We start from the raw sequence: 72089 nt of genomic DNA, 5'->3' as shown, positions 1-72089 counted from the left end.
GGGGGGAAACTGTTTTCCAGGTCCAGGTTTCAGTTCAAGACCCAGAGGAGCTGATTCTGGTTCCTTAGCCCCCAGAAAACCAGGAGTGACTCCAATGAAGTGTCAGAACTGCATGCCTTAGATCAGATGCAAGTCATCAGTCTCTCTCCTTTCAGCACCCTAATGAGCCTTGATTCAGACTGAAATCTCTCTACCACCCCGATCACATCTGGAATGGTTGTTTTGCAGCCAACTGATGTGTTAATTATTAGTCGCCAACACTAACTATTACATGCAAATATATATTTTCTATAAATGAAATGAGGGAGAACTTTACCTTCTTTGGGAGCATTCTTGTCCCACACAGACCACATCTGCACAAAGAAAAAAGGAGTCCAGCACACTATGAAAGCTAAGACTATGATGAAGGTCATTTTCACTGTCCGGATCTTGGCTTTAGAAATTAGTTTGATGCTGCTGACCCTGGAGAGAGCCGCACTGCTGGAGGACAGGTTCATGTTCTCGTGGGCCGTTTTTAGCTTCACGTTCTGCCAGATTTTGAAACTGATCAAGCCATAGCAGACGCTCAGCATCAGCACAGGGATAATGTAAACAGTCAGGGTTATCCAGGTGATATATGCTTTGGCTCCCCAGGGCTGGATGAAATCTGCCCAGCAGTCATACACCCCATTGCCCACATCCCGAAGGGAAAATATGTGGATCTGGGGGATGCTGACGAGCAGGCATAGCAGCCAGGTGAGGAGGACAGATACCCGGTCAGACCTCCTGTGCAATGACCTCAGGGGCTGACAGATGGCCAGGCACCGGTCAAGGGACATCAGCAGGAGCATGTAGGTGGAAGCAAACATCCCCACCACCTGCAGGTACTTGACCAGCCGGCAGAGGAAATCCGGCCCATAGAACCTGAAGGTGATGTCCCAGATGAGTTGGGGCAGAACCTGGAAAATGGCCACCACTAGGTCAGCGATGCTCAGGTGCTTCATGAAATAATACATGCGGGAGTGCTTCTGCCGGGTGGTGTGGATGGCCAGCAGCACACACAGGTTGCCTGTCAGAGCGAGGAAGAGGATGAGGCAGAGCACCGTCACCTCCACCTTGGCCATGTCCTCATTCCTCTTCAGGGGATCAGTGGTCCTGTTGACCCCATAAGTCCGGTTCTCAAGGCTCAGGCTGGAGTTGATCAGTGAGCCGTTGATAGTCCACAGGTCGTTCCCTTCCAGGGACAACTTCTCCATGGCCAGCCCCGTCCCATGCAGCACTTTGCACCAACAAGGGTTTCGGTGGGGGTCTCCTGTGCAGTGTCTCCCCTTTACAGCCTCCCCTTGCAGGAGACCTAATGGTTTTCAGCTCTTCTCTCCTGCCTCTGGAACTCCCCTTCCCTCTGTCTCTTTTCTCTTCTCTTCCCAAGTTTTGATTCCTTTCCCTCTCTGTTGGTTTCAGTAATGGTGACCTCTGGCCTGAGAACTTGTCCTCTCTTCCTTCTGGATGAGCCAAGGGGAGCCAATCTCAGTCCTCCTGAGGCAGAGACAGTCCTAGCATCCAAATCCACCTCATCCCCTCCGAAGGCACTTGGCGTGTCCTCCTCAAACAGAAACAAAGCAAGGGAGGGAGCATTACAGCAAACCAAGGTTACTGTCCCATCTCAGTAACAATGTCTCTCCCTCCCCATCCCCTTCAGAGTCACCGCAGGGCCTTTCCTGGGCATTGTTTTTTTCCTACTGAAATCTACATTTCAAGAACCTCTCAATCATTTTCCCCCTCATTCGCTTCACAGAAACAACCAGCCAGGAGGGTAGGACACAGAATCCTTGGATTTCCCTCTCCCACTTGCAGTGAGTTTTTCCATCTTCATCTGAAAAAACCCCAAGGCAGAGCTGGGGACGTAGACCAATCAAAAATACTGATAACGTAACAGATTAAAATTAAAAGGTGCTTTCTTACCTTCCTCTGCTCCCTCCTTTGGCAGCTCCCAGCTTTCCTTCTTGAAGTTGCTGGTTTTTGCTTAAAACACAAGACCAAGGAGTTGCATGCTCAGAAGAGTTCAGGTGAGAATCCCCCACTGTGAGACTGCCTGGCTGCTCTACAACTTTGCTTTCAAATGACTCCAGGAGGTGAGAAAGCAGGGAAGCGGGGGAGGAAGAAAGGAGACTGGAGTCAGCCCTTCAGGAGTCACTCACTCATCGTGGATAAAATATGCTGCTGCTGGGGTATCTACATATTGTACAATTGCTGCATTTATAGTTCTATCCCCTAGGTGGCGAAAGAGGCCACTGCTTCACCTGCTCGTCTAAAGAACAGTTCAAAGCCTTAGGAACTGAGTGCTGACGTCATTACACTGGCATAAATCTGGAGTAACTGCTCAGGGAGTTAGTCTGGATTTACAATGGGGGTAACAAAGGCATTAAAGGAAATGTTAACATTTCCCTCTTTAGTTATAGTTGTTCTGTCTTGTGCTACATTTTAATCTGTTACAAAATAAGGTTATTTCCTCTGGGAAATATTTTATTATTTTCCACTCCCCGGTGCCCCCAGGTATATTTAATTGTTTAGCACACGGGAACACATCAGACTGTATAATACCTGGGCACACCATCTTCCAAATAAGTGGGTAAAAACAGTTTTAAGTAAATGATCAACTAAAATAATGAATAACATTTCCCCTGTTATGCAGAGCCCTGGATTGATTGATCCCGACAGCAGCACCCCTGTGACTTAGGTAAATCATGTTCTCCTTCTTTTACAGATATGTAAATAGCATCCATGCCACAGAAAATAACTCTACAGGTTAAACACAAGTCAGCTGCAGTGTGTAACTTTATTTATTTATCTGCTTTCAACTGTTCGTTTCAAATGATGCCTTGAATGTTTTTGTTGCTTTACTGTTGTTTCTGCCTCTGGCTGTCTTTGGTAACTGGGCATCAAAATTGCTCCTAAGACTCCGGATGGCTGGCAAGAGTGAAAAGCATATGGAGAAAGTGGAAGTGAAGCGACGTTGTTTTCTTGAAGTAAAAAATTAGGGTTGTGGTGAAACGTTTGAGAGGCACCCCATCTGTTACCACAGGCTGGTGCTGCAGATTAATTATTCTCTTTTGTGTTGATAATCAGACAACATAAACGAATGTCAAACACTAATGAAACATGCATTTCATAACTACACTGTTTACTGAATATGGAGCTAAAGGGTACTCTCCAGCTCTGGGGGATTTAGGGTTGGTTTAGAAGCAGATTGCAGTTCAGCTCCCAGACTGGCTGTTTGTGAGTCTCTTTTGTTTACTCTGATCTGCAACCACAAGAGGTAGAGACCAAGTTTAAACATGGAACTCAGGCATGGACTATTTGACAATATATTAACAAAATCAAAAACTGGAACCCTTTCAAGCAAGACTTTTAGATTAATAACTTGCTGCTACAAAATAAGAAAGAACACTTTCTTTTTTAATGTCTGCTGGCATCACCGCTGCTAGCTTCTGTCTCAATATGAATATTTAGGGAACTGGGGTAAAAATCTGTCTGGGGATTGGTCCTGCTCTGAGCAGGAGGTTGGACTAGATGACCTCTTGAGATCCCTTCCAAACCCTGATATTCTGTGATTCTATGATTTCGCAGAATGGAGGGTTTTTTTCCTCCAGCAAATTAGGGACAGATTTTTAAAGATATTTAACTACACAGGTGCTTTTGAAACTCCCAGTAGATTCCTATCTGCATCTTTAGGAACCGAAATATCTTTAAAAATCTGTCCTTTAGGCCCAAATCCTCCAAGATATGTAGGAACCTCAGTCCCTTTGCTGATCTGGAGTTTGTAAAAGTTACCTAAGATGTTCTTATGCTCAAAGTGAATGTTAATGACACTTGGTCAAAGTTTCTTGCTAAACTCATCTAGATATTCATTTCTTCTAACTTCTACAGCCTCTTCCCTCCAAGCACTGCTCATTACACTGAATATTCATTCCACGGGATTGCTTTTTCCTGATAAAAACATGATGATTTCTATTTAGAATGCACCTGGAATAAACATTTTGTAGTTATCTTATAAAGAAAATCTTTTGGGGGCCTTTAAGTCCATGAGAGATTTAGAAATTCTAAGTGGGCTAGTACTTTGGCATGTTTTTCCCTTATGTTCTTCCTCCTTATGCAATGATCTCTCTGGCATCATAGACAAGAGTGTTATGAGAACCATGCACAAGGCTTTTTTCACTGTTCTTCCTTTTTCAGGAGAGTTTTGCAAAGAAGAAGTGACATTGGATGAAATCTTGAAGTCAATGGGACCTTTGCCATTGACTTCAGCGGGTCCAGGGTTTCATCATGTGTTTTGCTGCTTTAGCATTATTGCAAGATATAGAATGCAATCATTGGCTGGTGATGGGATGTGGGTCATGGATGGGATGAGCTCCATGGAGCTGCTACTCCTCCTCTCATGAATGTGGGTGGATCCAGGTTTCTTCCTCCCCAGTGTGCTAACCAGCATATCTGAGCCAACCACAAAAATTACTTTTACGTGGAACCAGATTGTGACTGAGTCTGCTCCTGGAGTAATGTAACGACATGGTGCCCCTCACACAGGGCTGGTGGCAAAGCCACACGCTAGCTCTATACACTAGGAGCCCAGATTCTATGGTGATGAGGATCATATAAGTGAGATAAATTGATGTATCGATACACAGGACCAGCGTCTGATGCTGCGTACCCCCCATGATAATGGAGGCAATAGAGATACTCAAGATTTACATCCATGTACCTGAGATTAGGGTATGGCCCCCACAAACATGCTTTGGGATTCTCCAGGATATAGACATGTAAGGAGCTGAGATTAATGGAGGGACCAGCTCGAAGAGAAAACTGTGTTTAAAAGTCATTAAGTGACCAAATGACGGATGTTATCTACAAGCCAATAAAAGTTAATGCGCTGATCACAGAGGTAATGAGCTCAGGCCTCCCTAGTACAAAATCTGAGAACACTTGTATAAATCCAAATTGCAATCAGCTGATGGGCTGGAATTAGACAACAACTGGGAAGATTCATAACGAGAACCAGATGGGGAGCACACACAAGGAATCAGAGGTGCCAACTTTCTCATTTCCCTGGGAATGTTCGACCCCTGCTCCATCCCAGGCTCCACCCCCACTCCACCCCCTTCCCCCAAGGCCCCACCTTGCCTCTTCCCACCCTGTTTTGCTCCACCTCTTCCTACCCCCGCTCCTCCCTCTCTCCCCACCCAGCACCTCCTGCATGCTGCTGAACAGCTGATCACCAGCAGGCAGGAGGTGCTGGGGGGAGGGGGAGGAGGTGATCGTTGGGGTCGCTGGCAGGGGAGGCTCTAGACAATTCGCCACCCCAAGCACAGCGTCATGCAGCGGGGGGTGCTCTGCCACTCACTGGTCCTGCGGCTTCAGTGGACCTCCCGCAGGCGTGCTTGCGGAGGGACCGATGGACCCTTCACAGGCATGCTGCCAAAGGCACCCTGCCTGCCACCCTCCCAGTGACTGGCAGAGCGCCTCCCGTGGCATGCCGCCGCAAGCGCGCGCTTGGCATGCTGGGGCCTGGAGCCACCCCTGGCCACTGGTGGGTACTGAGCACCCATTATATTTTGTCCATGGGTGCTCCAGCCCCGGAGTACCCCCGGAGTCAGCGCCTATGCAAGAAATATGTTAAAGAAGATTCCACAAATAGTAGAGGCACATAAAACAAAAACAAACCAACATCACCTCTAGCTAACAGGGGAAAGGAAGAAACTGCTTCAGTGGGCAGATTAGTCCATCATTATCCACTCAGAGATTTATGACTCTGAAGCAGCTGGTACTGGCCACAGCCTTGGACACAGGATACTGTACCAGATGGACCCCCCAGACTGGGTAATTCCTCTGTTCCTAACAGCCAGTGGCTCTTTGTGTTAGGCACTGTACAAAGCTATAGCAAGAGAGACTCCTTGTCCTGAGTAGCTTATTCTCTAAGTATATAACACATAAAGGTAGGAGGGGAAACCAAGGCACAGAGAAGGGCTGTGATTTCCCTAAGGTCACATAGCAAGATAGTGGCAGCACCAGGAACAAAACCCAGATCTGCTGAGACCCTATCCATTGGAAGACACTACATCTCAGAGGCTGTGATGGACACACATTATTTATAAATGTCAAAACAAATAAAGTATCCCCTTGATGGAAAGTCTGACATTAATCTAATCTCAGAGCAGTAATACAGGAAAGTTTCAGGATGGAATGAAGCACCACTGCTTATTAGCCTGCACCCAAGCTAGCACCTGGATTGTGTGTTTCTCCCTACATGTGTGTCTTTTTGGTATGTTCAGGGCTGGGGATTTTGGCAATGCCTCCGGTTAGCCCTGTTCATACAATAATTATCTTTTTCACAGTAAAAAGAATGAGGAATACTTGTGCCACTTTAGAGACTAACACATTTATTTGAGCATAAGCTTTCATGGGCTAAAATCCACTTCATCAGATTCATGTAGTGGAAAATACAATAGATAGATATATATACACAGAGGACATGAAAAAATGGTTGTTGCCATACTAACTCTAATCAGAATAATCAGTTAAGGTGGGCTATCATCAGCAGGCTACCACTCTGAAACTTTTTCACAGTGGAATTTCTGCTACCTGAGCCTGTCTCATGGCTACTCTGTACTCACTAGGTTTTTTGAGTCTGTTAAACCCCTAATTATGTGAGGTTCACCTCTTCTGTACATCATCCAATAACCCCATTTGAGCCACAGCAGTCTGGGGATAACTGCATTCGATTTAACAAGCAGTGACAGTTCAGGCATGAAAATAAAAGAGAAATCTCTGTAGCACTATCACGATCTGTAAACCAGGTTCCTGTCAACAGCGTGTGCCACCAGTGCAAAATTACTTCCTTCCTGTGTGTGGTCAACCCGTGTGCCTCCACTGCTTTCAAACCTCCAACGCTGAGCAAAGCTTCAACCCTGGGCTGAGAACACAGCACGTTTATTCCTCATATGATGTGGGGGGAGGAAGGGGCGTACCCATATTTCATAGTCAGACTCCTTGCCCTTAACATCGTCACTGTGCGAGAATGACATTGTCTAACCTTTTCCCCAGCCCCAGCCAGCTCAGCAGTTTGGACTGACATGAGGGAAGCTCTACGTGAGAGCAGGCGACCGCACGCACATGGAGTCAAATTCAGGGCTGGGATTTGGGTTGTTGCCCTTTCCCAGCACCCTTAATAGGTCACTTGCCCTCTTAGCCAATCAGCTGTGCAGCCTGGGGAGACTGATCAAGATTGTCTCCTGGCTCAGAAATGAGGGTGAGGAGGTCTGATAAGGGTTGATTGCAGATCCCTGGTTCCCAGGGCCAGCCTCAACCAAAACACAACTTACAGCTGTACATTGCACTTAATGGATGCTATGCCAATAGAGGACTGGCAACATGGAGCCCTTCCCTGTGTTCCCGTGATTCTAGCATGTCCCCTACACCTGGGTGTTGAGGAGCCGTCCTGCACTAAGCAGAGTCCCCCTTTGCCAAAGGAATTCTCTGTTGCTGGGCATTAGTAGCCAGACTAGCCCAGCAGGAAGTATCAAAATACATCCAAGAATTCTGATCTCATTCCAACCCAGCTAGAAGTAGGTCCCCGCAGTCTCATCTCACAAGAGTTACAGCAAATCCCAGGCTTTTTGCAGACCCTAAAAGTTTCAGGTGGTTTGAATCAGCATCTAAGCTTTTGTGTGCTTATTACTCAACTGTGCTTCCAGACATGGGAAGTTCACTCATCATCAAGTCTTGGCATTAATAGGAGAAAGTTTATTTTTCCCTTTTCCGCTTCTCGGTAGTAGCAAGAACACAGTGCACCCCTTCCAACAGGAAAAGGATGCAAAGCTCCCAATTCTCAGAGTCATCCAAGATCTACTTGGCACAGGATCCATTGCTAAGTGGTGTGAAGGTAGTTTTATCCCAACCTTTGCAGCAGCTCAGCCCTGGGATCAGACTCTGTTTAGTAGCCACGGATTGCCAGAGCACAAAGATGCTTTTTGATGCTCAAAGTTTAAAGATAACAGAGATTGTGCATGGCCTGTAATTTATGGAGGAACAAGTCACATTCAGTACTAGGACTTCTGTTGTTAAACTCTGAGATGGGCATTGTGGCTGATGGCTATAGTCTGCACAACTATGATTTTCCCCTTTCACCTGGTCCCACTCCCTGGCCAGGATCTGTAATGGGTGAGTAGTGCCACCAAGGGATTCCCACCACTCCCATTGACTCCTCAGCTGACTCTTTAAGGTAGCTTCATGATCACTTGGCAGTGCCAAGGAGTCACTAAATGGGGAGGGCTCTGAGTTACTACAGACAATTCTAACCCATGTGTCTGGCTGGTGGGTCTTTCCCACCTGCTCAGGGTCTAACTGATCACCATAGTTGGGGTCAGGAAGGAATTTCCCCCAGGTCAGATTGACAGAGACCGGGGGGGGGAGGGGTTCACGTTCCTCTGCAGCGTGGGACATGGGTCACTTGCAGTTTTAAACTCATGTAAACAGTAGATTCTCTGTAACTTGAAGTCTTTAAATCATGATTTGAGGACTTCAGTAAGTCAGCCAGGGGATAGGCGTCTATTACAGGAGTGGGTGGGTGAGGTTCTGTAGCCTGCAATATACAAGAGATCAGACTAGATGATCACAATGGTCCCTTCTGACCAGGATTTGAGGGACATTTTTTTCCCTTTCCACCTCTAGTAAAGGTGTCAATTAATTAGTCTTACGTCAATAACACAGACTGCTGTATAATGAGGGAAAGCATTTATTTAAGCAAAAAGAGTTCTGTACCTTTTGTTTTAATAACAAATACTGTGCTTCAGATTAGAAGATGGAAAAGCCCCATCAAGTCATCCAATCAAGGCAGGATGGTTTCCTCTAGCATATTTTTTAGCATTTTGTCCAATCCAGTTTTAAAAGTCCCAAGTAATGGAGCTTCCATCATTCTTCTTGGGGATGCTACTCCAGCAGATTCTGCATTTCTGACATTTCCCCAGATATTCACTCTTATCATGTGAAAAATCAAGGCAGGTCTGTAGAGATCCCAAAGCTGTGACCCAGCTGTGAATTTTTTGTTTGCCTCAGACCAGTTCACGAGAAAACACCACTGCTATTGCTCTTGATCCAGCAGCTTTAAGAAGCAGTTGAATAATGACCAGAAAATGGGGGCTGGTATGTATAGGAAGAGGGTAGTATCTGCTAGTGGCACTCATCCTGTTGGATGTTTTATAAATAACCAGAAAACCTATCAGAGCTGCAGTTTGTAAGGAATTAGGTCTATCATGTGTATGTACTGTATATTTAACAAGCTGTTTCCGTGTGCGATTTCTTCATGTTGCATAAAGAAGCAGGAAATCACAGACATTTTTGTGATTTCCCTCCCTCCCCGCCCCTCATTTTTTGTTTCAAGTTTTGTTTCAAAGGAAAATTCCCAATCAACTCTAACAGCCACTAAATTCAATCAAAATAAACTCTCTCCATAAATGCCAGCTGCCATCATAATTAATTGCATTGGGGGCCTGTAAATGTTAGCTTTGAGTAAATGAAGATAGGAGGGAAATATGTAAACCAAGAGCATACAGACAATTCATTTAATAGGATTTCTTCTTGTGTGGAGACTGAGCTGGCACATGTCAAGGCATCAGCCCTTCACCACTCTGCCAATAATCTTGACGCCAGCCTAAGAAACAGAGACCAGCTACAGTGAAGGGAATGGTGCGAAGGAAAGGCTCCTGTTACATGGTGTGCATGAAAAACACATTTAGCTACTATTTCTGGTGGTATTGAATCTGTTGGCGAGTTTACCCTCCTGAACTGTAAATACAATACAATTGGAGCTGGGTGAAATCCAAACCTTATTTTTAACCATGTTTGCTCAGTCCCACTTTTTGCGTGGTATAGAAGAACAAATGGATTTGATTTGGGTTCGTTGGTTAATATTTAAAAAGAATCCAAGTTCTGGGGATTTTTAAATTAGGGACTGTCATACATGCTTGAGAAGCAGATATAAAGTTTCATCAGCTGATTCTGTTCGGCTAGGACATCAGACTTATGGCATGAGTTACTGAGTATGAAATGTAATGCGGGTTTCATTAAAAATCAGCTGAGTCAAAATGACTTGGGTACTTGTAGATAGAACTAGATTGTGAGTGCTCAGAATTAATGATACAAGAGATTGGGTCCATGCAGACTGAAATTTACCAAGGAACAAGTTACATTTGCAGCTAAGACTGGCTATTAGATTCTGGCATTGTCACAGTTACTGAATGCCAGAGTCTCAACAGTTAAAGGATGATCAAGTGCTGGTCTCTATTCATGACATTAAGAGGCTCCCTCTACAAGTTTCTAATTGTTGCTTTTTTTTATATTTTCTCTGCTGAAAAACACATTGCTGCAAATAACAAAAATCCTCACCTACCCTTTATGGCATCTCATCTCATTGAACAACACTTAACTGTTAACAGACTGACTCAAAAGTGATGTTTGATTGTGCTCTTTTCTGCCTGGGACCTTGAACCAAATTTTGGCCTGGCATAAGCAAGTGCAATTCCAATCCTGCAACAGACATCCCAGTCTTGCAGTCCTTACTCAGGCAATCCTCCTATTGACCTCAAGTGATACTCAATCTTTTAAAAAAATAGATTTTTAAGAAAAGAATCTTGCCAGAATAAATGGATTTTATGACTCACCTCGGGCTCCTTCCAGCATTAAAAATTCTCTGATTCAGTTGGAAACATTTTTATATCAAAGACATATTTTAGAATAGTAAAAAACTAAATTTAATTCCATTTTAATTCAGTGCTGGATCTCAAATAGATCTTTTTTCTAATAACCATCCTGAATCCCAATTTTGCAGTCCCCATGATACAAGAGGCCTGGCAAAGCTAGCACTTCAAGTCAAGTTCCTTTATAGATGGGACCATAGCTGTATATGTGCTCCCTTATATGTATATGTGCAGTAGCAGAGGTTGCAACCTAGGACATCAGACAGCCAAAATGTTTTTTCTGGCTGGCTTTCCATGGGAAATTATTTTATCTTGGAATCTTTTCCTAACCCCGACATCCCTCCCTTTGCAGCGAGTCTGCAAAAAGCTAAGCATCCACATAGGAATATATATCCACACACACACTCCAATACACACGCCTCCCCATGAAAATAATTCATAGAGCTGAATCAAAGGCCATTCAGGTAAATGGACAAGCTCCAGATGACTTCGGTGGGCTTTTAATAAGGCCCTGCAAAAAGAATAATTATAGAGAAACTCATCAATATTTAGCTATTGTTGCTAGAAGTCTATATGGCTGTTATGTGTCAAATGGTAGATATGACTTATTTTTGTTTGTATTATCATATCACCTAGGAGCCACAGTCGCACACTCTATTGTACAGCAGCTGGCATAAACACATAACACGAAGACTCCCTGCCCCAAAGTGCATAGATAGGAAGGAGATCTAACTACCTACCTACCTGATATACTTTACAGAAGATACTTATCTGTACAACAACCAGTGTATGTATATGGTAAAAATGTATTGCATTTATGCTAAGGGATACCTGGTAACATAAGTAATACATAGAAGTATTTGGTTCAAAATATTTATTTTAAATTTTTGCATAAACCTACATTCCATTTTCAGCTAAGCGGTAACACTATTGAGCTTAAGTATTAAAAGATTTAAAATATATTTTAAAAGATACGGGTTAAAAAGGTATTGGTAATAACATTATGGGATCATCTGCCCCCAGGTAGATGCCCAGTTTCCTATATTTCATAGAAAATATTCTTGGAACAGAATAACCAAATAACATCCTGGAAAAATAAAATATAAATCTGTTTCCATAGCAAAGATTTTCTTTCTATCAACGCACATACTAGCTTGTTATTGTAGGGTTATTCATATTGGGTATAGATTTTATGTTGGATTAGTTTAGATTTTGTTTTTGAAAATATATCATTGAAGCATTTGCTTTGGAAAAAACAGATTAGGAAGAATCTCATTGGCTTGCAAACAGATAAAAGAGGAAGGGTAGATTGCGTTGAATATAGGAACAAGTATTTCTCAACTGAAAAAAGACGTGGACAAGCAAGTTTCATATATCAAGAACTTTTTGAAAGTTAGTATTTATTTTCTTATCAAGGGAAACTTCGCTTTTAACTTTGAACATCTGCCTTTGAGAAGTTTAGACTTCTTCACATCAGGTGAATAAAAAGTGGAGTTTTTTACCCAGGAAAGCTTGTGCCTAAATAAATCTGTTAGTCTTTAAGGTGACACTGGACTCCTTATTGGTTTTATAGCTTTACATGGTTCAAAAGACTTCCTTCAAAGAAATCCTACTCCATTTGGAATCTGAAACATCATCCTTAACTCACATGGTTTTGCCTCCTGACGATGCCATTGCAGAAGCCTAAACAACATCCACTGACCTTCTATATGTGGAGTGTTGGCCATAACTCCACATTTCCTGGCATTAGGTCAATACCCAAGAGATACATTTTCCAAGCATTGTGTGGAGTTTTAGCCATCTGGCTACCATTAAAGTCAATGGGAGTCATGCCGCTAAAAACTCCCACACAGTGTGTTAAAAATGCACTTCTGGGTTTCTAACCAAATGCCAGCAAATACAGACCTATGGATGAGATTCCAAGGGCCAGAACTTCAGCTGCTGTAAATTAGCATAGCTCCACTCAAGTCAATGTAGTTGCACTTATTTACAGCAGATGAGGATCTGGATCACTTCACTCGATTTCAGGTATGCAGAGACTGAGGGCTAAATCCTGACATCTTTAATAAAGCGAAGCTCCATTGCTTTCAATAGGAATACCCGAAAAAGGGCTTCAGGACATTAGCCCCCGGCACGGAACATCAGCAACAGCATCAAGAGCCCTACGGTGCTCAGGAGCTGAGCTGTGCACGAACAGGATTTTCCTTCTGCAAACAGTGTCAATGAAAACCCCAAATCTCCATGTTTTTCACAAGAAGGAAAAGGACAGAAAAATGCCATGGTGGGCAGGGGGAGAATGAAAAGGAATTGTTTAGTTTGCCAGCTGCCTGCCTGGAGGGCAGGCAAAACAGACCACTCAGCTCCCCAGGGTACCTGGAAGCCTGCTTCACTCTAATGCTGCCCATCATTGGGTCTCAGCCAAAGCCCATTGAAATCAACGAAAGAAATGTCCATGGACTTTAATAGGTTTGGGATCAGGTCACCAGTGTGCAAGCCTGTGCCATGTTCTATCATGTGTTATTCAGCCTAGCACCTATGAGCAACCCTACAATAACAAACCAGTCTGTGAACATGATGTGGGTGAGGGGAGAATGATTTTGTGCTACAAGAACCGATTTCAGTTTCACGCTCCCAGGGGATTTTTAATGGCTTTGCCCTCTTTTATTTTTTATTGTGCTTTAATATAACTTCATCATATTTATTTCAGTTGTCCAGCATGGTCATTCATCAACAGCAAGTAATAACAACCAAAATAAATACAGTGAGATCATATTGCCTGCCTACATACTTACTCTGAGGTTAACCTGACCTGGGAACACACTCACTCACATATATTCCCACAGCCAGTTTCTTATAGTCAATGGCGTAAGGCATGATGGAAGGTTCCAGGCTGTAAACAAGCATGCAGACACTGAACTGATTTCTTTATGGTTAATTTTTGCAGTGGTGAGCAGTTGATGATCAGGTAACCTTAAATTGGCTAAGGATTAGGGCTAAATAGCTAATTGTGCATTGGTCGTCATGATCATATTTACTCTACATACCTTCATGGAGCAATCTAGAGGTACGATGCTCAGTCCCTCCAGAAAGTTCTTCGTTAGAAAGTAGTTTCCATAGTATTCAAACAAAAAGCTAAGACCACATATGTACTGAGCAAGATACATCTGATTCACTTTTCCATGACATTGGTCTGAATACATTAATCAATGGAGTCCAATTTATGGATCCCACATCTCTATATTTATAACCTACACCACCAAACGTAACACACCATGTAAAAAAGAGCACACATGGGATCATACACACACAATGTACTGAATGTACAGGTTTAAAAGAATCTTGCAAACACCTGAAAATTGATTTTTCTGAACGATATGGCAATTTTTCCAAAAATTTTTTTAAAATTTTTTTGTAAATTTTTTTTTTGCTTCACACAGTTTACATACACATTTTACACACCATATTTGTCTTACTATTTGGTTAAATCAGTAGGTGCTAGACTTTGCCCATTTGAAGGCTGCACTAGTGACTGTCCAGAAAATACAGCATAACATGGCTACATTTTAATCAGGTAATGTGGTCCGCAGAAACTACAGATCCCAGCATGCACTGCTCAGTCTCAATCAAAACTATCATCCCCTTTGGCTACTACTGGTGGGATAATATGTGATTGCAACGGGTAAGGTCATCCAAATGAATGCTCTAGGTTGGAACATTTTTAGAGATGAAAGCATCAGTGGGCTAGCGTGATATGTACATTGACAATAAGAAGATATGAAGTCAGCCCCCTAAAAGGAATATGCATATCAGCCATCACAAACAGGAGTGGAGAACAAAAGGAACAACAAGCAAAATAACATAAGTTCATTTTAAATTAACACAGCACAATAAGATCTAATGTCATCCTCCTCAAGCAAGTCTCTAAACTTGTACAATTCCCTGCTAATTGTAAATGATTCAAACCTGGAATTTAATATTTAAATATTTACAGACAACTAGGTGGTAGAATTATCTTCTGATAATAATACTATTCAGCAGGAGGTAATAGACAATTGAAAAAGTGGTAACGTGAGACATCAGTGAATTAGAGAGAAATATTTTTATTGTTATAGGTGCTTTGAAATGGGTAATTATTAATTAAATGGAGCAGTAGATAAATATGGTTTGGAACATGTATAATTGCAGGGATGTAATTACACAACCAGAATCTAAGATCTCTGTTAAGATCCATTTGCACTACAAGTCACACAATAAGAAGCATAGAACTGAAGAGGTGTACTTGCAGATCAGTGCCTTCTCTCTCTCTCTGTTCTCTAGATACTTTTTCTTTATTTTTCATTTAATCTGTTTTTAGACTCGAATGCTAGAAATTACTGAAATATCTGTCTCCAAGCCAAATGTTTAATCCTAACCCTCGTCTGCCTGCACGGTCCATGTAATTTACAAAGTTAATTACGTGGGAAGATCTTTTTGGGTAGAGGAATTGGTACATTTATGTAACATTTCTACTTCTGGGATGGGGAATGGCTTCAGAATTATTTTTTTTTTTTGGTTAGGCTCCCATTTCTTACACCCAACAGCCTGTATTTCGTCCTAATTTGAGCAGCCTGGCAGATCTAATATTGGCATAGCCTCTCTGTTTTATTTTAATAAGTTATTTGGATTTGTAAACGCACCAGTCCAAAAACTGAGGTGCTAGGCAGGTGTTGCAGTTACCATCTTTGCCAGCATAATGGGTATTGAGCCATTGCCCTTCCGAGCTAAAAGTGGGAATTACTACAGAACTAAATCTCTCGAGTTAGGGCTGCAACAGACTCATATCCCTTCACTGGGGTCAAAGTAGATCAAAAGACAACAAAATAGATTGGCCCCCACATCCCAACACAAAATACTCTCTAAATGTCCTTCCATGGTGAATTACTGAGTCTCTCTCTTGGAGAAGTAAATAGAGTACACTTTGCAGTACTCTTTGCCTTCTTAATTCATTTGTCTAGTATCAGTCCCCCCACCCCACTGTTCCTGAGTCTTTTTATTACATTATTTCACGTTACAAAATAAGAAAATTTACTCTCTTTGATCTCTTCCTCTTGAACTCTTAAGGGCTTGATCTTGGCAAGACACTTTAAGCATTTGTGTTTAAACCTTCTGCTTTTTAATGATTCTCTTTTCATGAAACACTTAGCAGCCCAACAGGATATTTTTGATGTGGTTACTTCTCTCATCAGAAATAATTCTGTCCTGTTCCCAAGAAACTACAGAAGTTTGATCTGGGTTTTCTTTGTATTTTGAGGGCGGGGGGGTTGGTTGTTGGGGAGGGTTGGTTGGTTGTTTTTTGTGCTAAATCACTTATATAAATAAGAAGCTGAGAACAATCACTCAACTGAAACAGATCTGAAAATCCTGTAATGGGTGAGATTGTGCATGCTGCTGTACAATGCTTTAAGTTACAGCTGTTAAGAGTTTCTCCCCGCTTCATGGGACTGTATGTCCTGATCTCTCCTTACTTACATTTTCATATACCTAGGTCACTCTCTGTTTTAAAGCTGACCTTCATTTAACCAAATTAGAGTGAATTTGTTAAAGTGGAAAATTCCACTGCATATCCTGCCAAGGGAGATTATTAGACCTGAAGAGACATTTCATCCAGGAAATTGGAAAAGATTTAAAAACATAGAAGTCTGAATCACCGTTTTAGAAGGAAAGTGAATCTCAAAATATAACTCTACTTCTCAAACACTTCTAGACAAAAAAGAATTGTTGACACTAGGCAAGCATTAGTCAAAGTATCACAATGACAATGGGCTAGAGCTGAGATGGTATAAATCAGGATAGCCCTTTTGACTTCAGTGAAGCCAGGCCGATTTACACCAGCTAAGAATCTGGTCTGGTATCTGTTCTCCTTGAAACAGACTGGGCCATGTAATAGTAATCTCTCAACCATACTGTCCTTCATAAAACCTCAAATTATTTGTTCTCAGGTACATCAATTATCCAAAAAGATGGAATCTAAGATATAAAGTGTAGGCATAATAATAAAAAAATCCAGCAAGGGGCCTGCTTCTCAGTGCTTTTGCACCTCATGGCAGTCATTTACATCTGCGTAAAGTGAATACAAAGTGGGAGTCAAATCCCTTTTATAGTGATTATTTTACATTCACTTTGTGCAGATGTAAACAATGACACAAGATTCAAGGCAATGGAGAGTAGTCAAACTCTAGCTGTATACCATTTTTTTTTTTTTATGTAAAGAGAAAAGCCATTGGGCCAATCAGATTCATTGCTGACTTCAGTGGGATTATACCAGAGATGAATCTGACACCTTGCTTGTAAAATAATCAAGCAGATTATGTTTCTGTCATAGGTGAAAACCAAGACAAAACAAGCAAAGGCAGAACAGACCAGCGAAGCAGAAAATCAAGCTGTAATTTGTCATCCATTACAGAAGTAAAGATAAACCAGCCAGCTCATTAATTAATTAAGAGCACCAAATGCAAACAGGCATACAAGGAATAAACTGCATTGTACACATTCTCCTGATAATGGTTTTATACCGCTATGCGGATGCAGAATGCCCAGTCAGCCATGACACAAAGAAACCAGGGGCTTAAACAGTGATGGTGGATAACACAGATACCTCAGAGAGAACCAAAGCATCAAAGTCACAGAGGCAGCTGCATGAAACTGCTGAGTTTCCTTTCTTGACGCTTGTACAAATAAATGTGCTATAACCCCCTCCCTGAAGGGATTTAGCGAATGTATCCAAATGGCGAACAACGTGACAAAACTCTCTCACTACATAGCACCATCTCTGAAGGAAAGAGATCAAGGTTAGATCTAGGCTTCTGACACTCCTGTTCAGATCCATGCAGTTTCTATTTAGCAACATATTTAACTATAGCTAGAGATTCTCATTTACTCTAAGATCCCTTGCACACGTTAAAGCCCCGTCATGCTGCTCTCTAGCACATGAGGGGCCTTAGTGTAAAGGCCCTGGAACCTCCACGTGCTTTCCACTGCGCCATTAACTAGGGTGACCAGACATATCGAGACTGTCCCAATTTTGAGGAGTTTGTCCTGCGTCCCGACCAGAATACGGTCAGGATGCCATTTGTCCCAATATTTTGTTTCCTGGTCTTCGGTGGCAATTCGGCGGAGAGTCCTTCAGTCACGGACGGTCTTCGGTGGTATTTCAGCGGCGGGTAATAAACCTTGCTGCCAAAGACAAAAGCATCTGCTTCTGAAATACCACCGAAGACTGTCCGCGACTAAAGGACTCTCTGCCGAATTGCCGCTGAAGTAATGGCATTACTTTGCAGTCACTCTTCACCTTCCATCGGCCGATCTCAATGGGTCTAACACCCCAGTCTGGCAATTTCACACCTTTGGTTTAAAACCACTGCCAACACAAACAGCAGTACTTTGCATGCTCATTTTCACTGGGGTCATAGCCATGATTAAGTGGTTATATCTGGTAAATTCATCCAGCTCACTATTTGAATGGTCCAATTAATTGCTATTGCTGAAAAAATCTTTAAGTTTCGATCATTGTATGATGCAAAATGTAGTCCTGACAGAAAGCCAGACGAGTGTATTTTCCTGTATTATGCACTGCACTGACTTCCTTTCTGACCTAGCTGGAGCCTCCCGGAGAGTCAATCTCTTGGGCACATCCTCAACTGGTGCAAACTGTCACAGATCCTCTGTTGCTGGATGTCTTCATCTACAATAAACAATGCTGGAGTTAGCTCCCATGTTAGGATTCTTTTGCCACTAGACCTGGGTGAAATTTTTTGGACAAATAGTTTATTTGCCAAAAAATGAAGTTTGGAATCAACCAAAACTATTTGCAAATTCAAGCTGCAGCAAACCAGCTGCTTTGAAGTCTATTCCCAACTCCCGGGGTGGGGCACATAAACCAGTTTCACTAGGTTCAAGAGAACCAAGGCAGACAAAAATAATAAAACAGGTCTAAAAAAATGTCTGCCCCTGATGCCCTTGAAGAGCGAGAGAGCGAGCCTGGGAGAAAGCAAATTAAACCCCAGTCTCTGACAGCGTGAGGGTGTCTGGATAAGCAAGGCCTAACTAAGCTATAGGTAAGATGGACATGCATGTTGACTGCTTGCTGTGTTAAAAACCCTTCGCTCTTGTGTTTTGTTTTTATTGGTGAGATTAAATGCTTTGTTTTGTTCACACACTGATCACAGCTCCCAAAAGGAAGATGTGCAGACTCAAACCTCCTCAGGCCTGCTGAGAAATCAGTTACTTTACAGAAGGGGTTCTCACACTCGGGGTCGAGACCCCTCAGGGTGTCGCGAGGTTATTACATGGGGGGTTGCAAGCTGTCAGCCTCCACCCCAAACCCTGTTTTGCCTCCAGCATTTATAATAGTGTTAAATATATTTAAAAGTACTTTAATTTATAAGGAGGGGCACTCAGAGGCTCGCTATGTGAAAGAGGTCACCAGTACAAAAGTTTGGGAACCACTGTTTTACAGAGAACTGTCCACCAGGACCCAGTCTGAGGGTTGGAGAATCATGGGATTCCACCCTGAAAGGGGTGAGGCTGCAGAGCCTATCACACCAAGCAAGTGCACTTGGAGAGCACTAGAGTGGGGTTAAAGGTGCAACGAGCTCTGAACCATGACAACAGGCATCAGATGATAGTTTATGGTCATTAATGACAATCCTGGGTATAACTCTACACTCTAAAGGAAAACTGATGTACTTTATTGGGGAAAAAAATGTGCATTTCTGTCATGAAAAATACCTTGGGTAAAATTTTCAAAAGGGCGTGGGTGACTTCAAAATGTAAGGCCCATTTTCAAAATTATGATTAGGAGCCTTAATCTCACTGAAAGTCAATAGGATTTAGCATCCAGGTCACTGCTAAATCACTTAGGCACTTTTGAGAATTTTACTCCTTGTGCAAATGGACAGAATTCCCATCCAGAGTGCCAGAAAGGTGTTTTGTTTTTAAATCTATGAGTGATGTGGTCATCTTAAAGGGTTTTAGTATCAAGCAAGTTGTACGGTAGGAAAAGCAGCTCCAAAATTGGAAGCTGGGCTTGTTTGACAGAACCATTTCCATCACAACAAAAAAAGAATTTTATTATGGAACTAATACAATATGGACCAATGAGTATAATGTAAACTTTTTGGGCAGGAACTATCTTTTTTTACTGTGTTTGTACAGCACTGAGCACAGTGTGGTCCTGGGCCATAATTAAGGTTCCTAGCTGTTTCAGGAATACAAATAATAAACAATAATTTTAAATTCTCTGTTACTTTTTCTCCTCACTGTGGCTCAAACATTCTAAAGGAAGGTAAGCAAAAGCAAAAATTCTGTGCCAGCTTTGAAAGGTTAGAAGGGATCAGATTGATTAGAAACTTAATTAGAAACATTTCTTACTTGCATGATGAAATGCGTAATTAATGGTACACCTTGCATGTGTCATGATTGCAGGTGCAGTCAAGGGACAGGTTTGGGTCAAATATCTGTGAATTCCAATGGTGCTAAAATGAATTGAGTGATTACCCCATTGGCAGTGCTGCATTGTGATTAGCAAGCAAAGGGGTGGCTAATCTGATAGTGACATGTTGCGTTCAGCATGAATGTTTCATTATGATGCCAGCATCAAAAATTTCCCTTTTGGCTTAATCTGCCTCCTACACATGATGCTCCTCAGAGTACAATGCTTCCTATATACAACTGATGAGCAGACCACCTTCCAAAAGAGCATTACCATTACACAATAGAGTACGAATAAACCAGCCATTACTTACACAAAAATCCCCATTGGCTGCTGTCATTCTTTACTACAAAGGGAATTTTTTGGCTTGAGCAGGCACTTTGTGAAGACTGCAGGACTTGGCCCAGACATCATTTTGGAAGAAATGGTGTATTTATAACATTTTAGAGGACTTTAATTGCACAGAAATCTACCAGCAATGGTAGTAAATCAAAATTCAAATATATATTAACCCTCAGCCATGCAGCTTTGCATTTAGCATCTGCAGACTATCCTTGTAGGCAAAGATGTAGCAGAAATCTTAATGTTCGATTACAAGAGTTTGCTTGTCCAGGCTAAATTCTACCCTCCTATCAGAGGGAACTGATTAAATTAATTCCATAATGTATCTTTACTATAATATTTATCAGAAGTCAAAGACTTGCCTGATTCTCCGGGGCACTGGAGCAGCACTCAGCACACCTAAAGGCACAAATCAGGCTTTCCCCCACTTTTCTATACATCTGCAAGACACTTGCTCTAAGCTGTGACACGTTATAACTGTGGCCCTTTTAGCTATCTAAGGTACTTAGATGGCCACCAGCACCATGGTATCTGACATCTCACTATCTTTAAGGTGTTTGTCCTCTCCACACGCTTGTGAGGTGGAAGTACTATTACTGCCTTTGCACAGAGATTAAGGCCCAAATCCTCTCAGGCCTAAGTGATTTGTCCAGGAAATCTCTGGTTTCTCAAGTCCCCAGCTACTGAACCATCCGCCCTCTCCTCTAATGTCAAAAGCAACAAATGGTGTAAAATGGCACCAAGCAGTTTCATACCACTTTTTATTCTTAGATCTCAAAGCACTTCACAGATGAGGAAACACAGGCACAGACAGGTGAAGTGATGTGACCAAGGGCCAGATTCAAAGGTAAAGATGGGAACAGAACTCAAGTCTCCTGACTCCCTGTCCACTGCCCCAATTACAGCAGCATGCTGCCTCCTGGACTAGATTACACTCTTCTGTGGGTGGTTTTTTCGCTTGTTTTCCCAGTCCTCATGATTTAATTAGGCTGTAAGTGAAATAAACTTCAAAAGCTCTCTCTAACTAATTGAGAATGATCCTACAAGCGGTAGAACTAAACGATATCGTCGTGCCAGGATTCCAAAATGAAGAGCAATTTGGTAATATCAGAATGTGCAATAACTTGTGATGATCTCCTTGCCCTCATGCAGCTGTTTCTCTTGCTGCTGCTGCTCCAACAGAAGTTCTTCATTCAAAAAATGTTCTACCACTCCCCAGACCATGCTCTCAAGATTGTATTAAATCTTAAGGACGGCCTTGCGGTCTTCTTCCTTCCCAAGAGAGTGAAGCAATAACACAAAAGGCCAACAAAAAACTATTTCTGGTAATAGAGCTTTGAAAAGGCACTTTCCAGACCAGGGACATGAACAGCCCAACTCTGATCCGGTCCTAGTGCAACTCTATTGATTTTCATCAGACCTTTGGAATTTAGCATGGCTTTTAATTGGTCATCTTTCCCAGTCCCATTTGTATCCTTCCTTCCATGTCACGCACATTTAGTGCAGTAGCCAAAAGTTTCTCATTCTTTATACCTATAGATGTAGCTCCATAATGTGCATAAAATTCTCAGGTGAGAGTAACAGAGTTCCCATCTGGACTAAGTTCCTCTTGTTTACAGATCTTACAGGAGATGTGGCTTGCCCAGACATTAGGCAGCAAATGCCTTCTCTCATCCTCTACATTCATTTTTCTACGAATCATTCCTAATCAGATCCCTCCTGCAACAATCTCACCAAACCCTACGCCGTATTCAAAAGTCAAATCTCCTGAGCTGGGACCATGGGCTCAGTCCTGATCCTTCCGAAATTAATGGGAGCTTTGCCATTAACTCCAGTGGGAGCAGGAATGGGCCCCACGTCTTATCCTATGTTTTTCAAAGTACTCGGAATATCATTCAATCAAGTATAATCATGATAAATTGTTAAGCATTTGTATAGCACAATAAATATTCAAACACTTTGAGGGAGAAAGCAACATAGATTTGATCATACATTCTCCTATTAAAAGAAACCCACTACTGTTGCTAGTGTGCTAGGTCATGCAATACTTCTCTCTCAGGCAGTCCTTGTTCACACTCCGACTAGAAGGCCATTCCTGTTAGGCTCAAGATACTGGAATGGTCTTCAGCTACTACAACTTATTGTACTGGGGTGATGAAGGGTGAAATCCTGGCCCCATTGAAGCAAAACTCCCATTGACTTCAGGGGGGCAAAGTTTTCATCCAGAGTGCCTTTTTTTGGACTAATTTTAAATTACACCTTTATGTTGCTAATATATGTTGCATTCTAACATGCCAAAACCTTAGGGCTTGATCCTGCATCACTGAGGTCAGTGGGAGTTTTACAATTGACTTCAACATGTTAGAATCTGACCTTTGGACCTTTCAACATTTATAGGCAGTCAAAAAACAAACCTGATGCAGCCACTGTTTTTACTAGCTTTAAAGTGATTCTTTATTCTGAGTAATATTAGCTTAACATGAAAATCAAGTACCTTTTAAACCAATGCATATTCCAAATTTCATCTGAAGATTGCTCCAAGGGATCTCACTCACCCCAGCTGAACTCCCTTTATCAGGTCAGAGCATTCTATTCTAATGTGTTTTCTGCTATTCTGACTCCTTCTTTCTGCCTGCATTAGAAAAAGAGTATGCTACAGGTGCAGAAATGCACCTGGTAGCATGAAATTATCTATGAAATTTGGGAGAAAATACTCAGTGCTATAAAACAGATTATAGGGTAGGATTCATGGCAATCCCGGTACTTCTGTGCATTAAACACAGAAGTGATATCTGGACCTTCCAGAATGGATATTTCCTCATAAATATGTCATCACCACAAGCATTTAAGAAGGTATCTTACCAACTGGTTGAAATGGGATCCTGATCTGGTGTCTGTCTGAGAACAGGGGTCAGCTAACTCCTGGATGGCAAGTGGCAAGGTAAGATGCTGTGGGATTGGACAAAGCAAAACCCTGACTGAAGTCTCCCAGAATCTGGCCTCAGATACCGATTATGTGAAAAGACACCTAGTTTTGGCACAGATTGCAATTCAGCCTCATATTAAACTTGTGTTAGGATTTGATTTATACTGAGGCCCATTAGATCTCATCAGAGGGGTTCACACCCTCCCCCCCCAGAATATGTTGACTTTTGGTTAAAAAAAATGTAAACCACCAAAAACTGAATTTTTGGCTAGTTGAAGATTCTTGAGTTTCCAGTTACAAGTCACACTTTTTTTGAGGAAAGCATACACTTCCTTTAACATTTTTATTTAGTCAAACCCCCAATTTTCTGTCAAAAAAAAATTGTTAGAAATTTTCAATTCGCCTCACCCTACACTGATTTTCTGAAAATTTGAGGAAATTAAACCATTTTCAGCCTGTTCAACCCTGACCCACCCATGAAATATGGCTGCTATTGCATAGCACTGGTTTAAGGTTCCATCGTTCAACTGAGGGAATGTTTTAGTAGAACATCAAAACAAAGACAAGAATTTGATTGTCAATGAGGTTCTATTTAAAAAAAGAGACCCTTTATTAGAAAAACCTATAATAGGTTCAATCCATCCATTCAACTGCAAACACACTTTTCTCGCTGTTGGAAAAATAGCTAACTATGGCAAAATAAAAGTGAATTCCTGATTATTTCTTTCAAAACACCAACATCTATAGAAGCCAAAAACAAGATTAGAATGATACCCAGCAATCCTCATCACTCTTTTAATCATACAGAGTACATCTACTACATTGTATGATCCCCATATCAGATGGCTTTAGAATATAACCTACTTTCTTGGGATGAATGGCTCTCTCACTGAGGACCTCTTGTCCAAATGGAACCTCACAAAAGGCACAGAAACGAGCTCCTCATGGCATTTCCTGTTGCTTCCAATTAGATGCCTTTGCTTTTTGACGAAGACTCTAACAGAAATTCCCTCCAAGACTTTTATACAAATCTCTACAAGCTGCATTTCAACTAACATGATATTGTTATGGGAAGAAGTACAAACTTTTTGCCCCATCATGCATGATTTCTATTATTCCTGTCCCACTACTCCCAGAACAATATCTCCTTTCTTCTCACCTGGCACCAATCTAGGGGCTTGGGGATTTGTTTTTGTGTTTTGTTTATATTTGCTGCTGGGCCATTGCATGGCTAAATTAATTATGGCATGAAAGGATTTTTCTTCCTGCAGATGGATAAAACCACCATGGGAGAAAAAGGAAATAATTTAAAGTAGGCCTGAGGCAGGTGTGTAAAGATTATAGAAGACAAAGGGCAAGAAGCTGCAGGCAGCTGATGGAAGGTCATTGCGCTAGGACATAGGGCCCCAGGTAGGACCTAAATCCATTTGTGGTTAAAGGGCCATGAGAAAGAATTTGCAATATGCCTTATAGACGCAAGACATGTGAGTGTCAATCAGGAGTAACTTCACTGAAGTCAGAGCAGTTATACTGGTACAAATGAGAAAACAGCGCAGACCATTTTGCAGCCAAGTAACATCACTTGCCAAAGACCACTTTGTGCTTTGTCTCTCTCTACAAAGCAGATTCTAATATTCTTCCTCACGCTGGGTAGTAGCTCTTCTCAAGTAGTCCCACTGAAATCAATGGGCTATTCATGAGGAAGGATACTTCTCAAATCTCAGTGTGAGTAAGGATATCACATCTGGCCCTAGATGAGCACTTGTAAGAGCTGTCTTTGCTTTTCTTTATTATTTGTTTGTTCCAAGGGATACCTGACACTTTTTAGCTGGGGGGCAGGCGATTCTTTCTTGCTACCCTAATTATTTCTCAAATTACATATTGACTCAGTCATGACGGAATGGAGCTCACCAGTCACCGCCAAACATGTTCTAGAGGAATTCGTTCTCTAGGAACGAATAGGTAAGCTACTCTCTATTCTCACTGATTCATTGGTGTCCTGCTGGGCTTGCCAATAAGCAGACACTGCCAGCTGGAGCTAATGGGGTGATAGTTTATGGAATGAGGCCCATCAACTCATTTTATATCAGCCATCAAAACCACACAGCCTTTTTTCTAAGCCTTTGTCCTTCTAGGATCAGATGCTCAGCAGAGCTGAAGAGTGGGGATGAGGGAAAATGGCACTAAGTCACCTTGAGCTGCTGAAAAATTAAACAGCCCAGTGTTATTCATAACAGCCTAAGGGGTGCTCTAGATTCTGCTGTTGAAACAATCCCATGGGGACTGTTGTGCTGGCAAAGTATCAGCTATCTAGCTGTGCCCTAGCTCTTACCTGCCCCTGACACAGCGCCTATGCCAAAGAGGGTTTGTGTGGTGTAAAACTGACTGCAGCTCTACCTCAGCTGACAATTCCACTCCCTGGGAGAAACCTTCAGCAATGCTGTCAGCACTGATTTAAGGTTCTATTGATCCATTCCAGGGACACACAGGAAACCACAGTAAGGGATGAAGATCAAGCCCCAATTTTATCATGTTAATGCTCCTAATACTTGGAAACATCAGACTCATTTATTCATGTAAATTGCTCTGGCTCTGACTCACTGCCCATTAGAAAAAAAACAACCTGGCTTACTAAATCTTAGTAAACATACCAGGGCTTCTACTCCTCTGTGCTCATTAAATTCACTTATGGCACAGAATAGTCAGCCCCCAGTGTCCCGTTTTAAATGTTGCTTTTCTCTCACTCCAACGCACACCACGTGTTTCATGCTTAAAGCACAAATTCTGAATGTCTTAGATAGTTTTCCACTATATTTTAAGCCATTATGCATGGGAGGAGGTTGACATCTATCAGTCTCAAGCTTTCACATGACATCTGAAGCTAGCGCAGACTTGTTAAATATGAGGAGCCACCTAACTCTACTGGATGAGTAATTTCATAATAATTATTAGAACGAACACCTATTAAGACCCCAAAGTGTTTTTTTAATGCAGTGCTTCGTAGATATGAGAGGGGCGGCTCATAGCAGATGAGCCAAATTAATGCACAATCTTCATCTCCAATAAAGATAGCAATAGTTTGGGCTTTAAACTGTGATTTTACTAATATGCAATGTGAAAAATGAATCTAGTGAGCACGCCCACAAAGCACATTGACTTATGTCTGTATTTAATGTTGTATAGTTGTTCCTGTCTCTATTCTATTACACTGAGTAATCACTTTATCATCTTAATGCTCCAATCCCGGCCTTAGCATGGCTCTTGAGCTTGTTTTCAACTACATTTTAATTCTCCATAACAAAGTAGACACCTCCCGATTGGAGATGTTAGAAAATGGATACCCTAACTTCATCTTTTCATGCAAATTCATTTCTGGGACCGAACATTGCCAAACATTAGCAATCTGATGTATTTGCCACTGAAAGGAGGAAAAAACCTTTGGAATATAATTGATTTTCTAAAACAAAAGGCTTGAGAGCTTGTTTCATGATGTCTGTCTGCATTATAATGTTTGAGTTTTCATTAAGAGATGATTCATCACATGCTGGCACCTGAAGATTCAAGGTCTGATTTGTACAGTTGAATGTACAAGGCATGTTGTACAGTAGGGAGGAGCTCTCCAAGGGGGAATCTTCCTTCTCTGGAAGAGTTGTTACCCATTGGCCATGGGTACATCCTATTAGATGCCATGCAACTCCTGGGAACCAAGGTTGCTCAGCACTTCACAGGTCTGGATCCACTTTGAATGGCAGGTATGATAATATGCAATGCATTTGCCCCATATTCACTGAGTCCCCAGCAAAATGGGGCAACTCCAATTGGCAAAATCTACTCAGGCTCTGATCACCACCAATCCAAGGGCACGAGGCCAACTACTTAGCTTTGCCCCAGACTGAACAACAAAGAAAATCCAATATTTTTAACTTTCGATGTAAATATATCCCCTTTGGGCTACTAACCCAGGAACTCGGTTGACAGGACACTTCTCAAGGTTGTTGCGATGTTCAGAGTTCAGCTACCTATGTAGCCATGTGTCCAAAAGGCAGTGCTTCCCTGGGATAAAAGCAAGAATCATGACCATCAAAACACAATGAAAGACCATTTGAATCATGTGTTTGTACCAAAGTTACAAGACATGCAAAATGCCAGATTGATGCACCAAATGACTGTAACACAACAGACTCTTGGTAAATTGTTTCAATATTAAATGCTTAGATAGATACTTTTCATTTCAGGATCTCAAAGCATTTTGAAAATCTGGTTAAGTATTTGCATTTCATTCAGAGGACACTAGGCACAGAGGGTGAAATTCTGTGCTGTACCTCCAAGAGGTGCAGCACAGAACTCTCAGACCAAGCAGAATGGGGGCTAAGGTGGCTTTAAGCGACGTTTATATCTCCTGGATTCTGAGCTACTCAGGAAGCCAGATCAGCCCCTGACATAATTTAAACAACACAGGATGGCCAAGTTACAGCCTCGCTAGGTGGGGGTCTGGATGGGTATCAGGAATGCCCTGAAGTGCTATGTGCATGTCTTTTCCCTGTTCTTTGAGCCCTGCCCTCAGTACACCCCACGTCAGAGCTTACAAAGAACCTTCCATAAATCTGCTTAGTATGGCTTTATGCAGTGCTGGGTGAATTCTCTCTCTACAAGGCATGGAAGCTTTTCCAGTGTACAGGCCAAGCAAAGCAAACACACACACACAGATAGTCTAAGAACCATTGCAACAGCCAGGGTGACCAGGGGTGATTGCATCACACCAGCCATTGTGCAGTGAAGTTCCGAGATCGGATTCAGTCCTATGAATCCATGAATCTCTGAGGTGGCCCCACAGGCAGTGTCAGGTAGGATCAGGGCATGCACCCCTTCATGCATTAATGGAGAGTGTGAGAACATGGGTTGCTGGGGTGCTTTTGTCCATCCTGCTTTTGGACATAGTGAGCAACTGAAGGGAGGCGACATCTTTGCAAGACTGTGACATTTTGCACAAAGTCAAACCACTTTATGCCCAGGATTTGGTGTTGACTGCGCATGTGGAATGCCTCTAGGTTTTCCAAGTCTGCCTGTAGGAGGGTTCAGGTTTCTGGTCCATATGGCAATTTGATAGATCCTGAACTTTGTCTCAGTGCAAAGACATTTTTGCCCATAGGCAAGACCTGGACTTCATGTAGGAAGAGGCAAGACATCTGGTTTGCTATGATTATTTGAACTCTGCTTGCAGCCTAGGTAGATGAACTCAACAACACTCTTCATGGTACTTGATCCTACCTGCACTGGGGGCTCTGATGGCCCAGCTCCAAAGTTCTGGATCTTGGTCTTCTGCCATGAGATATTCAAACCCATAGTACAGGAGACCTCTTGGAGGGGGTGGGGGCCTGAAATTCTCTGACTTTCCCATAAGTAAGGTGGTATGATCAGCAAACACTTCTTGACCAACCCTGGTTCTGGCATGTGGAGCAGCAAGTACTAATATCCAGTGGATAGCTCAACAGAACAGTGCCAGGGCAAGAATGCATCCCTACTACACACCCGAGGTTGTGCAGGAATGTGGTGAGGTTGTGCAGAATCCATCCCAGAGATAGGAAATGACTTTTCAAATGTCACACAGTGAGACGGTGTCAGAGAAAGGAATAGAATCCATGATACCAGCTTCCTAATCCTTTGTTCTAACCACCAGACCATGCTTCCTTAAATGCCTCATTTTCTCTGCTGCCTTCTGTATACTGAAAATCTGTGATCATTAGTGGTGATGAGTAAACAGAAAATGGTTGGGAGCTCAGTTAGATACTTCTCCGAACTTCCCTCATCTGAAAGACAGCGAAACCTCAAACCTCAGAGAAGAGAAATTCTTCCATGTAAAGAACACCCACCAGAAACAGGTTGATCAGGTCAACCTAAAAGATGCCCAGGCATCATACTCGTAAGTAGATGCTTCTTAGGGGAATGGAAACTTGAAGGGCACTAATTAAAAACTGAATGCGGAGAAATACCCTGTGACTAGCTCAATGAATAGTGCAAGTTCTAACCTCAGTAGCTTGGTCGATGTGACTCAGCATCACTTCTACTCATGGGATAAAGCAGTGTCATGGACTAGAAACTAGCTCAGGGGTCGGCAACCTTTCAGAAGTGGTGTGCTGAGTCTTCATTTAGTCACTCTAATTTAAGGTTTCGCAAGCCAGTAATACATTCTAAACTTTTTAGAAGGTCTCTTTCTATAAGTCTATAATATATAACTAAACTATTGTTGTATGTAAAGTAAATAAGGTTTTAAAAATGTTTAAGAAGCATCATTTAAAATTAAATTAAAATGCAAAGCCCCCTGGACCGGTGGCCAGGACCCAGGCAGTGTGAGTACCACTGAAAATCAACTTGCGTGCTGCCTTCAGCACTCGTGCCATAGGTTGACTACCCCTGAACTAGCTAAAAGATAGACACTAAACAGTAGGAATAAGTACCAAATTTTCTGCATTGTAAGAGCTCAGCTATGGTGCCTTAATTTTCTGTACCAAGCCCTAGAGTAGGATATGAACTGATAGTCTTCTCAGCTTAGAGGCAGGATTGCTAAGTACCAAGCCTTGCCATACTACCCTTCTATAATGGCTGACCGTAGCATCTATAGCTATGTAACCCTTATGATTTTATTTCATACACTGCAATTTTATATTACTAGAGCTTAGCTGTTTGGCTGCAGGCAGCTGCTGTTTTGCAGTCAGCTCCATGAAGACTGCTGAAGCCGCACACACTGCGTGTGCTCTCTCAGAGGTCCCCTTCTATCTTGTTTTGCTCTGGTCAGTCTCAAACAGAAACCATGAAGAATGAGAGGTATTGGCTTGCTGTTCGCTTACAGAGTGATGAAGCAAAAAGTGAGTTTACTGTGACTGGGAGGTCAATCCTATCAAGGGACTACAGAGCTTGTTTGCCATTACACAATTCACCTCATGGCACCATAGGAACAAATAATCTTTAAAGCCGACACAGAAGCTGCTATACATCCATGGTAGAGAGCTGGCAATATATATTCAAACAGGAGAACATAATGACACAGATAAGGCAGCCAGTTCCTGCCCCTAAAGCGTCAGATTTGTCCCCATATCTGCAATCAGCTAGAAGCAGCTGGTAGAAACGGAATGCCTTCAAAAGCAGCATCTCAGCAATGTGCCTACTGGGTTTATGAAGAGCCAGTCGAGGAGTGCTCTGAGGTGGAGCAGCCAGAGAAAAACAACAGAAGGCCTTGCTTATGCATCAGGGCAAAGAGAGCTCCTTGGGAGTTGAGAAGTAGGGAATGTCCTATTCACTTTCTTTCTGCTCATAATGCACTGAGGGGGAGCTACAGTGTGGCGGCAGAGTGAGGGGCAGCAGTGGATGGGAATAGCAGCAGGCAGGCTGAACTGCTTCACAGCTACTCTTATAAACGTTTTCCCCATTCTATTCCATTCTCCATAGGTTTTTACACCAACCACCTCACGATAGTACCAGAGCACCTTTATGTTGTGCACTAAGCAATGTGACGAACAGCTGTCACGTGTAGACCAAGAGGTTTGGTGGCTGTCCCGAATAATTGCAAAAAGAATTTGGTTTGGGTCAAACTGAATCTGAAATTTTTCAGAGACTCAAAAAAGTCTGTGTCGGGTCTATCCTAGAGTGGAGAATTGAACCTCAGTTTGCTTCATCCCAAGTGAGTGCTGTAATCACTGGGGATTATGGGAGAGGAGGAGGAGGAAGCAGCAGCACCACCACCACCTTCTCCTCCTCCTCTTCTGGCCGTTTTATGAATGGTCAAAAGTAATCATGTCAATTTCATGAATAGTTTTAGGTTGCAAAGCTGCATTTTTAATCAAACAAACAATTAGTCCAGTTCTAGTTACATGTGGTTCATTCTCTCTCTCATCCAGGGGGACAGAATCAGAGAGCAAATACCACATGTGAGTGACACTGGCAGGAGAGTCACATGTCATATTTGGGACCAATCCTACAAGATACTGAACAATTCCTGAGTGATGGAGGGGGCTTGCCACCTCAGCTTTGCAGCTAAGACTTCAGACAGGTTTGTACACGTGGACTAGCCTGTCCCACCACTTATGACACCACAGCTACACTTCTGTTTTTAGCTCCCTAGCTCATCTGGCGCTAGCATGGGTATGGCTGCCTGAGCTGGAAGTTAGACATACGCTGCTGCAGCATGGGGCAGATCTTTCCCAAACCCTCTTACTACCCTCCTGGGTATGTGTGTATTGATAAACTTCCCCAATGCCGCAGCTGCATTCGAACCACAGCCCATAATTCAATGGGCTGCCAGAATTCAAGGGCACATCAAGAAATTTAACTTGGGCTTTTGGGATAAAACCTATTTCATTTGCATAAATCCTTAAGGCCTGAGCCTCAGTCACTCTGCTGGCCATGCGGAAGTGATCTTGATGGAAAATGCAGCGTAAACTGTATAGATCCTTCTCTGAAAATAAGTCCAGAGATGGATAAGGCCTATGAGGAAGCCCTGGATAGATTATTCTTATTCCACTGAACTCCAGACCTCTCCCAAGGCTGGCAGTACATCCACCCCAAACACTGTTCATCCCAAACATTCCCAGACCCATCTTGCTAAAGCTCCCCCATGCTTCCCACTTTCACAATCCTCTTCTTCAAACTTCCTTCCTCCTGCACAGTCCCCACCATCCTCTCCTGCTCATAGGCTTCCTTCTTTTCCTTACTTGCACGCATGGTGGTCATCTTGACAATCAAGATTCCAAGTTACCAAATGCAAGTCAAGAACTATGTGGAACAGAAAGAGCATTAGGAAGGCAATAGCAGATCTAGCCCCTCATGAAACCTCTGCGGAAAGGGATTCACTGGACATTATTTTATAAAAATCTGAGAAATTCATACAGTTAAATTGTTAAAGGTATCCTGGGAAATGGAAATCTGAAAAACTGCTCAGGACAAGATGTGAGCTGTGAAAATCCTAATCTATAACCCAAACAGGAGATTTGAAGGTAAGCCCTCTAGGCCTAAATAACTGCGAATAGAGCGGAAAATGTTGGCAACATGGTTTTAAAGCTTCTCTTACTAAAATGATGTATTGAAGCTACACCAGCTGCCACATGTACAGTATCGACATTCTGTCCTTCCCCAAACTCTTTAATTGACTAGATATTTAAACAAGAGAGGAGAAAACAGGTAATTGGAAAGTTCCCCACTGTGTTCTTGATTATGGCTTTGCCACGAACAAAATGAAACCCACATGCTAAAGAACTGTTTTACATAAGACTTCATTCAGGCTTGGATTGATACTTTAGTGGTGTTGAGTCAGACTGTGCAGATACCCAGACGGTCGGGATGCAGCCAATAAATCTCTGTATTATTTCACTTATACAATGCCAGGCTCTGTGTGGCCCAGTAAAACTGCTAGGAGAAGTGTTCTGAAAAAATGAAACATTTTGATAACGTCAACAATTTTTCATCCAAAACATTACTTTGAAAAAAGGCAATTATTTTTGCCAAATAAACAAACAAATAATGTCCTTTGAAACACGTCTACCTGCTCTACTTTTGAAGATCTAACCTTGATTGTGGGTGCTGAGCACTGGAGCTCATTGAAAATCTTACCATATATTTGAAAGCCTTTTGGTTGGCTGAGATTTCAATGGCTCAAGCATTGGGACTTCCACCGTTTCTCTTAGAAGACTACGCTGTTGAAAGGATAGCAGAATAGCCACTCCTCAGAGGAATAAACATTGCGCTGATAGAGACAGATGAGCTCATTGAAGTATATTAAAGAGGTTGGAGGTGGAGAAATCAGCAAATGCCAGGGTCCCAGTGAGCTTAGCTAATGGGTTTAAGTGTATGCTGGGGAAGAACCAAAGGAGTTGTTTTTAAATTAATAAATAACACCTAGCTCTTTTATAGTCCTTGTTATCCAAACACTCAAAGCACTTGGCAAAGGAAGGAGGTATCCTTATCCCCATTTCACAGATGAGGAAACTGAGTCACTGAGTGAGGCACTGACTTACCCAAGGCCATTTAGCAGCAAAGCCAGTAATAGAACCCATATCTCCTGAGTCCCAGACAAGTGGTCTATGCATTAGAACACACTGCCTCCCAAAAATTCTACCTGCAGTCAGGTGAACTATGACTCAAAACCATATTCCTCTAATAAACTTGCCCCTGCATTATTTTGGAGGGGAAGGGATGAAAATGAGTCTGCCAGCTATGCTGAAAATTTTGCTGATGTGGTTTACAAACGTCCCTGCATGCCATTTCCCCTTCATGCAGAATCAGCTACAGCAAAGCACAGCCCTCTATTTGCAGGGTCCCATTGTGTTGTATGGCTAGATTGCCATGATTATGATGATTAGCACAAAAGAAGGTGGAAGAGAATAGAAGGAAATCTTATAAGCAGTAAAAAGAGGATGTTGGTCCTTGATGTTCTCTATAGCAGGGAGCTTCTTAGTCCAACCAACCTCTTTTGGTTTTCCTAAATTAGATGATCACTGGAAATGTTTTTTCCCCACTTATTCTTTTCAAAAACATAATCCTGCTGCTGCCAAAGACCACAACCCTGGTAGGGGGTAAAGTTTCTAGGACTACCTCTTGAAAATAAATAAAATGACTTAAGCTCCCACTCAGAGCTGTGCTCCTATTTCTGTCTTTGGGAAATGAAATTACACTTTCCTGGTCCCACTCATAACCCTGAGGTCCTTTGGGACCATGGAACACAAGAAAACTTTTATTTGGGGAAAGAGGGGAACACAGGCAAAGGAAACATGAAAATTCCCTATCTAAATATATATTCATATTCGAACTGGAGCAATCCAAAATTAACACATTAGGAGTTTGATCAATCCTTCCCTGTCAGCAGCAATAAACACTGAGCTGATGGAGAAGCCCGTGTTACCAGAAACCTCATCCACCAAAAACCCCACTCACAGCTCAAGTCAAGCTGAGTGGTCTGCTCTGGCACTGAGATAACGGCTCAACCAAGTCTCAGCCACTCTGGGATGCAGCCATCCGCTCCAATGTGCACTTCAATAGTTCAACTCTGCTTGCACTAGCTCATGGACCAGGGCACTGTGAAATCAGCGCAAACTCCACCACCGACAGATCGGTTGATCTTCACCAGGGAGTCAGCTCTGCTATTTCATTACTGTTTCAATCCAGTCTATGTGCAGTCATCTCTCCTCCACTGCCAGTCCAGTCAGGCCTCTCCATGGAGTCATTGCTGCTTTACTGATACTGCTGGTTTGGTCTTGAAGAAAACTCTATCACTACTGGCACCTCCTCCCTCAGATTCCTCCACATAGGAATGATGATCTCCAGATTGAGAACTCCAGGACAAGAATGGGTCTGCAGAACAGAGTACTTTCTGCCTCCCTCTTTCTGCTGGATCCAGGCTTCATTACCCACATAAATGCCATTTCTAATCCACCCATGGTGACCCCTCTCCCAAGGCAAATCCTGCACAGTGCTTGTGCCCTTTCATTAGACAGTGAGAATAATTATTATCTACTTTACACATCAAAACTTAAGCAGATACCAACCAAAACAGCCAAACTTAGAAAGTGAAATTGTGGGTAAACAAGATATAAACAAAGCTGGTTGAGCTGGCTTTTTCACTTCTTCCTAACAGTGGGAACAGAGTTCCATTCTTCATCTCCTCTGGGCATGGGTCGTACAAGAACATGGAAGTGAACTTAGTGATCATGAAAGTGGAAAACAAATAGCTCTACTTGTAGCATAGTCCAAGCTATATAAGCATCACACACACAGTTTAGCCTTAATCTTTACCTGCAATGACCCCTCAAGTCCAAGCAGCATAGAGATACCATGTTCCTTTTGTTTGGGGTTTTTATCCCTCTCCTGCCGTGTGCTCTGATCTGCAAACTCAGCTGATGGGAGGAATTCACTTGCATGACTCATCTTCACAGGCAAGTGGCAGGGGACAGCAGAACAAACAAACCCCTTTTGTCTTCTTTAACACCCCACAATACTCCATCTGGTGTCAAAGGACCTTTCCTATTGGGAAGGGCATAACATTTTCTGTTGGAGATCAGCCCTTCACACTAATTAATGTCTCTCTCCTGTCGGTGATTTACAGTCACAGAAGTTCACAATATAAATGCTCAAATATTACCTTACAATATGGGATATAGATGTTATGATATTAATACATGCGCAACTCACAAGCATTCAAAAAAGTCTCAACACTAATACTAACACACAGGTGATCCCAACTGATTCCAGCACGGTATTTATCAGTGTTCAAATGACACATGGGGACCTAGGCATGAGCTGGCACCTGGTCTGCCAGCATCACAGTGGCATGTGTGTCCAGAAAATCAGCTGAAGCAAGCCCAGAAATTCCATCAAGAGGGTGTTGGGAATAAATCACTTGTGGTTTTCAATGCAGCAGAACATAAGGAAGGAGTTATGCTCTTTATTGTAAATGGCCCGTTTGGTGCAACAGAAATAACACTTTCTTCACAGGACTGCAGAATGGGAAACTTGCTGCTTTATTTAACTGCATCATAGAAACCGAGTGGGGGAAAACTCACCCTAACAAAACAGCAAGTAAGGGAGGGTTAGAACACGGCTCTGTTCGCTAGTACTCTGGTAAACCTCTTAACCCCATGATGACCACTTTACCACAGTCTTGAATTATATGAACAGCTGTTCTCAATTACATGGTTGCTTAGAGGGGAGGAAGGATTATTGTGCTTAAGAGACATGACCGGGGGGTCAGGGGTTGCCTAATTATTCCTGGCTTGGACTGTCCATGTAAGTCACTTATGGCAAGATTTAGAAAGTTGGGTGCCTAAATTTAAGCATCCAAATTCCTGTTTAGATACCTCATTAAATGGTCTGATTTAATGGGAGCCAGATGCTCAGAACCTCAGAAGATGAGGGTAATAATATTTTCCAACCATTCAAGGGCATAGTGAGCTCTAACTCATAAACGTTTGCAAAGAACTGAAAAAGCCATATTTGGACGGCTGAATAGAAAAGCAAAGCATTGCTATATTTTCTTCAGTTTAGAATACTACATATTGTGTATTGTCATCGTGACATGAATGTTGGCTATAAATATTGGATAATCATAATTATATAGAGATGTGCTCCTACTGGTCTCCACTCTGTCACTGCATTACCTCTCTGGTCTAGAAGAAATTTTGTAACTGCCCTGCCTCAGTTTCCCTATCTGTAAAATAGGGTTAATAATTAACCCTAGTTAATTGGATTAATTAACACTAGTACAGCACTTCATTGATAAAAAGAGTTGTGAGACTATTGTGATTACTCCATTTATTCAACACACTTATCAGATCCATAATAGATAGAAATGAAACATTCACAAGAAGCCTCTGGAAAATACGTGCCTACTAAGTTAGAGGACATGCTGAATACGAGTTAATGCTGAACTCTGCACCATTCTTCTAGTCCACTCCGGAGCCATGTGCAGCAATTCAGAAGTTAATATGCGGCTCCTTGGATAAGCATCAACTCTGGGGCTAGAGCGACAGACGTCAATTTTCTAATGTGCTGGGGGATATTCACTGTTCAACCCCTGGCTCTGTCACAGGCCCTGCCCCCACTCCTCCCCTTCCCACCCCCTCCCTTGAGCCTGCCATGCCCTCACTCCTCCCCCCCCAAGCCTCCTGCATGCCACAAAACAGCTGATTGGAAGGTGCAGGGAGGGAGCGGGAGGTGCTGGGATCTGCCAGTGCGTGGGAGGCACTGGGACTGGGGGTAGTTGATGGGGGGGGGGGGGGGGCTGCTGACATATTACTGTGGCTCTTTGGCAATGTACATTGGTAAATTCTGGCTCCTTCTGAAGCTCAGGTTGGCCACCCCTGCTCTAGCCCTACAGGCCATGAGAGGCAGGTTCTAAATCAACCAGACAAACAAAGAGGCTTCACATGCTGCAAACCTCAGGTAATGTGGCCAGATGCAGAAATCTAATAAAACCTGCAGAGGAAAAAAAGCCGTTCTGTGCCAAGACACGTTCAGGGATGGTGGGTTTGCCATTGCAGAGGATCCTTAGTAACTACCTGCAGAAATCTTCACTTTGAAGTGTAAACCCAAGATCAAAAAATACAAACTGGTCTCTTTACAGCTCTCTTCTTTCTTCCTTCTGTAGAGCCAAATCCCTACGCCAGTACATACAGTGAGTAACCAGGCTGTGAGCAGAGGAGTTTTATGAGGGAAAGCAATCCTACACCTTGCTGTAGAGCTACTCTGGGCCTCCACTTAGAAGATTTCATCCTGCAACTCAGTACCACGCCTCCCATCACCGCAGATAGCCACCCTTCTCCTGCAGTGGATTCACCCATCTCCCTGGATAAAGCAACCAGTGGTCATGCCCTGCCCCTAAAATCCCCCACCCTACTGGAGGGGTGGAAGCAGGGGAAAGAAAAAGAGAGAGAATGCAGACCCCCTAAACACGCTCCCTAAAACCTTTCACCTTGCACAGAGCAAAACGTGTTGCACCTGCGGTCACAGAAGTTGAAGGACCTGAAGTTTTCTATCCCTGAGTTATCTATCCCTGCTGCTGCTGTTTTGCTTTGCACAGCACTGAGCAGGAAAGCACAGTCAGCCATTTGTTCCAAAATGCTGATTTCTTTTGATACAGTCTCTTACTAGATGAAAGCAAAGGTGCCAGGCAGTTTCTTGCAGCTTAGAGTCTGAACATCTGCTGGGCAATGCTGCCAACAGCATCCCCTAAGCCAAAGATAGAAGCTTCACGCCATGCAGAAGTCCCAGCGTGTCACTCATGCTGAGGTTCAGAGTGATAAGGCTGCTGTGAGAAGGCCCAATTAATTAACACTTCATCCTCAAAGGAATTCTCTGCCCAGGACAACATGGTTCTCAAGATTAGAAGAGTCAAGGGGAAAGTCAAAGATGGAGTTATGTTGCTGTTCCAAACGAGGAATACAGAGAAATTTAGTGTCATTGTGAGAGTTAAAGACAGAAGGTGAGATACCCAGCAACCCCTCTGTTCTATCCCCCAATCCTGCAATGTTCTGAAGTAACGAATCCCACCCCAATCAAATAGAAGCTTTTCATTTATTTAGTAAATAACAATCACTGTAAAGGGAAAGAGGAAGGTGGCTTTATCATTGCTAAGATTATAAATTCCTATAGGATAAGTGCTGCCATGTCGACATGAACAAATACATGGAAAACAGATACCAAAGTGAGGCACTTTAACTGGTGGAACTGAGGAATGCTTAGGATGTAATTCACTGTTCTATTATTATTGATTATTTTATTCATGTTACCTTCCTTTGCTCTTCCCCGCCAGTGTTTTGGATTTTCTAATAGCCATCAGTCACCAAATGGGTGGATGGGAGGTTGTGATAACCTTAGAAATGCTGCTATACTAAGAGTCAGGAAAGAATCTCAAGGTTGGTCACTATCTGTCCATACATATGCAGAAGAAACATGTCACCTTTAATCTTGATAATATAGTTCACCTGAGACTAGACCAATCCACACAAGCGGTCCATTTCCTAGACACTACTGTGCTAATAAGCGATGGTCACATAAACACCGCCCTATACCGGAAATCCACTGACCGCTATACTTACCTGCATGCCTCCAGCTTCCATGCAGGACACACCACATGATCCATTGTCTACAGCCAAGCTCTAAGATACAACCGCATTTGCTCCAATCCCTCAGACAGAGATAAACACCTACAAGATCTCTATCAAGCATTCTTAATAACTACAATACCCACCTGCTGAAGTGATAAAAAAACAGATGACAGAGCCGAAGAGTTACCCAAGAAGCCAACCTACTACAGGAAAGGCCCAACAAAGAAATAACAGGAACATCACTAGCAACAACACCTATTAAAAGCCCCCAACTAAAAACCTCTTCCAGAGGCATCATCAAAGATCTACACCTATCTGAAAAGATCCCTCACTCCCTCGTTATAGACAGCCTCCCAACCTGAAGAAAAATACTCACAGCAACCGCACACCATTACAACATAAACACACCAGGAACCTATCCTTGCAACAAACCTTGATGCCAGCCTCTTTCAAAATATTATTCAAGTGACACCATCATAGGACCTAATCACTCCAGCCCGTTCATGAGGGGCTCGTTCACCTGCCAACATCTACCAACGTGATATAGCCATTATGTGCAGCAATGCCCCTCTGCCATGTACATTGGCCAAACCGGATAGTCTCTATGCAAAAGAATAAATGGACACAAATCTGACATCAGGAGTTATAACATTCAAAAACCAGTGGGAAAACACTTCAACCTCTCTAACCACTCAGTGACAGACTTGAAAGTGGCAATTTTGCAACAAAAATCTTCAAAAACAGACTCCAAATAGAGACTACTGAACTCGAATTAATATGCAAATTAGATACAATTAACTTAGGTTCAAATAGAGACTGGGAATGGTTGGGTCATAAAATAGGGAAATAGATTCAATTAGTGTAAAGTTCTCCTCACGCCTTCTATGGGCATCTCAATTATCACTTCAAAGGTTTTTTTTTCTCCTGCTGATGAGAGCTCATCTCAGTTGATTGGCCTCTTCCTGTTGGTATGCATACTTCCACCTTTTCATGTTCTCTGTATGTATAAATATCTCCTGTCTGAATGTTCCATTCTATGCATCCGAAGAAGTGGGCTGTAGCCCACGAAAGCTTATGCTGAAATAAATTTGTTAGTCTCTAAGGTGCCACAAGAACTCCTGTTCTAAGTGAATATGTTTTCCAACAAGGGTTCCCTGATTCCACTTGAAGTAGGGTGACCAAATGTCCCAGTTTTATAGGAACAGTCCCGATTTTTGGGTCTTTTTTCCTAAAATAGTCTCCTATAGCCCCCCACCCCCGTCCCGATTTTTCACACTTGCTATCTGGTCACCCTAACTTGAAGTGACCTGACTCTACATAAATAATTTTCTTGGGTCATGTTGACAGATTAGTCTGTACTACAACCACCTTTGATGCAAAGAAATTTGGGCTGATTTGCTTATACACATGTATCTTCAGTACAGGACTGCCTTTTTTTTTTTAAATAGATCTACTCCCAAAAGACAATCTCCAGAACCGTTTTTATTTAAACTATTTAGAACTTCCACAGCTAATCTCTGATTACCATTTTTACAGCACTTTGCAAATATAAAGAGTTATGTCTGTGCTAGGCAACACTACTAATCTTGATTCATAATTCATACCCATGCAACACAAGGCATTTGGGTTGTTTTTCTCTGTACTTTTGCAGCCTTCTTCCAATGGTGGTGAGAATTCTACTAATTCAAATAAGTAGATAAAGCAACTGCGTGTGGATCATTAGGATCCACTTTGTTACTGTGATTTTTTTTTTCTACAGTGACTTGGATCCTGCCAGTCCTTACCGAATGTATGCCAGGAAGTGCAAGGCTGTTGCACTGCATTGCAGCTTTGAGCAGGTTCTATGTATCCGTGCAAGAAAGGATAAGGGTCTTAGCACCAGGCTGCACTAAGTCTGACACCTCTTGCATGTTCACTCCCCTACTCTCAAAAGCTCAAGGTAAAAATTAATCAGGCCAGGGGTGGCAAATGAAGACCCATTGACTTACGTGCCATCCTCAACGTGCAGATGAACTGCTTGGCTATATGCTCTCTTCCTTGAGCTTATTGCTGTTATTAGGCAAACATACATTAGTCACCCAGTCTTAGCTCTCATTAAGGCAGGATGGGATTCCCTGTGGTCCTTGCTCTCTGCTCAGTACTTTTTGCTTATATGAGCCACACTCCGTGTCTGCACTATGTGGGATAAAGCCCAGTGAACGTACTGTATCACTACAGAAAATTTATTTCTGCCCTGCTCATTTCAGACCTTCACTTTGTTCTCTGTTCTTAAGCAGAAAGTGCTTCCTTACAAAGTAGTGCTATATAGGGTGTATCATGTCAAACAGCATTGCCATGAGCCATGACTATGTGGAAAAAATTAAAGTGTGGGAGAGGGGCTGGTCCTGAGTCCCTATTAGCTATTTCTAAGCACATTGACTCTACCAAGTATTTGTAAAAGAGCCCAATTGTAATTCCGAACACTCTTTGCCTAAGCAAAGGAGAAGAGAGGCAAGAAATCGGCTTGCCATAAAGATCCCTGAAGGTCTAAATGGAGTTATCTGTTGTGGATGGAGAGAATAAAAATGTAGCTGCCTCCCTAAGGAGTAAGTTACTCTCAAGAGAAGCAGTCCAGCTGCTGTTCAAATGAATGATGTCAGGTTGCAATATCTTAGACACGCTGAGAGCACATCATAGAATATGTCAACACAGGGGGGTGGGATGGAAGGGGAGGAAAGTGTGTTCTTCACTCAGGTTAGCTCTGCCACATTAGCTAACTTGGGTTAAAATAGCAGTGAAGGCCAGCAAGTCAGCTTTTAATCTGGGTTAGCAGCTTCACTTAAAGCCCACAGAGGAGCCTGGGGTTGAACTCAAGCAGCTAACCTGCATTAAAAGCTGAGTTGCTGCATCTTCACAGCTATTTTAACTCAGTTCGCGAACAGCTGTTAGCCAGCCCGAATTAAGAACACACTTCTCTTTGCAGTGGGTTTACCCCTCACACAATGAAAGCTCAGGAGAGAAAACTGGCAATGAGAATTTGAATTATGAGCAAGCCCTTTGCCAACAGAGATAGTCCAAACAATCTTTTTGCTGCATTTAATGATAGACTTGTCAGTATTTATCTGAAAGAAGGTGAAGTTAGAAAGGCCTAGCTTAGAGATCTGTCTGCAGCATCACTCCAAGTCACTGCAGCAAAGGTATCTTTCTGCTAGTAAGAAACTATTAAATCTCTATTTATCCCATGGTAGAGTCCATGGTTTTAAAAACACAGCGATGACTCAGAGGGCTGATTTTAGAAGGATTGAATAAAATACAAGCTTGGATGGGAATATCCAAATTGGGGAAAAGGTTACACACATAATGGGACCCCAACTGTCCTATTCTCCAGCTCCTACAGGTGAACTGAGACATGCAAAGGGTTGAACTATCTAATATTCTCTTTCCACTAGTCTCTCTGTTTCCTTCTAATCAGTCTCTTTCCTGCCACATTTTTTCATCTCATTTCCTCCCCGTCTGCCCACCTTTGGTTCTTTTCAAGTCTGGCTTAGTCTGCTGATATAAGCACAGAGCCAAAAACTACAGGGTTCGTCCAGGCTCTGACACTCTCTCCTTTCAGTAACTTTGGCCAAGTCACTGAACTCTCTGTCTCATTCTATAAAATATTTTTATAGTGTCTCACAAGGCACTCAGCTACCTTGAAGACACTCAGCTACCATAGTGATCAACATGATGCAAGAAGCTGCATGGAACAGAACAGACAGGTATACTGAAAAATAAATGGTTACAAGATACTTCTGGTTTTCAAAGTGCTATATGCAGTTAGTGAGCCATACTATTATTAGCAATAACCAATAATGAGGGCTAAATAGTGTCTCTAGCCCAAACAAAATGAAGTCAAGGAGGATGGCCAAATGTAATGATTATAGCTGGTCTAGATATCATCAATATTTATCACTGCCACAGAATTATCATCTCCTACAAACCTTGGTTAGGGTTATTCCAAATTGCAAGGCAACTAAGAATACAGATTTCACTGATTTGAGAATTGTACTAATGAAGATGCTCCATGTAGCATAGAGTAGCACTTTGAGGCAGAAGGAGGTCACACGGCCCCTCTAGGTTCATCCATCTATCATATCATCTAAGAAAACTTTAAAACAGTTTATTCAACAACATGCAAAACTGTATTGATGTAGCTGCTATAATTCTGGGTTACAGATGCTCCACTGGAAACACTCCTACCACTGATTAGCAGATGAGCCTGACAACTGAAGTGCTCTCTGCATCAAAAGGCTGTGGAGTTTAATTAAATTTGACTTGAATTTCAAGCCAGTTCCCATAGCACATTCCAATGGCAATGGAAGATTAAATAATTTATAGTCTGGAGAATCGAACCAAAGAGCAATCTCCCCTTATCTACTGATTACTTCAGATATTAAAGATGATCTCATGGATGGGTACAACATGTCTCTAGCATCTTAGCTAACTCATTTCTTACATTTAATACCACTACAAACTCTCTGATAACACCAGTCTTTACATGGGATCTTCACAGGAAGTATGCAGGTATTCAGACCTGTATTCAAAATATTGTTCAGCCAGTAGGTATGAGTTGCCTACTTAACAATAGTGCACAGATAAGTAAATCTGGCCTTTTAGGAAACACTCCTATCATAATACAATGAAATACAGTTTCACTTTTGGTTACTATGTGCTTAGACCCAAAACGTTGCTGTGGGACAACTGTGTTTGTTTAGACTAGTACAGATCCGAACTCACACTACATAAATCCTCCACATTTTATAAGGGCTACTTTGATTAGGGATTTAGGAACAACATACATCATAGTCTTCTACTAGAGATTGTAAAGTGATCCTCAAATTGATTTTGATTATGACTAGCAAATGATGACTATTTTCCTTTCTGAGAACCAAAGTTGCCCCAAACATTGGTAGTTAAAGGGGACTCAAGAAGAGAGTAAAGAAAAAAGAACTGATGTATTTAGCAAGGATGATGAAACTTGAGAGTTTCACAAGAAACATGGCAGAGAAAGACCTCATACAGAGCACACAAGATAGCTTCTCTGGCCATGACAATACGGACATGGAAACAATTTCTAACCATTGCTAACATGGGTTCAACCCCACTGCTTTTAGGAGTGTTGGGATCCCTAGTGGAGGGGCTATCCCATAGGCTGCCAGCAAATGACCTCTGCTCCCCGCGTTGCTGACACCAGTAGAGCAAAACTGTTTTTAGTACAGTGGAAAAATTTTCCCTAGTGCAGATAAGGTTTCTGAGGTTGAGTATCTAGAACATTCTATATAGCCCATACTGACCACAATTCTTCTGGAACATAAAGAAAAATAAAGTTACACCGGTCTTAGGAAGCTGTGGCATGGGAATAATTACAGCCCCTTTGATGTTTTCCTATTATAATTTTTATTGATATAAATGCCTAGGCAAGATCAGATTCCAAGAGGCTGATCAGGATTCAAAAGGCTAGATTAGCCTACATATGTAGCCAAAACAAACTGCTGCCATATCAAATTAACAACTGTTTAAGCATCCCCAAACCACTAGGTTTAACTCCTTTCCCTAACCAAAAACAAAACAAAAAAACAAATCTTAATAAACATTCATTGTTCCCCTGCTGGCAGGTAGGGTTTTCAGGGGATAAAAGTCACAATAAGGGCCTGGAGAATCCAAGTGCCCTAATATACCTTAGTCTATAATTGGCTTTTTCTAACCGCTTAAGGGAGATAAAGTTGATGCCCAGTGCATATTGAAATCCACTAATTGCAAGGCTGAATGATTTTCACGCTTAATTCAGAGGTAACAAGCCCATATTTACATAATCATCTTAATGCCAGGTTTGCAGAGAGCTTTAATGGTCACGCCATCATTGTCAATACTTATCTCCCAGGGCTATGTAGAAAAGAAATGGAATTCATTGACTTTTAATGAGGTACTTAAGTATTTACAAAGGAAGATTCACCTTGAGTCCTAGCAGTTCTCTTCTCATTCATGTGCAGGGTTATGCAGCAATGGAAAAAAAAATCATAGAAGGGATTTTCCTATTCACAAGCCTTATGATGTTTCATTTAGCACTGTATATGAAGCTCCTACCTGTCACCTGTGCAAAGGAACAAGATAGAAGCTTATATAAGAACAAGGTGAAAAAACCAGAGCAGAACAGAAGTGCGAGAGAACACAACTCTGCATTAATGAATATGTTGCTGTATGCACACCAAATTACTCCTTGCCCTGTAGCAGTGGTAAGGACAAAGACAGAAGCTAATAGCTAGATGTTTCTTCTGCACACTGAGGAGCACACTTCAATCCATGGGAACTCAGACAGGCCTATTCACAACTTTTGTTTTTTTAACCTGAAGCTCTTGAGAGTAAAAGAGTGGACCTGCAACAAGCTTCAGGATTATTGCTGCCCAGCGTGAAGGACTACACCTAGCACTCAGCACTACCTGCACCAGGCACACGTACACCATTGTGTATGCTCCAGAGAACTGCAGGATGCAGGCCATTGTCCAAGGCAACATGGTGCAGTACATAAATCCCAGGATTTATGCATTAGGTGATCTAGGATTCATCCCCAATAACCCACTGTTTGCTTTTGGACAAGTTGCTTATTTCCTCAGTTCTTTAGATGTCCCATCTAGAAAAATGAGTTAATGATATTTATCGACCTTTTGGAAGTACATTGAGAGCCATCGATGAAAAGTATCACTCTGGTCAGATTAAACACAGAGCTAATCATCAGAGTCTAAAATGTCCTCTATCTTTTTTTCCCTTTGGAAGAGGGGAGGGGAGCGGAGCGGAGTGGCACTTTGTAGCCAAAAAGATCAGAATGGAAAGAGAGAGAACTCAAGGGCAAGGAACAAAAATGAATTGGTCAGGAACTTCACAATGGCAGACTAGCTCTAACAAGCTATTTCTGTCTTGCTGGGAGTCCCACAGACAAATTTGATGACGTATTCTGAGGCCACAGTGTTACCAAATGAAAGCTAATGATGAATGATGACCGCTGGCCAAGCAGCTGATATTTTCCCCCAGCCACTATATTTCATCACACAGTGTTTAATATCCCAGTATCCTGCTAACACAGATGTTGACATTTTCCTTAGGTGCAATTAAATTCTCCTGGAAAGAGCAAATCTACCACGCAGACAGCAATTTGAACTGGAGCTTTGAGCTCGTGCAGGTGAAACATTTTCCTTTAACGGCAAAATTGCTTGCTTTAACTTCATCGCTTTTGCATCAAAAAACAGTAGCCCTCCCATACATACACACACACACAGAGCTTTACTGTGTGACATGACATGCCAAATACAGTTCCTGTTTTTAACTTAAAGTCATGCATTTTATTTATCCTTTCCCCTTTCATTTGAATAAATAAGAATTTAGGCACCCAACCAGATTTTGGACTTTTATAATACAAAAGTGAAGGGAAAGAACTAGTAGAGATCAAGATGGAACCTGCATAAGGGCCAGATTATCCCACATCTGCATACTTTGGGGTCCTGTATCTTTTTTGTGAAGCATCCAGGATGCTGGCCACTACCAGAGGCAGGTGACTTGACCAGCTGGACCTTGGGGCTGATCATTTTTATGCTCCTTTGGAGGAAGTGGTTGTATGAAGCCGATTTAATACAAAGAGAATAAAGTACCATTTCCCTAATATATCACAGCAAGTCTACTAGTTATTGTGAGTGAAGAGCTAAACCAGGCACAGTTCAGAATTAGGAACTGGGAAACAAAGCAGCGCCTTCTGAGCACAACACTGCGCCTGTATTTAGAGCCATATAAGCCACCCGGAACCCAATAGGACCTAACGTGTCAAGTTCAGGTCAGGTCTGAAAACAACCCAAGCGCTCAAGCTTGGGTCAGGTTTGGTTGGCTGTGATCACCACCTCCTTCCCACAGGGTCGCAGCACTTCTCGCCCCGCAGCGCTCACAGTGCAGCGGCCAGCAGGAGCGGGACATACAGCTGTTGCCATGCCAGCAGGAAGTGGCCAGAGATGGATCCCGGGCACAGGATGCGGGAAGTGGGAAGGCCCCCGCCAGGCCAACCCCCAAGCAAAAGGCAGTAGTGCTGACACAGGTTCAGGGGAAGGTGTCAGGTTTGGGTTGGGTCTGAAAACAACGCAGCACTCCTATAGATTCATAGACTCTAGCACTGGAAGGGACCTCGAAAGGTCATCGAGTCCAGTCCCCTGCCCTCATGGCAGGACCAAATACTGTCTAGACCATCCCTGATTGACATTTATCTAACCTACTCTTAAATATCTCCAGAGATGGAGATTCCACAACCTCCCGCTAGGCCCAGTTTATTCCAGTGTTAAACTACCCTGACAGTTAGGAACTGTCTTCCTATGTCCAGCTAAATCTCCTTGCTGTAGTTTAAGCCCATTGCTCTTGTTCTACATTAAGGTTAAGGTGAACAAGTTTTCTCCCTCCTCCTGATGACACACTTTTAGATACCTGAAACTGCATTATGTCCCCTCTCAGTCTTCTCCCCTCCAAACTGAATAAACCCAATTCTTTCAGCCTTACTCATAGGTCATGTTCTCAGAACCTTAATCATTCTTGTTACTCTCTCTGGACTCTCTCCAGTTTCTTCACATCTTTCTTAAATGCGGTGCCCAGAATCTGGACACAATACTCCAGTGAGGCCTAACCACTAGTAGAGCAAGCAGAAGAATACTCTCCTGTCTTGTTACAACACCTGTTAATGCATCCAGAATCAACGTTGCTTTTTTTGCAAACAGTGTCACACTGTTGACTCATATTTAGCTTGTGGTCTACTATGACCCTAGATTCTCTTTGCCATCTCCTTCCTAGACAGTCTCTTCCCATTCTGTATGGGTGAAACTGATTGGTTCCTAAGTGGAGCACTTTGCATTTGTCTTATTGAACTTCATCCGGTTTAACCTCAGACCATTGCTCCAATTGTCCAGATCATTTGAATTTGACCCTGTCCTCCAAAGCAGTACAATCCCTCCCAGTTTGGTATCGTCTGAACTTAATAAGCATATTTCTATGCCAACATCTAAGTTGTTGATGAAGATATTGAACAGAGCTGGTCCCAAACAGACCCTGCGGAACCCCACTTCTATACCTTTCCAGCAGGATTGGAGCCATTAATAACCACTCTCTGAGTATGGTTATCCAGCCAGTTATGCACCCCACCTATAGTAGCCCCATCTAAATGTATTTACCTAGTTTATCGATAAGGATATCATGCGAGACCGTATCAAATGCCTTTCTAAAGTCTAGGTATTCCACATCCACCGCTTCTCCCTTATCCACAAGTCTCGTTTATCCTATCAAAGAAAGCTATCGGATTGGTTTGACATGATTTTTCTTTCCAAATCCATGCTGGCTACTCCCATCACCCTACCTACCTTCCAAGTGTTTGCAGATGATTTCTTTATTACTTGCTCCATTATCTTCCCTGGCACAGAAGTTAAACTAACTGGTCTGTAGTTCCTGGGTTGTTTTTTATTCCCTTTTTATAGAGGGACACTATATTGTCCTTTTCCAGTCTTCTGGAATCTCTCCCGCTCCCAAACTTTCCAAAATAATAGTAAGGCTCAGATACTCCTTCTATTAACTCCTTGAGTATTTTTAGGATGCATTTCATCGGCCCTTGTGACTTGGCATCTAGCTTTCCTAAGTGATTTTTAACTTGCTCTTTTATCATCTTCTAAATCTACCCCTTCGCATAAGCATTCACTATGTTAGACATTCCTTCAGACTTCTCAGTGAAGACCGAAACAAAGAAGTCATTAACATCTCTGCCAATTTCCAAGTTTCCTGTTATTGTTTCTCCCCTCCTCACTGAGCAGTGGGCCTACCCTGTCCTTGGTCTTCCTCTTGCTTCTAATGTATGATAAAAGTCTTCTTGTTTCCCTTATTCTCATAGCTGTTTGAGCTCATTTTGTGCCTTTGCCTTTCTAATCTTGCCCCTGCATTCTGTGTTATTTGCCTATATTCATCCTTGTAATCTGACCTAGTTTCCATTTTTTATTGACCCTTTTTATTTTGTAGGTCATGCCAAGATCTCGTGGTTACGCCAAGGTGGTCTTTTGCCACATTTTTCTCTCTTCCTACCATCAGAATAGCTTGCTTTGGGCCTTAATAGTGTCCCTTTGAAAAACTGCCAACTCTCCTCAGTTGTTTTTCCCCTCAGTCTTGATTCCGATGGGACCTTATCTATCAGCTCTCTGAGCTTACCAAAATCCACCTTCCTCGAATCCATTGTCCTCTATTTTGCTGTATCCCTTCTAGCTTTCCTTAGAATTGCAAACTCTATGATTTCATGATCACTTTCACCCAAGCTTCTTCTAACTTCAAATCTCTCAACGAGTTACCTCCCTATTTGTTAAAATCAAGTCTAGAACAGCTTCCCCCCAGTAGCTTTTCAACCTTCTGAATAAAAAGTTGTCTGCAGTGCAGTCCAGGACTTATGGATAGTCTGTGCCCCACGGTGTTATTTTCCCAACATATATCTGGCTATTTGAAGTCCCCACTCACCACCAATCTTGGGCTTTGGTGATTTTGTTAGTTGTTTAAAAAAGCCTCATCCACCTCTTCATCTGGTTAGGTGGCCTGTAGTAGACTCCTAGCATGACATCACCCTTGTTTTTTACCACTTTTATCCTAAACCACAGAGACTCTCCAGCCTTCTGTCTCCTGTCCATCTCCACCCAGTCCAAGTGTGTACATTTTTAATATAAAGGCAACACCTCCTCCTTTTTCCCCTGTCTTAATCCTTCCTGAGCAAACTTACCCATCCCACAAACTTCCAATCATGTGTATTATCCCACCAAGTTTCAGTGATGCCAACAATGTCATAGTTGCATTTATTTATTAGCACTTCCAGTTCTTCCTGCTTATTACCCAAACTTCTCACATTTGTATATAGGCATCTAAGATACTGGTTTGATCTTGGGTCAGTTCATGCTTGGGTCCAGCTTTAAAATTAGGCTGAGCAGACCTCTGCCTGTGAGCATGTGCAATGCTCGGAGGAGGCTGACACAGACGGCACTCTTTCCAGGAAGCTGACCTTTACAGACGGAATCGCAGCGCAAAGCATGAAATCAGCAGTGAGCCATCTGCTCAGAGCAGCCTCTCCAGTGACAACCAGCCCTTTCACGTGGAGTCAACTGTAAAAAGGGCCATGTAATGCTGATAAACTTTGTTCCAACAAAAGATCTGACTGTTGAAAGACATGAGTTGCAATAACCAAGTTACCTATGTGTGTAAAACATACAGCTGCACCAATAGCAGGTGTTTTGTGCATTCCTGCATCACTCCCATTCCTCACCAGCCATGACTTGAGGTCAAAGTTCATCACTCTGCAATAAGAGTCCGATGAGCCAAAGACCCTCTCTAGGCAGTGCAAAACCCCTGCTATGGCACTGCAAGTCACTGGAAGCAGAGGTGGGTACTTCGTGGTCTCTAACTGCTGCATCTTCCTCTTCATATTGGAATAGCACTTTTTAGCCCAGAGTGGTAGGTGCTGTACAATGCCACAGTGAGAGACAGGCGCCATTGCAAACAGAGTCTAAACAGACAAAACAGTCAAAGAATGGGAGGATAAACAGGTTGAGAGGGGCAAAGTGAGTTATCCAGGGTCACACATCAGGTCAGTGGCAGAAACAGGAGACAGCTGACTATAGCTAAGCAATTTAATTAATTTATTTATTTTTCAAAACCTTTTTCACTGAAAAATGCAGGATTTGTGCTGGTCAAAACATTTTGCAAATTTGGCTCAGTTGCCACTAATTGTTTTGCTTGGGGGGAAAAGATGGAAATTGGTATTTAAGACTGAATATTTTAACATTTCCTTTTGGAAAAATGTTTCATTTCAGAATTTCCCCTTCATTTTATCACCTCAAACTCTAAATGAAGCATTTTGTTTCAGAGCCACCAAAATTGTACCCAGTGAACCTGAACTGAAACTTTTTTGGGGGGTTCAGCAAAATTTTAAAAACATTTTCATTTTGGGTTGACCCAAAACTATTTTCATTTATTTCATTTTATTTTGGACATGCCCAGGAACCAAAGATGCAGTTATTTGCATTGCCCTACTCCTGACTTGACCGGTGCCCTCCCAGCTGGAGCACTTCACTTCAAATTCAGACCTGCTACCTTGCCAGAACCCTACAGAGGAGGAAAGAGAAGGATAGATGAGACCAAGGAGAAGAGTCAGATCTCAACCTTTCTTTAATCTACTTTGCAATAGTCTAGGTGGCTCTTTTCCAGACCAGACAATGAAGTCAGGACTCAGGGCACTTGAGTGTTATACAAACCCTAAAATACGCTGCTAACAAGTGTCTTGATTTGTTATTTTGAAAATATGATCATGCTGGGGCTAAGAGGTAAATTCTGCCTTAGAACATGAATACCTTCTCAGTCTGTGGCTCAGCTGCCTGACCAGTGTTGAAAAAAATTGGCAGAGGGCACTGGAGGAAAGCTTGCATTTACCATAGCTCTTGTATGCAGACTCCACAGCAGGCACTTCTGATTAATGCCCTCACTTCTGATTAATGCAGGAGGGGAAAAAATTGGAACAAATATCAACTTTATGACATAGTTCTGTAGGCTGCCTGAGTCCTTCCCAGGAGATCCATGGGAGCTGAGAGCACTCGCAGGAATGCTCAGAACCTTGCAGGATCAGGTTCACAAGGTACAGTACTTAGGGCCTGAGATAAAAAATGTTTGGTCCATTTTATGAGCTGATTCCCACGCTAATCCTTCTCTTTGTCTCTTCAGAGCCAAGATGCCAACCACTTCCCAGACCAGAATAGCAAGCCAAAGGCCTAATGAGTCTCTGTTATATGTGTTCAAGTCAAGTTTTGTTTGTTTATTCTAACTGAAATGTAACACAAGATGGAGAATACGTCTGAAAACCAAACTTCCTGGGGCTTTGATTATGTTTGCTCACAATGCATTAAAAATTGAAAAGAGTGGCTGCGCAGGGGCTCTTGTACTCTTTGCAGCCCTATGTAAGGGTAGAAGAAGTGGTTATGTACCGTTCATACAAACATGCAAAGCTCAAGATGCACAGAAATGCCTGAAGAAAGGATTGCAACATACCAGAACCGTTTTTAAAATGTCCCCATCTCCTCTTATCCCACATGTGCAATAAACTTGGAATTCCATAGCTCTCCTTTTTGGGGATTTGGACATACAGTTTTTGTATGATGTTCACTATATCAGTTTAGAAACCCAACCTAAGGAAATAGATTGACCTTGGGTCTCATGTGTAAAGAAATAATGAACCTATTCAAGGAACCCTGATCTTCACCTGGCGATAATCAACAGAGCCCCATTGAAGTCACCAGAGCGACACTGACACCAGCTGAGGAACTGCTCCATTGTCTTTTGAAAGCACACCTCCTGCAAGGTGAGTCTTCACAGCCCTGGGTGACACTTAAAAAAAAGACATTGGCCTGGCTACATCAGTTAGGCACGTGAAAAATGTTGTGCCCTGAGCGCCATAGTTATGTCATCTTAATTCTTCCTTCATCCTGGCTGCCACCTCTTGGAAAGGTGGATTAACCAGATCAACAGAACAAACCCATCTGTTGACATAGAGAGTGTATATGCTTCAGCAGCACAGCAGCAACACTGTAGTTGTGCCACTATCATGTAGACCTGGCCTCAGCTGTCTTTAGCTCTCAGACTGAGTTTCTTCCTGGCTTTTCAGGCCTTTCAGTTTTAGTCAACTTTCACTTGTCCATTTATTTGTTTTTTCACCCAGCTTCATTTTGCTTCACTTCATTTGTCCCATTTGAATGTATAGTCTGACATGTACTGTCTTTTCAGACACTTTTGTTCTTGCTTTTGGATGTTTACATTACATTCCCTATTGTTTCCTTTTGCCATGTTGGTTGTCTGTATTTCTGGATGAGACATAAAACAGGGTTCTGACACATAGGTGCTGACTTCCCCTCTTTCCCCTGGGTGCTTGACCCACCACTGTTCCTGGTCCCACCCCCATCCCACACCTTCCATGAGGCCACATCTCTGTCCTACCCCTTGTCATCCCTTCCCCAAAGTTCCCACCCCAACTCCGCCACCTCCCTGCCCCTATTCCAAGTCCTTCCCCAAATTCCCGCCCTGGCCTCTCCTCTTCCCCACCTCCTCCCCTGAGCACACCACATTCCTACTCCCCCACCATCCCTCCAGGAGCTTACTAACGCTGCCAAACTGCTGCCTGGCAGCGGCCAGGTGGGAAGCGCTGGGAAGTAGGCGGAGGAGCGGGAATGCGGTGCGCTCAGGGGGGAAGAGGTGGGGTAGGGGGGAGGGGAGACTAGCTGCCAGTGAGTGCAGAACACCCACTAATTTTTCCCCATGGGTGCTTCATCCCTGGAGCACCCACAAAGTTGACGCCTATGTTCTGACATATTGCAGTTATCATTGAAGTTCCCGCAGCACTTCATGCAAGAGTTAACCCTGGTGTGCTTGCCAAATTCCAGCTTGGGTAATTACAGTCTGCCAATCTAAATTCCAGTTGTAGTTTCAACTGTATAGGTTTCAACTTCACTTCCCATCAAACTGTAACATAGCAATGATGCAAGCTACTGAATAGCTGCCAATTTGCACCCAAGAAGTGGCTGCATTTCTTTTGCAGGTAGAAGGGCGGAAGTCAAAATGAGTTGTACTTGTGCAAGAGCTGAACTTGACCCAAGATTTGTAAAGCACTGTGAGGGAAAGTTACTTATAGAGCCAAGATTATGATTAAATCACTTTTTATTTCCATTCCTTTGCATTTTTTCAGGAGACAGACAGACTGTCTCCAGGGCAAACACCTCAGACCTGCTGTGAGGATTTCTAGTCTATGCCTGTAGACATTGTGTGGCAGTAAAAGTTTAATTTTTATAACATCTGAACTAAATTTGACTTGACAGTGTCCCTTTCATATATAGTAATACTTATTACCAGTTATTATTTTATAAACCCCAAAAGTGTGATAGACCTATGATAGTAAATATGTCAAGAGGCATTTTTCAAGCAGAAATGGCACGTTTAGACTGTTAAGTCTGTCAAAGCCATTCAAAGCAAGCTCTGGTTTGCATAAAATGAGATCTTCCAAACAACAATTAAAAACCAAAAACGTCACTTTTTTCAAAACAGACTAACTGTTGATGGACCTGTAACAGGGCGCACTCACTGCATGCCAGGACCCCCTGGTCTTGTCCATACCTGCAGTTTTTCTCCTTTCCCAGTGCCCCCTCTTGGCTGCTGTGTTTGTTGGGTGGGTCTTTGATGACTCAGTCCTCCAGCCGAGTTAGACACAGTGCATGTGAGAAACAAAACAAACCCCTTCCAGAGTGTATAGCCCAACCAGACCTATCTCAAAGCTCTCAGTATCGTCCTGCAGCTCTCCCCAGGTTCAATCCTTTACCTGTCCAACAGGGCCCATCAAGTCCCCTTCAGCGTTGCTGTAGCCCACCCTGTGCTCAGTCCTCAGCCAGTATGTCCATCAGGGCGCATCACAGTACTCTCAGTTGGAGTCTGGCTAGTTTGCAAAGGTTTCTGCTCTGTGGAGAAGCACCCCCTGGGTTTCTTTCCTGGTGATTCTTTGCCTTCCCTAGAGTCCTCAGGGACCCCAACTCTCCAGCTGAGCCACTCCTCTTGAACTCAGTTCATGGTCCCCAGCTCACCTGCTGAGTCAGTCTCAGTTCAACCCCCTTCCCGGGTGTATCAAAGTCCAACAGTCAGCCCCTTCCCTGGGCCTGTTTCAGTGCCCTCTCTCAGGGCTTGGCCTCTTCCCCAGTGACTAAGGAGGGACCTGGGCTTGCCCACTATTCTGGGCCACAACCCAGGGACCCTCTAAGTAGCAGCCACATGCCACATCCATGTAACTAACTTAATTTCCCTGGGCCACTTCCCTGCAGTTCTTACCTTTTTCAAGTCCCAGCAGCCAGCCAGGAGCCCCTTCCTTGCTCCCCCAGTCCCTGCCAGTAACTGTTTGCCTAGTCCCAGCAGCACAGCCAGGAGCCCCTTCCTTGCTCCCCCAGTCCCTGCCAGTAACTGTTTGCCTAGTCCCAGCAGCACAGCCAGGAGCCCCTTCCTTGCTCCCCCAGTCCCTGCCAGCAAACTGAATTCTTTCTGGCCCCGCAGCTCCCTTTATTCTTGCCTGCTGGGCCCTGTTTAAATGTTTTCCATGCAGTCTCTTTCTGATTGGTTGCATCCCACGCAACTGCTCTAGGCATGTTGGAGGACTCTTCTCTTCTGCTCTTTCTGGAATGGGGCGTGGTAGGACCACAAAGCTTTCGGCAGGAAGCCTCGGGGCTTAATACCCCCCATCACAGAGTCCCAAAAACTTTCCTTTAAAAAAAACAGGATATTTATTACTGGGGGTGGGATAAGGGAAGGGAATATCACATTTCATATTTATTTTTCTATTTAATAGATTATCGTCATCTGCAGTGGGGGTGGCACTATGACATGGAAACTTTTATTCTGAGAAAGATCATTGATTTCTTTATTACTCCAATTCCCCTCCTCAATCAATAAACTTCCTGGCTTTTTTCCAAAGTTAAATTAGTGCAGATGTGACTACTGAACCAACCATTCATTTAAATCATATTTAGAACAGATCATTAGCTGGTATAAATCAGCATAGCTCCACTGATGTCAATCAAGTTACTTTAGATCAAACAAGAATCTTGCAGCTAACATCCGTCAGTTTTATAATGTTTATCAATATTATATCCAACAATCCACCACTAGGCTTTCAGGTGATTTTGTCAAAGTCACTGCCTAGGCAGCCATCTCAGTGGGCTAGAACAGACGAAGTCAGAGACAGAGCAGGAGTTTAGCAAAAGGGATTAAAACGGCAGTAAACAACTTAATGACAATGTTATGAGTTCTTGATTGCCCATCTCTAGCATCAAACAGTAATGAGCCACCTCTACCACCTGGTGGTTAGATACCAAAAATAGAAATAAGAGCAATTTGTAACTGTCATTTATTTATCAAAAGGTTTGGAATAAGCTATTTCAAATTTACCAAATGTCTACCATAAAGATCAAGGGCTTGATGCAGCTCTCATATAAATCAAGGGGAATTTTGCTACTGATTTCAGCTGGAATAAAACTAGGGCCTCTCATGGTGACAAACTGGTGGTTGTGCTTTTAGGGCAGGGTTTCTCAAACGGGGTCACTGCTTTTGTAGGGAAAGCCCTTGGCGGGCCAGGCAGGTGTGTTACCTGCCCCTCCTAAGGTCTGGCTGATCACGACTCCCACTGACTGCGGATCGCTGATCCAGGCCAATGGGGGCTGCTGGAAGCGGTGGTCAGTAAGTCCCTAGACCTGTGCCACTTCCAGCAGCTCCCACTGGCCTGGATTACAGTGGTAAGATACCACTGTAATCAATCAGGCCTTTGATGAAGTGTTACCCAACTCTCAATTATGTTGAAGGAAAATTCATGAGTTATCAATGAGAAAAATAGACTTTGTGCGCAATAGTTCTAATTCTCCACTGCACCTTGGGTAGCCATTAGGCTACACAGTGAGCATAAAATGGACATAAATGCAACCATATGATTTTATAACAATTTACGCCCATTTTGCCCAGATGCAAGGCAAAAGAGAACCAGGCCCAGTATGATTACCTCCCTCACATTCATGGATAAATCCAGGTGGTTTCCTTCATATTTAAATAACCTGATTCTCACAGCACACAACTATTATTGAAAACTTGAATGTCACCAACTGGGAGAGATGGTGGGTTCCCTGATGTCAGTCAGTGAGGGATTGTGCTTTTAAAATTTTAATGCGTCTTGATTAACATTTCAGATAATAGCTTCATTTATACACATACAGTTATGGCATTTTCTTTAATGAGAATCAGATTTAGTGGGTCTTAGTCCAATTCTCAATGGACAGCTGTTCACACCACAAACACCCCCACAACTGATGTTAATTGGCATACTCAGAGGTTAAAAGTCTGCTGTTAATATTTAAGCTTCCATGACTCAGTCCCCACTTATTTGCAGAGTTTGGCTTGTGTATATATCTCCGTGCCTAGCTGAACTTCGTGCAGGCTCAGCACAAGGTCTATGTACCCAAAAAAGTACCCTGGATGCCCTCAAAATAAGGCCTGAGTGGGTTATCCATGGTGCACTTTCTCCTGCACAGGAATGAAAGCAGCACTGCCAGTTCCCTTGGTTATTTCAAATACTGATTTACTGCAAAATGCTTTTATCCTCATTATATTTCTCTTTCTGTAGAGCTGTTCCGTTATCAGCTAGTAGGTGCACCACTATGCTGCTGGTGTGAACATTGCAAAAGTCCTTAGATACATGTTAAAGGTGTTATACAAAACAAGTCAAGGGAAATTCATCAGAATTCCAACAGGCATTGCTAAACCAAAGTATGTACCAAGTTCTGCACACGCTTTCTGGTCATCACAAAAGAAGATATAAAATGCATTATTAAAGAAATGTCACTGGCACCAAGACAACAGTGCCATTTTGCTAATGCAGAGACAAAGCCAAATGGGGCATTTTTAAAGCAATGGACAGAGTTCCTCTGCCAACCCTCTCTTCCACTGATGTTTTCATTATGCAGAATGTCTGGTACTTAATGAAATCATTTTGTCCCATGAATGCTGGTAGAGTGCAACAGCTCCCCCATTATAATTCTTATTTATATTACCATAGCATGTAGGAGCCCTAGTGATGGATCAGGACCTCATTGTCCTTTTGCTCTAACTATAAGAAAAGTCGCAACAAATGAGCACAGACAGGCAGGAGAGTACAAAGAAACAAGAAGAGAATATTGGTCTGCATGACAGCAGTCTGTCAAGTTTCACGTGGGCTTCACTGCAAAGCAGGAATCTGAAGGGGAAGAATTTACAGGGAGCTTCTCCCAAGTGTGATGGGAAGCATGGGAGAAAACATAAAAGTGCTTGCTTGAAAATGTAACAAGTGGGTGATGGAGGCTGGCATCATGGGCCAGTCGGAAGTGGGAGATGACCTCTCAATAGCGAATGAGAGATGAGAGGTAGGCTGGGGATTGGCTGTGAAAGGCCTTGAAGACAAGTAGCTTATGTTTGATGTGCTAAAGAAAGGGAAGGCAGTGGAGGGATGCAAAGAGAGGAGTGACACAGTCAGAGCAACAGGTCAGAAAAATTACCGCTAGAGCAGCATTCTGAATAAGCGTGAGTGGTGCAAGACTGCATTCGTCAAGGCCAGAAAGAAGATGTTGTTATAATTGGCCTGAGGCAACCCGAGAGAGACTAGACTTATTGGGCCAGTTTCAGGAAAGCTGTAAAGTTCACCTTCCCCCCTTAGCAAAGCCCTTTCCTCATGAGAAGAGATCCAGCTTTTGTCTTGTCATGGAAGGGGAGGCAGCTTTAATATCTGCCAGTGCCCTCTAGAAACTCAGCTGGAGGGAGCTCTAAAATGAGGTGGTGGCAGAGCACACTTTCCATCTGCAAATCCTGCAGTCCTTACTCACAGAAGCCTTCATTAAAGTCAATATGCCAAATCCCAAGAGGTGCTGAGCGCTTGCAACTCAATTAACTTCAGGGTGAGTTGCAAGCCCTCAGCACCTCTCTGGATTTGGCTGATTGACTTCATTGAAGGCTTCTGTGAGAACAGACTGAAGGATTTGGAATATGGATGGAACACTAACATAGGCGCTGAGTGGTTTCAACCCCCAATGGTTTATAATAGCACCCTCTGAGGACTGGGTCCATTGACAATAATCATCAAAAATACTACTCTCAAGGGTTCCAGAATCTGAATCAAAGAGTCTTTAATGAAAGTTACTCTTGCTCTTTTTCTCAGATAACCAGGGAAATAAAAAACATTGGAAATCAACGGCCTGGAGCTCAAGTTCTCCCCAGAGCTCAGGGAAAAATCAGACCTCAAATATTTGTGGCAAGATCTTCAGCTGGGATGAATGAGAACAGCTCCATTGAAGCCAATGGTGCTACATCAATTTATGCCAGCTGGAGATCTGGCCTATCAAGTTGTGTTCCAAAGCTAGAACCTATGTTTTCTGAATAAATTCTAACTTTAGGCCCATGCTCCCTTTCCTAGTTAGGCTCACTCAATTGTACAACCCTTCCTAAAGGTGGCAGAATTATTGTGTTTGCTTTAGTTCTAAATATGAAAGCAATGTGTGGTGATAAGAATTCTTTATGCTATAACTTCTAAAATGAGTCATAGCAACAAATTAATATCACAGCAGAGCCAGAGCAGTCACAGTGAATGTGAGTTGGCTGGCGTGACTAGTGATCTGAAGCAATGCTAAGAGAGAGGAAAGAAGCAAAAGGATGTTTGATCACTTGAAGTCCTTAAAAATGCAGAATGAAAGGGTAGAGGTAGAGTTAAGGTTCTTGCCCAGATCCAGACTTTGGAATCTGTGCTAGTCATGCTTCGTGCAAAGCACTGTTCCTCATATGCTTCAGGGGGGACGTCCTCAGCTCTTGTAGAGTATGTACAAACAGCCCGTTCCTTTGCAGAATACCTGCAAGCAACATTCACCAGGTTCATAGCTGTAAACTCAGATCCTACCAGAGAAACTAAGGAACAACTAACTTTCAAATACTTTGCTTAAATTTATCTGCAGATAAATTTAGTCTACCCATCTATTTGGTAGTGCCACATGAAACTCAGTTTCAATTTGCAAGGATGTATTCTAATTGGACATACTAGATACTGTGATACAGCATGGCCAGAGGGCAGCATAAGAGTGTTAGCAGGGGGCCTTATTCCCTGCCAAGGGAGGAAGGTTTGCTTTAGATTAACTAGAACAGCTGTGGCCAATTAGAGCACCTGACTCCAATCATGGGTTATAAACCCCTGCTTCAGTCAGACAGGGGGTGGTAGTTGAAGGAGAAAGGTTGGATTGGAGCAGAGTGCAGATTGCAGAAGAGAAGAGTTTGTCCAGAGAGAAATAGAAGGTTTGGAGGAGTGCTGCGGTGGATTGAAAAGCCCAACAGAAACCTTAGGTAAGGAGCACCAGGCTTGTATAGAAGAGAGGCGAGAAACCCTTCACAAGCTGACGGGTATGAGAGGGAAGTAACCCAGGGGAAGAAACCGCTAGTCAAGTGGTTCACCACAACCCCAGGGCCCCTGGGTTGGGACCTGGAGTAGAGGGCGGGCCCAGGTCCCTCCCTCTCCACTCCCCTCCTCCAAGGACACTAGGGGAGTGATTAAGAACTGGTTCAGAGGCAAGCAATAGCGCCCTGAACCTACCCCAGAGAAGAGAAAGCACGAGACCCAGCAGAACAGTACCGGCAATTTGCCACAATACATTTAGAAGAATTAGCAGGTGCCTTTAGCCTGAGTGTACAGCAGCTCAACAGATGCAACACATACCTGGAGAATGTTTTCACCAAGAGTTTTCTACCTGCTGGACCTGAAACGTTTGCAGCAGAGCACGTGCATTCTATCCGATGGGAGTACCTGGAACATTCAGCATCAGTCATGTAGGGGGAATGGATCACAAGCTTTGGTTCCTGGGATGTAAATGCAATGGAAAATTAAAGAGGAGAAAGGTCTGTACAATACCCTGTGCACTGAAAACCAGTGCAAACACACACTAAAAAAAATTAGCACATACCATTTCCAGTGCCCAAAACTCTCCAGAGTTTTGCTGGTTACCTCTCTGTGCATCATAGAAAGGAAGCCAGACAGTCCACGGGGAAACCCAGTATGACAGGAAATGCAACGTTAACATTTAAAATACAGCACGCTGAGATCCAATGCCTCTTTATATATTGCATTAGGAAGGGATGTGTTCATTACACTTTGTATTGTTTGCAAGCATATACTGGGTCTGGTCAATTGGAGTCTACTGTGAATTCTCAGTCATACAATCTTGTAGTTTGCTGCGGCATATAGCAGTGATATCTGCTCCACCCCCTCCTTAATGCCCTAGACAAATCTTTTCAATATGTAGAATCAAGTGCCAAGAATATTCTTTGATATTATCTTCATTTAAGAGGTTTTGGTGGTTGGTTGGTTTTTCAATATGGGCAGAAGCATATTTTGTCCAAAATTCCTTCTTTGAGACTCATTTTCAATCTTCTCCAAAACCTAGTTATCAGAGAAGTAATATATTTCAGAAGTTGGCTTTGGGTAGTAACATGCTGAGTTTAATCTATGACCGAAGCTCAAGTAGATGAAAATGCAAATCGGATAGTTCTTCATCCATTAAAAGAATCGCAGCAATTATCATCTGCTCTGCAGAACGAGACACTAGTGTGACAGTGGACTCCACAAAAGGTATCTCTTTATGACTGCCATTGCCATTACAAGATTCAGGGTCATTATAGACCCCATTCTCTCATTCCTTAGGCCACCTTTGGGAGATGCTTTCCTGCAGGAGAGAAGGACTTTACTGCTGTCTAGCATTGTCCTCAGCTATAGAAGTAGCACTGAAGCTTTGGATGAGACAAGTGCTGCTTTTAGCAGCCAGAGCACTAGGGAATAGTATACAGTCACATCTCGAGAGGGAGCTAGAAGGTGGCCCAAAATTAAAAAGATGTTGAAAACCCTCTTGTTCCTGACCCATCCCAGTTCATCCAGCCTGCATCACTGGTTCTCAGGTGCAGTACGACGAGGAAGAACCTATACTTTGAGCACACAAGCTCCCACAGCAAAGTAAATAAATCAGAAGCACAGAAACAGTGGGAGCTGCCCAGTGCCATCATTTTCTATTGCCAGCAGTGGAAGCTGAGGATGTTCACCACTTCCAGAACTGGGCCCAACTGTTGCCAGTTTTTATTGAGTCCCAGCACAACTGAGGTTACAAACCCCTGGGTCCTGCACTGTGGTGGCAGTGGCACATAGGACAAAAGCCCAAAGATGGGATCATTTGACACTGAATCCCAGTTTTGAAAGACTGGTTTTTAAAGCTGTTGTTATTACACTAACATAACAAACAACCGCTGTTTACGACAACTTTACTTATCATCTTGGGAGACAAGAAGGCTGCTTGCTTTGAAGCAGTGTTGCCTTCACAGGCACTAAAGGAAATGAGAAATCAGAGAGGGTGGGGATGATATTTAGCAGGGAAAAGTAATAAAAACATCTGCCAATTCCACACAAAACTTCCTTTGGACCCATGTGTTCATCCCAGCTGAAGGAACCAAAATGGTTCATAAAAATTTAAACAGCTCATTTTTCCTAGCTCAGAAGTGCAATGCTAGCAACAGTGCGCGGTGCATGGGACAGCAGATAATCTAGGGGTTGAAAAGCACATTGCAAAACAAGAAAAGAGTCTCAGAACTTATTGTTATCCAGATCCACCTGGGTATTCATATGGCCCTCATCAAAGCAGTACCTGTGGGCCAGTGCAGTTTCACGTGCCATTTCTTTGCACGTTGTACTGTTGTGAAACTAAGTATAGCCAGGGGATTAACAACTACCCCAAAAACTGCAGCAGCAATAGATTCTAAGGGCCTAAGGCTCAGAGATATTAAGCATCTGTCACCTTATTAACTTCAGCTGGAACCACGTGCGCTCAATCCATTTCTGAAATCAGGCCCCAGGGACCTGAACCAAAGCCTATTGAATTCAACAGAAAGAATCCCATTGATTTCACTGAGTTTTGAATCAAGCCCCAAAGCAGGTTGTTGGAGTATTAAATACCCATTCTCAGTGATTAATCAAACAAATGGAATTTATTAAGTGGGGGGAAGTTTCTGAAAAAAAAATCCAGATTTTAGGCAAACAAAGCGGGAAATTCTTCCTTCCCCATGGCTAATCCACAGCTGAGCCATACCCTTCACTCTGTTCTGAGGGCAGGCTTGGCACAATGCACCCTAGCCCCAAAGCACTGGTTGGATCTGTACACAGTTCAGGGGCACGGGGTCCTTCTCTTCTGCCACCCGAGCCTAACCGAGAGAGAGAAATATCCCAGCCTTGGCTACTGCAATGTGCCTGCCATACCAGAAAGATGTTGCCTCCTGCCCCGAAGAGTCAGTCCGACGGTTCTGCCTAAGGCCTAACCCACGCAAGACCTAGTTCTGCCACAATGACAGATTTTTCTCTCTATAAAATCATCAGTGCAAAGTCTGACACTTCATGACCCTGCAGTGTGAGGAATTAGCCAATTATACCCTTGGAGAGGGAAGATTCCTAGTGTGACCCAACCCTTGAGTATAACTCTGGAATCCTGAGAAAGGAGACTTTAAAGCCATGACATTTTGAAGAGCTGATTTCAGGTGATTTTAGAGGAGGGGTGGACAAACTTTTTGGCCTGAGGGCCACATGAGGTTTCCAAAATTGTATGGAGGGTCGGTTAGCGGAGGCTGTGCCTCCCCAAATAGCTAGGTGTGGCCTGGCCCCTATCCGACTCCCTGATGGTCCCCTAGGACTCCTGCTCCATCCAATTCCCCCATTCCCTGTCCCCTGACAGCCCCTGGGACCCCTGCTCCTGACTGCCCCCTGCCACCCTATCCAACCCCTCCTCTCATTCCTGACTGACCCTCCCCCAGGACCCTTGCCCCATCCAACCACCCCCTTCTCCCTGACCACCTCCAAACCCCTGCCACCCCATCCAACCCCTCCTTTCATTCCTGACTGTCCCTCCAGGACTCCTGCCCCCATTCACCTGCCCTGTTCCCCACCCTCTGACCACCCTGATCCCTAACCACACCCCCGGCCCTGACAACCACCCCTTCCCTGCCCTCTATCCAACCTCCCTTGCTCCCTGCCCCTTTACTGCACTGTCTGGAGCACCAGTGGCTGGCAGTGCTACAGCCACACCACCCGGATGGAGCCAGCTCTTTCGTCGCCACCGCGCAGCACAGAGCGCTGGGTCAGGCCAGGCTCTGCAGCCTGAGCTGCCCTAGGAGCTCACAGCCCTGCCACGCAGAGCTGAGGCTGCGGAGGAGGGGCCGGGGGCTAGTCTCCCAGGGCAGGTGCTCAGAGGCTGGGCAGGAAGGTCCCACAGGCTGTAGTTTGCCCACCTCTGTTTTAGAGGCTTTAATGTTTCCCTTGGAGTTCTGTACTTTTGGACTTGGGGCAACTAAGATCCTAGCTGTACAGTTGGAAGGATACTAAAATGGACCTAGTAGGATTTATATTCCGACAGCATATAAGGCTACCCTTCGTGATTCACACTACATGATCAAGCACTCATTTGGGATGATTTGCAAAACTCCCTGTTCCACCCAGGAGCCTAACGCATGTCAACAAAGCTTTACCTCACAGCCCCACACCATCACGTACACTTTTGTATATTTATACGCACAAACACACACTATATGAATGCTCAGCATATTGGTTAGCTTTCCCCTGGATTTTTAAAGCAATCCCGCAGCTTCAACCCTGCAATTTGATGGATGAGTTTAAATCTTCCCTTCAGATCACTCTCTGCAATCTTGTGGTATTGCTTTAGGCCAACCGCTAGCAAATTTTATGTTGTTTTGATGTCAGCCATGCTGCTAGTATCTCATATTACTTTGATTATCCACTAGAAGGGTTTATCTTCTTTCAACTATGCAAGCTTATTCTTATTTGCAGATATTGTACTTGTTCTGCTCTAAAATGGACATTTCCTGGAAGATTCTGAATCTCTTCATGGATCTGGTTTTTTAGATGTTAGAACTCAAGGGACTTTATATTATAATTAGTATGTAAAACTAGACAGACAGATGTTGATGAAAGGAAGGAAGAAACAAATCCTGTCCAGATGCCAGCACCACAAGAGCCAGACCTGCATCTACTCAGCCACAAGATCAAGCGCCCCACCCCATGGCCCCCTGAGGAGCTCTGCTCTGCATGGCTGGCATTTAGTTCTAAAGGGGAAAGATGCCAATTCAGCCCTAGTTTTGTGGCCATTTCACTTTGTTTTAATTTCCTACGGTGGCAGCCCATCCATTGAAGACTGACAGAAAGCAGTAAAAGTTAACTGAACATGGAAAGACATTTAATCTTCTAGCTACCCATACAGATTTGGGAATTAGAAGAGCTTGCTGCAGAGAGCTTGGAAGAAATGTTCATGCAAATGGGCCTCTGGTCTATTATCCAATCTCTTAAAAAAAAAAAAAAAAAAACACTACTATAGGAGCACACATACACCCTGGCAGATAGAAGATGAGTGAATTCATCCATTTAAATCTTCCATCTATGTACACAGGAGCAGATATAACTCAGGGAAAGTTATGCTTTGATGGATGCATAAAATCCATAACATCTACTGCAGTGGCAAAAAACAAATAATTCTGTGTACATATGCAGTTTTGACTTTGGAGATAACAAAATGCAGCCCACTTCTCTGATCACAAAATAATGTAATCTCAGCACAAGCTGCAAACCTGAAAGGATCCAGATAAATAGATTTTTCTGATCTCACAGAGATGGGAACTCTTGTAGCTATGGAGTTAATCAGGAATAGCTGTTCCAGAAGAGTTCCCTGTTAGACATGCCCTTGGCTATTCTGTAGAGCTTTTTCATCTCTATGTCTCACAGCTTCTTATAAAGAAGTTAAGTATCAGTATCCGCATTTTACAGAAAGGTGAAAGGACTTGCCCAGGGTCACAAACAACCGGCCCATGGGAGAGCCCAGAACAGAACTAAGGTCTCCAGAGTCCTGGTCCAGTGTTCCATCCACTGAGTTGCCCAGTGCAGTACCAGATCAGATCTCACACTGCGGTGCAACAATGATGAACTGACATATGAAGCATGGCCAGGCTGTCTCGCTTCTATCTACAGTCTAGTCCACAAAGAGCTCAAAGACCTTCTGCTGGTAAAACACTTCATCCAGTTTATTTACAGTGGTCTTTTCCACCACCTTTACAGACTGTGCACCTTCATCTCAACCATACCAGGGAGTCCTCAGCTTCAGAGCCAAGGAAGGAAGGGCTCTCTCGTGGTTCTGCCTCACTTTCTCTTCCTCTCTTTTGGGCTTCCTTCCCTTGCCTTCTGTACCATCTGGGCTAATTAGTTAATTAGCCTCGTCACTGTCATAAACAGATAAGTAAGAGTTAATAGCACAGAAGTACATCATGTCTCTTTTGCCTGTAAAGGGTTATCAAGATCAGTAAGTCTGGCTGTCACTTGACCAGAAGACCAATCAGGAGACAGGATACTTTCAAATCTTGAGGGAGGGAAGTTTGTGTGTGTGCTGTTAGAATTTGGTTGTTCTCTCTGGGTTCTGAGAGTGACCAGACGTGCAGACCAGGTTCTCTCCAATCTCTCCACGGAACAGGCTCTTATAAGTTGGAAAATAAGTAAATACTAGGTAGGATAAGGGTGAGTTACGGCTTTATTTTTTTTTTTTAATTTGCAATTTGACCTGTTGTGTGGAAGGAGTTCATTTGTATTTTTTCTGAAAGGATTTTAATTTGTCCTTGTTATCACTTAGGCTGAGGGTATGCCAGTGTCTATAGCCGAACCCTGTACCTATTCCATCTTAAATTTACAAAGATAATTTTTACTGTCTCTCTCTCTTTAATTAAAAGCTGTTCTGAATGAACCTGATTTTTTTTATCTGGGAAACCCCAGGGACGGGGTCGGATCACCAGGGAACTGGTGGGGGAGAAGGAGGGAAGGGAGAGAGAGGGTTAATTTTCTCTCTGTGTTAGGATTACTTTCCTCTCAGGAGAAGTCTGGGAGAGGAAGAGAGAGGAGGAGGGAAAGGTGAATTTTTCCTCTCGTTTAGATTCAAGGAGTTTGAATCACAGTAATTCTTCCAGGGTAACCAGGGGAGGGGAGCCTGGGAGAAGCAACAGGTGGGGAAAGGGTACATTTCCTTGTGTTAAGATCCAGAGGGTCTGGGTCTTGGGGGTCCCCGGGCAAGGTTTTGGGGGGACCAGAGTGTACCAGGCACTGGAATTCCTGGTGGGTGGCAGCGCTACAAGAACTAAGCTGGTAATTGAGCTTAGAGGAATTCATGCTGGTACCCCATCTTTTGGACGCTAAGGATCAGGGTGGGGAATTATACCATGACAGTCACTCTTTCCAGCCCAGCCCAATCTATCAAGTGGGCACTGTTCCCATAGTAAGGTGTGCTCTGGGGCAACTCACTGGAGTTGCAGTGATCAGAGAGTTAGCTCAGCTGCCACTGCCTAGCCCTCAGTCACTGCAAGATAAGAATCAGGTCCATTGTTTGACTGTTGAGCACCTGCAGCTCCCATCGAACGAAGGACCAGAGCATTATTTTATATTTTAAATCATTAAATAAAATTAATATAGAAAAAGCAATAAATAAATACATACATACATTCTCCTGGGATCAGAGCAGTTCTTACTGATAAACCTTTAGCTCCAGATGCAAGGTCTGTAGCAGATGATTTCTACCATTATTCTCTGTTGTACTGCAGTGAATAGGAACTGCTGAATATGCTTTAATGGGAAAGAGATCTTTCTTTATGAAAAAAATACACAGGTCCAGATCTTTCTAATTTGCCCACATAATTACCATAATGGCACATGCTATCATGCCAGCTTCCTGCACATTTTTGTGCCCATATGCTCCGATCCTAGAAAGACATACGTACCTTCATAACAATTGTAAACAGTCCCATTGACTTCAAAGGGACAACTCACAGCGCATAAAGTTCAGCATGTGCACAAGTCTTTGCAAGATTGGGCCCATGTTCAGCAAAATGCAGGCCATAGTCTAATACTTTGATAATTTCACAATGCGGGATCTAAAATCTTGTAAATGTTTGTGCAAAACATTTACTGGGTTTTATATCCACAATAATAATCTCACAAAGCATTAGAGTAAAATACCCATCAGTTCCACATATGGCAGCTCAGTGTACAACTGGGCGTATTTCTCACCCATTAGAAAGATACATTTGGCCAAAAATAATTAATTCTAAGAGATGATTCAAGGAGCTGTTTTCATTTTACTACAGGAAGACTCACTAGGATCCTTTGAACTTTCAAAAAATTATGGTATTATAACTAAGTGCTCTTCAACATCTTGAAATTGTCACATTTCACCAAACAGAATATAAAACGGCATCAGAAATGTTTCCAGCTCCAGCTTTACTTATTTGATGCTACCCCTCAGACATTTGAAAGGGACTCTTTGAATAGTCATTTTGGTGACGGACAAACTTGAAAAGGTGCCATTCAGATAAACATCCAGAAATTTGGCTGTTGTTTCCAAAAGCCTTTGGCTTTAAGCATTCATGAATAGCATCTCTCTGTCTCTGTCTAGATTTCTAGGGACTCCTGCTTTGAGCCAAGTCTGAAACAGACTAAGCCTCTTTCATGAGCTACAGGTATTTTATTTACTGTAATAGCCTACACTAGGAAGTGCAAGAGAACATTTAAAAGAAATTAATATAACTGGATTGTATTGGGATTCCCAAACTGAATTCCAGAATAAAGGCTCTGTGCAAACATTAACATTTTCACCGATGTGGTTCTCCCATTCCCACTGAACATATGATATTAACATGTGATGTGTTTGTAATTGAAGATGCTAATAAATTACTAATGCAAAGCAATAGCAGAGTTGAGCTGAGCAAAACCTACAAATCGTTTTCTGTGTTTCCTCTCAGATTCCACTCTCATATTTAATTATATGTACTTGGGCTATAAATCATGTCCTATCATGCTCTTTCTGAGAATATGCAGGGATCCTGTTTTTCTGACATGATGATATGTTATGCACTATTGTAACTGTTTGTTATGAAATAGTGTAAAAATAATATAAAAATTTAAAAATTTAAATGAACATTTCATTTAGAAATGTTTCCAAAATGAAGAAAAAAAGTATTCAGAAAATACTTGTTTTCATGGAAAATTTAGTCAAAATCTATATGATTTTGTAAAAAATCTGTTCTGTCTGAGCAGCTTTTTTTTTTTTTAATGGAAAATTGTTCTGACAAAAATTTCCAACCAGCTCTAATTGTGAATTGTTTGCTCAGTTTTAATCAGAAATCATACTGAGTATTGAATAATGCTAAAATACTTTTGGGGAGTATGTTTTTGGCTACAAATGATCCCAGCAGTTAAAGAACAAGGCGGAAAGCTACTGTAACAGTATGTTCCACTCTACTATCATTTTCGTGGCAACATTATTTTAATGGAGATTTAACTAAATGGAAGGATAAACAAAAATAGATCTGTGACTATGGTTTTTATTTCAAAAGGGCTAATTTAAAAAAATTAAGGAAATTAGTCAGGGAAGTAGATTGGACTGAAGAACTTGGGGCTCTAAAGGTGGAGGAGGCCTGAAATTACTTCGAGTCAAAGTTGTAGAAACTATCAGAAGCCTGCATCCCAATAAAGGGGAAAAAATTCACAGGCAGGAGTTGTAGACTACGCTGGATGAGCAAGCGTCTCAGGGAGGTGATTAAGAAAAAGCAGAAAGCCTACAAGGAGTGGAAGGTGGGAGGGATCAGCAAGGAAAGCTACCTTATTGAGGTCAGAACACGTAGGGATAAAGTGAGAAAGGCCAAAAGCCAAGTAGAGTTGGACCTTGCAAAGGGAATTAAAACCAATAGTAAAAGGTTCTATAGCCATATAAATAAGAAGAAAACAAAGAAAGAAGTGGGACCACTAAACACCGAGGATGGAGGGGAGCTTAAGGATAATCTAGGCATGGCCCAATATCTAAACACATACTTTGCCTCAGTCTTTAATGAGGAGATTAGGGATAATGGTTGGATGACAAATGGAAATGAGGGTATGGAGGTAGATATTACCACATCCAAGGTAGAAGCCAAACTCAAACAGCTTAATTGGACTAAATCGAGGGGACCCAGATAATCTTCATCCAATAATATTGAAGGAACTGGCCCAAGAAATTGAAGCCCATTAGCAAGAATTTTTAATGAATTTTTAAACTTGGGGGTTGTAGCGTATGACTGGAGAATTGCTAACATAGTTCCTATCTTTAAGAAAGGGGAAAAAGGTGATTCCGGCAACTATAGGCCTGTTAGTTTGACATCTGTAGTATGTAAGGCCTTGGAAAAAATTTCAAAGGAGAAGGTAGTTAAGGACATTGAGGTTAATGGTAACTGGGACAAATTACAACATGGTTTTACAAAAGGTAGATTGTGCCAAATCAACCTGATCTCCTTCTTTGAGAAGGTAATAAATTTTTTTCAGACAAAGGAAACGCAGTGGAGCTAGTTTACCTCGATTTCAGTAAGGCATTTGATATGGTTCCAGATGGGGAATTATTAGCTAAATTGGAAAAGATGGGGATCAATACGAAAATTGAAAGGTGCATAAGGAACTGGTTAAAGGGGAGACTACAACGGGTCATACTGAAAGGTGAACTGTCAGGCTGGAAAGAGGTTACTAGTGGAGTTCCTCAGGGATCGGTTTTGGGACCAATCTTATTAATCTTTTTATTGCTGACCTTGGCACAAAAAGTGGGAATGTTGCTAATAAAGTTTGTGGATGCACAAAGCTGGGATATTGCAATTACAGAGAAAGACCAAGAAAGATATCATACAGGAAGATCTGGATGATATAAAGTGAAATAAATAGTAATAGGATGAAATTCAACAGTGAAAAAGTGCAAAGTCCAGCATTTAGGGATTAATAACAAGAATTATTATTTATCAAGATGGGGACACATCAGTTGGAAGTAACAGAGGAGGAGAAGGACCTCAGAATATTGGTTGATCACAGGATGACTATGAGTCACCAATATGATATGTCTGTGAAAAAAGCTAATGTGGTCTTGGGATGCATCAGGTGAGGCATTTCCAGTAGAGATAAGGAGGTGTTAGTACCATTATACAAGGCACTGGTGAGACCTCATCTATGCAGTTCTGGTCTCCCATGTTTAAGAAGGATGAATTCAAACTGGAACAGGTACAGAGAAGGGCTGCTAGGATGATCTGAAGAATGGAAAACCTGTCTTATGAAAGGAGACTCAAAGAGCTTGGCTTATTTAGCCTAACCAAAAGAAGGCTTAGGGGAGATATGATTGCTCTCTACAAATGTATCAGAGGGATAAATACCAGGGAAGGAGAGGAATTATTTACCCTCATTACCAATGTGTACACAAGAACAAATGGATATAAACTGGCCATCAGGAAATTCAGACTTTTCTAACCATCAGAGGAGTGAAATTTTGGAACAGCCTTCCAAAGGGAGCAGTGGGGAAAAAAGACATATCTGGCTTCAAGACTAAGCTTGATAAGTTTATAGAGGGAATGGTATAATGGGATAGTTTAATTTTGGCAATTAATAGGTCTTTGACTATTAGCGGTAAATATGCCCAATGGCTTGTGATAGGATGTTGGACGGGGTGGGATCTGAGTTACTGAAGAGAATTCTTTCCTGGGTGTCTGGCTTGTGAGTCTTGCCCACAATGCTCAGGGTTTACCTGATTGTCATATTTGGGGTCAGGAAGGAATTTTCCTCCAGGGCAGATTGGCAGAGGCCCTGGGGGGGTTTCGCCTTCCTCAGCAGTGTGGGGCACAGGTCACTTGCTGGAAGATTCTCTGCATCTTGAAGTCTTTAAACTATGATTTGAGGACTTCAATGGCTCAGACACAGGTTTGATACAGGAGTGGGTGAGATTCTGTAGCAAGCGTTGTGCAGGAGGTCAGACTAGATGATCATAATGGTCCCTTCTGACCTTAAAGTCTATGATTCTATGAACTGTGAAATGACTTCCAAACTGGCACACCAGCCCTGTGGAGCCACTACTGATTATCTCATTGAACTACAAGGAGCTGGGGGTCTTAATGATTCTCAAATGAACATGCTTGGGATTTCCTGTTGACCTTTACCCAACAAATAGAATATTACACAATTTGTAATCTCCATTTAGAAACAACCCCTCCGTTTATTACAATGGAAAAGGCTCACCAAGTACTAACATTCCTCAACAGTACAGCTGGATGGCTAGTATGAATGTTACATACATACGTTCTTACAATAGCACCAGAGAGACAGCACTTCTGATGGGGGTCAGTACTTCCTGTGGGAGTCAGAACTAGGCTGTTGTTAACGCAGTAGAGCTTTGTCGCCCAGCACCGTGAGAGGGAGAAAGAGGCACATCAGCCCTAAGACTGAGGGTGGGCTGAGGTCGCATAATACGTAGGCAGACTAGGAGTGGGGGGTACATTCCTCA

General features: G+C 42.8%; 1 protein-coding gene across 1 annotated transcript in view; it reads right to left on the bottom strand.

Annotated features, from left to right (window-relative positions):
• Nucleotides 1-1520, bottom strand: part of OXTR (oxytocin receptor) — a 17627-nt gene extending 16107 nt beyond the window's left edge. The window contains exon 1 of the mRNA XM_032784165.2: nt 317-1520. Within this exon, the coding sequence (XP_032640056.1) occupies nt 317-1235 (919 nt within the window). The 5' untranslated portion in view covers nt 1236-1520. The remainder of the gene's footprint in view (nt 1-316) is intronic.
• Nucleotides 1521-72089: the final 70569 nt, after the last annotated feature.

This window comes from Chelonoidis abingdonii, chromosome 17 (genome assembly GCF_003597395.2).
Source record: "Chelonoidis abingdonii isolate Lonesome George chromosome 17, CheloAbing_2.0, whole genome shotgun sequence".
Lineage (NCBI taxonomy): Eukaryota > Metazoa > Chordata > Testudines > Testudinidae > Chelonoidis > Chelonoidis abingdonii.
Note: the sequence above shows the minus strand (reverse complement) of the source record. Positions and strands in the feature narration are given on the sequence as shown.